This window comes from Coptis chinensis, chromosome 2 (assembly GCF_015680905.1).
Source record: "Coptis chinensis isolate HL-2020 chromosome 2, ASM1568090v1, whole genome shotgun sequence".
NCBI classification, from domain to species: domain Eukaryota; kingdom Viridiplantae; phylum Streptophyta; class Magnoliopsida; order Ranunculales; family Ranunculaceae; genus Coptis; species Coptis chinensis.
Window position 1 is genome coordinate 67,875,101 of NC_141457.1, and position 72,089 is coordinate 67,947,189.

General features: G+C 37.3%; 4 protein-coding genes and 1 non-coding gene across 5 annotated transcripts; 2 read left to right on the forward strand and 3 right to left on the reverse strand.

Annotated features, from left to right (window-relative positions):
- Window positions 1–17,841: 17,841 nt before the first annotated feature.
- Window positions 17,842–19,392, reverse strand: LOC147517339 (uncharacterized). Its single transcript, XM_086593567.1, has one exon. The coding sequence runs from the start codon at window positions 19,390–19,392 to the stop codon at window positions 17,842–17,844; it is 1,551 nt and encodes a 516-aa protein (XP_086449693.1).
- A 4,753-nt stretch (window positions 19,393–24,145) lies between these two features.
- LOC147517340 (small nucleolar RNA snoR130) lies at window positions 24,146–24,274 on the forward strand. Its single transcript, XR_015214669.1, has one exon. It is a non-coding gene; the product is annotated as a small nucleolar RNA snoR130 (small nucleolar RNA).
- Window positions 24,275–44,859: 20,585 nt separating this feature from the next.
- Window positions 44,860–46,832, reverse strand: LOC147517341 (uncharacterized). Its single transcript, XM_086593568.1, has 3 exons — window positions 46,239–46,832; window positions 46,113–46,151; window positions 44,860–45,495 (listed from the first exon to the last, which is right to left on the reverse strand). Exons 1-3 carry the CDS (start codon window positions 46,830–46,832, stop codon window positions 44,860–44,862), a joined length of 1,269 nt encoding a protein of 422 aa, XP_086449694.1.
- An 8,222-nt stretch (window positions 46,833–55,054) lies between these two features.
- Window positions 55,055–57,127, forward strand: LOC147517342 (protopine 6-monooxygenase-like). The gene is made up of 2 exons (XM_086589593.1): window positions 55,055–56,180; window positions 56,320–57,127. The coding sequence occupies exons 1-2, from the start codon at window positions 55,134–55,136 to the stop codon at window positions 56,944–56,946; spliced, it is 1,674 nt and encodes a 557-aa protein (XP_086445719.1). The 5' UTR covers window positions 55,055–55,133; the 3' UTR covers window positions 56,947–57,127.
- Window positions 57,128–57,797: 670 nt separating this feature from the next.
- On the reverse strand, window positions 57,798–60,171 carry LOC147517343 (uncharacterized). Its single transcript, XM_086593569.1, has 5 exons — window positions 60,100–60,171; window positions 58,765–58,911; window positions 58,575–58,695; window positions 58,218–58,404; window positions 57,798–58,035 (listed from the first exon to the last, which is right to left on the reverse strand). Exons 1-5 carry the CDS (start codon window positions 60,169–60,171, stop codon window positions 57,798–57,800), a joined length of 765 nt encoding a protein of 254 aa, XP_086449695.1.
- Window positions 60,172–72,089: the final 11,918 nt, after the last annotated feature.

Below are 72,089 nucleotides of genomic sequence, written 5' to 3' on the forward strand. Positions count from 1 at the left end.
TTTTTTTAATATCCGTCGGATTCAGATTCGGATATTGGTATAAATTTTCAGATTTGGATTCGGATACAGGCATATCCGAATCCTAACCTATCCGTTTGCACCCCTACATGTGCCACAGTTCGGAGGAAGCTTCTTTTTCTACCGCATTCACTTCTGCTTTACACAAACTAGCCTGTGTTTTGTAAAGAGAGCAAGTTTTCTTCCCTCTGGATGCTACAATGGAACCTTTGCTCAGTTTCCATACCCCGTTACCAAACAAGTTTACAAAGCCATCGTCATCTAACTTCCCAACCGTAATTAGGCTTAGCTGAATGTCAGGGACATGTCTTACATTATTGAGTGTCAAGATGTAGTTGACATTGGTTTCTACATGAACATCACCAATGCTTATAAGTTTCGAGACTCCACTGTTACCCATCTTCACTTCACCATATTCACCACAGCTGTAGGTAATGAAGAATCCCCTGTGCGGTATGACGTGATAAGATGCTCTTGTATCTATCACCCACTCTGTATCCTGGCCTGAGGTACTAAGACAACACACACCACAATCTGACTTAATTCCCACTAGATCATCGACTAGTGCGGTAGTATCTATGCCTGTGTTTTCGTTCCTTTGTACCATGTCTTCATGTACACAGTTATTCTTCTCATCCCTCTTCAGTGTTCTACACTCATACTTGAAGTGACCCTTGGTGACACAATAGTAACATTGCCTCTCTGCCTTAGGAGTTCTAGCTTCACCCCTAGATTCACTTCTGTCGTCACCTCTAGAACGAGATGGATTTCTGTTTCTACCTCTCCCCCGTTTCTTTGTGACAAGGATCTCTGAGTGATAGGAGCTGCTTTTTGAACTCCTTCTAGTCTCCTCATTTAACAAAGGCACGGTAGCCATCTCCATGGAAACGATTCCATCCTTGGTTGCTCCGTGTAGAGAGACTGCTAACGTCTCCCAACTTTTGGGTAGAGAGCCTAATAGAAACAAAGCCTCAACTTCATCTCCCAGATTAATCTTCATCAAATGCATCTGATTGATGGTATTTTGTACTTCATTAAGATGCTCAGACATTGAAGAACCTTCTTGGTACTTCGTGTTGGCAAACTTCTTAACGAGCAACACTTTGTTTCCGCCCGACTTCCTCTCATAGAGGTATTTGAGTTTCTTCCACAAGCCAAAAGCTGTAGTCTCTTGCGATACATGGTGAAAGACACTATCGTCAATCCACTGTCGAATGTACCCAATTACTTTTCTGTCAAGCTTGCTCCACTCAGCCGCAGCAACCAATTCTTGTCTTTCTCCCCCATTCTCAATGGGTTGTGCCAAGTCCTTGCAATAAAGCAAGTCTTCCATCTTGGCTTTCCAAATGGTGTAGTTCTTCCTATTTAGACTCGTCATGCGAGTGTTCACGGAATTGTTTATCTCTACAAGTTATTTAAACTCAAATCTTCTCTTAAGAGTTTTGTCAAACACCTTCTGACCAAGATTTGAATAACACCCTAGGCTAATCTAACCAAGGCTCCGACACCACTTGTTGGAGTTTATACCAATACCAATTGATTCCCCGCTACACAGATAACTTGTATTTGAACAATAACAACTCCAATCAACAATCTAAATATTCCCTACAACCAAACTAACATGCCCAACTCGCTAAACAACTATTAATAATAGATAATAATGTAAAGCAGTAAAAGCATACCATAACACAAAGATATATCGTGGTTCGGCCAATGGTGCCTACCTCCACAAGAGCTAATCCTTTTATAAAGTGGGAAGAAAGATTACAATCACTCCTTTCAGTCTCTCATCTTACTAGATCACTCCTCTCTCTTTACAAGGTTGTTTCTCTGTAAAGGTTCTCTCTCAATCTTGATTACTTTCAAGATTGGGTTTCCTCTCTGTGTGTTGTGTATTTTTGTGTCCCAGCATGTGTTAGGTTTTGCCAAAAACCCAAACCTTATATTGCAAACTTGAGGTTTCGCAAAAATAGAAATCTTGATGAAAATAGGCATAGGCGAGGGCACGTCTTGGGCAAGGCCAAAGTCGAGCGCGCGCGCCCTAAAAACACTGGAGGTCGTCCAAGGCATAGGCGCGGGGTGCACCTTGAGCAAGACTAATAGGAGCGCGTGCGCGCTTAGGCTTCTCCAAGCAAGCTGAACTTCTTTTCTCCTCATGTGAGGGATAACTCCAACACACATAACTATTAGTGGATGACGGATGAGTACTACCCAATTATTACCTAAGTTCACCCATCTACTTTAGCTTTCAATTTTCATAACTCAAATTCAATTAATATGCTCCACATATTACTGACTATTGTAGTCATACAACAATTTCAATACCAAATACGTTGCAGGTCCGTTTATGATCAGACACAAAAGTATGCAAGAGCTAGTGCTTATTGTGTGACAGATCTCTTACACTTCGAACAAGCCGAGGCTAGATCTTCGAACTGGGGCTAGCTACTGCCCTTTAAGCATGTTCAATTCAGTTTTCATAACTAAATTTAGTTGCTACCATTAGTTTGTACTTACTCATTTGTGTTAGTTCACATTTTTGCAGGTCAATTAAACTCCAAAAACTGGGGCTTAATATCAGCCAACCAATTTGGTATATATAAATTAAATACAAACATAATAATGTGCGCTCCCAAAAGGCTCTGATACCACTTGTTAGGGTTTATACCAATACCAATCGATTCCCCACTACACATATAACTTGTATTTGAACAATAACAACTCCAATCAACAATCTAAATATTTCCTACAACCAAACTAACATGCCCAACTCGCTAAACAACTATTAATAATAGATAATAATGTAAAGCAGTAAAAGAATACCACAACACAAAGATATACCGTGGTTCGGCCAATGGTGCCTACTTCCACAAGAGCTAATCCTTTTTTAAAGTGAGAAGGAAGATTACAATCACTCCTTTCAGTCTCTTGCCTTACTAGATCACTCCTCTCTCTTTACAGGGTTGTTTCTCTGTAAAGGTTCTCTCTCAATCTTGATTGCTTTCAAGATTGGGTTTCCTATCTATGTGCTGCGTATTTTCGTGTCTCAGCATGTGTTAGATTTTACCAAAAACCCAAACCTTATGTTGAAAACTTGCGGTTTCGCAAAAATAGAAACCTGGCAAAAATAGGCATGGGCGTGTGCACGCCTTGGGCAAGGCCAAAGTCGAGCGCGTGTGCCCTAAAAACACTAGAGGTCGTCCAAGGCATGGGCACGGGGGGCGCCTTGACCAAGACTAATAGGAGCGCGTGCGTGCTCAGGCTTCTCCAAGCAAGCTGAACTGCTTTTCTCCTCATGTGAGGGATAACTCCAACACACATAACTATTAGTGGATGACGGATGAGTACTACCCAATTCTTACCTAAGTTCACCCATCTACTTTAGCTTTCAATTTTCATAACTCAAATTTAATTAATATGCTCCACATATTACTGACTCTTGTAGTCATACAACAGTTTCAATACCAAATACGTTGTAGGTCTGTTTATGATAAGATAAAAAAGTGTGTAAGAGCTGGCGCTTACTGTGTGACAGATCTCTTACACTTCGAACAGGCCGAGGCTAGATCTTCGAACTGGGGCTAGCTACTGCCCTATAAGCATGTTCAATTCAGTTTTCATAACTAAATTTAGTTGCTACCATTAGTTTGTACTTACTCCTTTGTGCTAGTTCACATTTTTACAGGTCAATTAAACTCCAAAAATTGGGGCTTAATATCAGCCAACCAATTTGGTATATATAAATTAAATACAAACATAATAACGTGCGCTCCCAAAATGCTAACTATCAACCATAGTCAGGGTCGGCCCTGCGTTTGAATGGGCCCAATACAAGGTCTACAGAATGAGGCCTTTACTTATTTTCGTTTTTTTTCCAAAAAATGGGTTTTTTATATGGGGTTTTAATACTATAGTGTGGTTTTTTAAGATTAATGATGCTGCTTGTTTTGGGTTTATCTTTGGGCCCTATGCAAGGCCTTAGACGACATTGACCCAGGGCCGGCCTTGACCATAGTAACGCCTCCAAAAGCAGGTATCAATCAATCAACTTAATGCCCTGCTAAGGATCAAGTTCGATTCAACTATAGTCACGCCAATTCAAGGCTAACTATCAACTACGATTTCTAAAATTACGATCTCCAAATTGCAATCTCCAAATTGTGATCTTCAAGTGACAACAAATAAACACCACTTAGATCAATTCAATTCAATTCAATATCTTGCCAGGTCGAGGACTTTATCCAAGGATCAACCTGCCAAGACTTCAATTCAATTCAAGTCAATAAAACTCCAAACTAGAGCTACAGCGGAGTGTCCAAATTCAATTCAGACTACTGAGACATAGTAGTTTACCATTATTCAATTTAATTTAATATCTTGCCAGGTCAAGGACCCTATTCAAGGATCGACCTGCCAATTCAAAGACTTCAATTCAATTCAATTTCTTGCTAGATCGATACCTTGAAGTTAATCAAACAAAAACTACAATTCAATTCAATATTACGGCATGACAATACATTCTCCAAAGGTCAATTAAATGAGACCAATCAAACTACTCAATACAAATTCTGTCCAATTCCTTCTTCAAGGATTAGTCGGACAAGAGCTACAATACTAACCAATTAATAAATTTGGTATCATTTCTAATATCGGTCCATATTAAAGGACCAACCTTCAATACACATACATGTCAAATTATTTCTCTCGTTAGGTTGTTCTTGAGAAAACATGACCTAACGAGAGGGGGCTATGTGAGGGACATATATTGTGTACCAATATATTGTGACATGTGTCATTATATTGTCATCGATCAATTAACTTATGACTGAACTATTGGATCATAACAAAGGTGCAACCCAAGGGTCATCAGCAGTTACACATACACATGAAGCACCAAAGGTCACCTCATCAATAGAGCACTTAGTGTCATCTTATTCAATAGTTATAAAGTACAAGGTGGTTACCAAGTAGAGGGGGGAGATGCTAGGCATCTAAACATCTCCATTTTCTCCATTCTCCAACACCAAGGCATCTTCTCCATTTTCTATCTCCATCTCCTATTCAATCTACCAATCAAAAGCATATATGAACAACGCCTGACTTGATTCGAGTTTGCTAGAGAACTCGATACGTAACTAGCTCGGCCTAACTGAGTTCAATCAAATCCACAATCTAATTCCATTTCCTTGATTCTAAAGCAAAATAAGAGCAAATGAATTCTTGTAGCCAATCTCTGACATTTCAATCGCTATGAAGATTAACGTGTATCATGGATTTATAGACATACCATACTTGTTTAGTCCACTCACATCTGAAAAATAAGTGCTCAATTATTTCGATAGCCTTGTTACAGAGTATACATGAAACATCTCCCTTGAATTTGTGTTTATCTAGAATGTCCCCATGGAATGTGCGCAGTGCACAGAGTCAACAACCAATTGTTAACTTGTTTCTTCAATGCGCAATTGCTAAGCATGTATGAAGTGAGCTTCTCTTTGGCATCTTCACCAATCTGGTTACTGCGACAGTCATCAGTCATGTCACACCCCTAATTTCCAAACAATTAAAATAGGTAATTATTCAAGATATAAATATCTCAATCGCCACCCTATTCAATCATCTGAAAACCCAGGGGTGAAACGAAAAACTAATAACCTATTACCAAACATGATATTAAAAATCTGAGATCAAATTAAAACCAAAAGAACAACTCTTCATTCACAAAGTCAAGAATAACTAACAAATTCTATTACATCTGTTTCAAATCAAAACTTTACACTTTAGAAAACTTAAACCAGTAAGGCTCCAAGAGTGAATCCAAATCAAGCGTCTCCATCCATTGCATTCTACCATCTATGTTTCCAAAAACACACCCACGTTGCAAAAGAAAGCAAACATGGGTCAACAAATTGAATTTGCTGGTATGAGTAATACTAAAATAAAATATATAGTACTACATTCAATCTTTCAAATAAATAAATATAATGTCACCAACCATTTTAACTTGGAAGACAAGATAGTTTCATTTTTCCAAAATGGCGTGTAGTTTCTTTCAAGCAAGCTTACTATACATAATTTCAAACTAGTAAACAAACAAATTATACATTATCTTTAATCTATCACGTCGTGTCAGGGTAGGACAACGTCTTTGCATAAAAAGTTAATAAGTCCTACCCACTTGCAAAACAAATAGTTAGATTTCCCAAACGCAATCCTTTAAAGTATACATCTATTTCACTCTCACTGCAACCACTATGGGTAAATATAATCAGACTGAAGATATCACAAATATCAATATTCATATCAGACCACCACATCCATCATATCACGCTAACCACATTCACATTCTTTCATAGAAGAAATCATATGCATCATATCATAGTACACAACCAATCATATCCAACAACTCGCTTATACATAAACCCAATATTTTACTTAAAAATCACTCGTCTACTTATGAGAACGAAGAAAATCACAATCAGAGAGTACATTCATCCCTCATGAGTATCAACTCACACAAACCACATAAACATTCCTTTATAATAAATAATATACATCAGAATACATAATATTCATATACAATAACTCACTCATACGTAAAATCAATATTTTACTTTGGTTATTAATTATCTCATTGGCTCATTTATTAATAGACACTGCCCAACCTTTAATATCTACTCCACAATTTGCACTTCACATATTTGCCAAATGACACATACTCGTGTGCCTCTCTCACACGGAGTACCACTATAAGACATATGTCCCAAGCGGGGATATCGCCTCCAGGAAACATATTTCCATTTTGTAAACTCGTAACTTGTGAGTCACAGCCATCTCTGGGCTTTCTATATGCATAAACAAAACCTCTTTTGAGCATAAAAAAATAACAGGTCATTCCCATACATTTAAGGAATCTAGACCTACATTCTCGTACACTTAAGGAATACAGTCAGACTGCAAGGCGAATACCTTAGTTCCTCTTTAGGGCGGGTTTTCACATGACATCATTAGTCATAAATATTTATTTTCTTTTTCTTTTCAACAAAGAGGCGTGGAGAGATCTAAAGATGTGGGTGACACATTAAATTTTCACAAGACTTTATGCAACACGTTTTAACACACCCCAAGAGTTCTCATTAATGTAATTCTTTCATCATGAAATCATCTTATCAAGTAATATAATAATTATGAAACATACCTAACACAATAGCCATTCAACTCACCTCAACATCAACTATATAAATAATATATATAAATATTTTCAATCATGAACAACGCATTAATTAATGCCTCATCAATATAATTAAAATACACTCCCAACCGGGAACAACACTCTGAAAGAGTACAATCAAGTTTCATATACTATTTATCACAAATACTTTAAATTTCTAAGATACACTAACAAAATTCAATAGCTAGTCATAACCAATTCTCCATATATTTTAATATTTATGATAAAATAAAACCTATATCTTTTCATTCCACACCAATCTTTCCATAATAGTAAGAATATATATTAAAAAAAAAGTATAATCATTGACCATATAGTGCCATCATGCCAACACCTAAATTAAACACCTAACCATATCCATTTTAGATTTTTGCTAATACTAACAGCCTTGTTAAATTGTGTCTCGACTAACAACCCACCATTGGATTTCTCTGAAACTCTAACATGTCAGACTTCCTAGTACAATGTAATAAAGTTACATATGCAATTTGAGATCAATCCAATAATGGGTCGACCTCCATCTAATCAGAAGCAAAAGATTGCACACTGCAGTTTTCTGGCGGCGTAGTTTCTACTACGACCAATCCCATTAATGGAAGCCTTGACAAAAACTTAATCGTTGGATAAATCTAAAAATCTAATATGTCAGACTACAATGTGTCAGGAAACTATGTATTAAACTTTATACAAATCCGAGTACTAGAAGGTTTCCATATAGGCATAAACAAAAGACAATGCAAAAATAGTTTTATGAGTATTATTTTCTATCCAATATTTGTCTTCTTCACATACAACCCTACAGTTCATTAATGTCTTCCTATATCCAATCTACATTTAAGATTCTACTATCATCATCAATTTATCATTTCAACAATATACTTCAATGGTAATTTGTACCAAGATAAACTATACATAAATCCATATTATATATCCAATTCATTATGACAATAGAACTTTCACAAGGATATTAATTTAGTATTATATCATGCATATTCCAAAACAGTAAAATCATTGCCAAGAGGTGTATAACACCATAAACATTCAATTCATCCCAAAACCAACTATAGAGCTCATATAATAAATTCTCATAATCAATACCAGACACTGTTATGCAAAAATTAATATAATTTTCTCCCCATACATCCAAGCAGAGCAAGCTATATACCAAAACGATCATATTGAAAATACCTATGTTTCATCATAAGGAAATTTTTTGATGTTTCTGTCAGGTTTTGTACAAAACCTTAATTACTGACGCTGCACTAATTAATTACAATATTGGTCGATAAATCTTATAAGCACACAAGTTAACAACCTTATGAAACGGATCCAAAAATTATGAAATTAATACTGAAGTCAGTAGAGACTTCCAGGAACCTACTCACAAAAATCTAGAATTTTCTGACGTCATGAATAATTCCTAACAATCGTACAAAGCAGATATTTACCAAAATCATAGAAAAATCATTTATCATCCCAAAACAGTGAATCATATGCCTAAACACATATACTCAAAAAGTTCTATCTATAGAAATTGGAATCAATTGATTCTAAATTGTAATACAACGAGAAAATGTGTTTTAAGAAAACAATTTATATAATTACGGGAATTTAACTAGACTTGTCAAAATGTGAAATTTAATAACCAATCAACAATTTATAGAGCACAACCATTCAAATATGAAAATTACTGCATAGAGAACTTTTAACGACAATGTATAATTCTTTATAACTCTACAAAAGTAAATTTTTTTATTCAAGCTATGCAATAACTCAATATTCCTAGTATTTCTTTAATTAAATTAATAATGTTTGATCACAAAATACCAATAAATAAATCAATACTCAACTGATATAAATCATATGATAATCAACCCATTAAAATTTTAAAATAAATAAAGTTTAGCCTACTCACTTTGAATTGAATGTTAGTAAAAGAATACCAGAGCCTCCTTTTCTCCAATATTTTTTCTTCTTCTTCCCTTTATTTCTTTCAATAAAAAATATTCATATTTTTAATGGAGGCTAAGGTTTTGTTTTTGAATACAAAAATTTTAACAGAGGAAATTCGCAGGTTTTCTTTATTCAATGTTTTAAGCCTGTTTAATTTAATTTTTAAGGCTAATATGGGTCTAAAAACAGCCAAAGTACATACCTATATACGAATGGGTACATTTACTACTACGCAAAAGGCCATTGGTAGCACTTGTTTGATTGCTTTTGTAAAAAATACAATCAAAATTGTGAGCATAGCGTTTGAACCCCACCTGCAATTGTTTGCAAAAACTTTAATTGTGCTTATGGCTGAGTGGTTAGGGCATCTCCAATGGGGGGGTGTAAACCGTATAGAGTGGAAATTTTACACCCCAAATGTCAAAAAACTCTTTCCAATGGGGGTGTTATACCGTAGGTAATAAAGTATTAGTTGATAGAGAGGGTGAGGAATTCCCCCTCTCGATATCAGCTAATAAAAAGCCCGGGCGGCATTAGAACAGACGTCTGAGTAAAAATAAATTCGGACGTCACTTGGAGTGTCGTCCCTATCTATTTATAAAGTCACAATTTGAAAATTTTAAACTCGGACGTCACTTCAAGTGACGTCCGAGTTTAAAATTGATTTTTTTTACACTTTTCCATTGGGAACAATAGAGAGTGTATATTTATGAACTCTACAATAATTTACAATTAGAGTAGTAAAATCCTAATGACACCTAGGTGGTGCCTATGTGGAGGTGTAATTTTACACCCCCATTGGAGATGCCCTTAACAACGCAATAACGGTGCACTAAGTGGTTAACACGTGTGATAGTCGGTGTTAACACGTGACCCAAAACAAAATAAATAAAAGAAAAAAAGGCTCAAACTCTTCTAACATTCTAATTGACTCTTTCTTTTCCCATTTCAGTCGACCTGTTCAGGTTTCGTTAGGGGTTAATTTTTTATGTTTCTCCAATTGATTGGATTTTCAGTCTTTCATTTCTACTTATTAATTTTTTTTTTTCAGTTTTGTTTCTTTTATTTAGGTTGTGAATGGAATCTTGGATATTTATTTCGTGAGTCCTAAAATGGGAATAGGAATCTGGAATTTGGATCTACAATGTTGGATTGATCGACTTAAACCTTGAAGGCTTTTAAAGTAGCAGAAAGAACTATTAATCAACGGATTTGTATTTATAGTTTGATGTAGGTTATGTAAATTCTTGCAGTCGATAAGGTTAGTAAATTTCCGTCTTTTGAAATATATACTGAGTTTTCTTTTACAGTTTGAGAATTTCTTATTCCTTTTTTTCTTTCTACTTAAATTTGGTTCTCCATTTGTGTATCTGAGTACATGTGGGTTTGTTTTGTTGTTAGTAATTTATTTTGATGTAGGCAAAATGAGACACCTACTGCGTTGTTTTGAGCAAAAACAAATTGGGATATTATTAGTATATCACTGGGTATTCATTTTCACTCTGTAAATTCAACATGAGTGTATTTGGTAAGGTGCGATGAAGTAAAATGTACTACACAAGTTGGTAATAGCTTTCTTCATTGATTGGCCAGTGGTAATGCGTATCTCTTTCCCTAATTTTTAATATTCAAAGTAAGCAAAATGATTTGCTTGCATTCTAGGACTTGAACTCAGTAGAACTTGGTTGTATTATATTATTGGTTGTTATACCCATAACACTATTATTACAACCACTATTCACTATTTCTCAAGCACTATTACAACTCACAGCCCTATTTACTCCCTTTCCTCTCTTTTGGTCGCTCTCTCTTTTTCTTAGGTCTTCTCCCCTTAGAAGAATGAATCCGCCCCCCTCTCCTCTCTCTTTCTTTTCCTTTATATCATTCCCTCTCTCCATCCTAGCCTTCCATCCGTCCCTTCATCTCGCGGCCTTCTTCTTTCCACGTGTAGGGTTTCCGTACTGCGACCTCGTGTCTTTATCCTGATCCTATGCACAGTGGCGCGGTACCTTACGTTTCCGCGGGCACATCCGACCATTGAACTCATATGTCCCAGATCCTACCACCACAGATGCCCCCTCTCGAGTCCACGATCCACATGTGATCGAGGGGTCGAGAGCCCGGCTCACGCTACTTGCTCAGCCGCGGCCTACCATTTTCCTTGCCCCGCTGGACTCACGCGTTCCCTACAAGCCTACTGCCTACGCCTTTTCATGTTCTGCACCTCCATGTGTCATCCTTTGAGTGGTCTTTTTTGGTGTCCCCGAATTACAGTTTTACCCTTTCCCCTTATAAAAGCTCACTCGATTTTTCCTTCTTTCTCATTTAGTCTCTTATTCTTCTCTGGTTTTATTTCTTCTATCCTTCGCTCATCTTCTTCTCTTGGTCGCTTTGGTCAAACGTGCGGTTGTCCCATGTGTTTCTCCTCTTGCTCAAGATTTAGTGCCAGACACTCTCTTCCTTCCCCAGGTTGGTCTTCTTCTCTCTTTATTTCCTTTGTTTTTCTTCTTGTACTGTGCATTCCCCTTTTACACTGTGCTCCTCTCTATCTCTTTTGAATTTACCCCTTATGTCAGATTCCGGATCCGGCGCCTCCTCCTCCCATTCCCGCAGTGTGGCCTCTCCCCCACCCCTGGACCCAACTGAAGCTCCATCCACTTCCGGGCAACATTTTGCCCTTCCGCCGCCACCCCCTTGTAGCTATAGACCTAATCTAGAGGCGGTCAAGGCCGCTTACGGCATCCCTGCTGACATCACTTTGGAGCACGTGCTCAACCTAACCTATTTTCCCCATTTAGTCCCCTACAAACCGGGGTGTCTCGTAGCCACGGTCGGCCAAATCATCGCAGGACTCCGCTTCCCACTCACACGCCTTGACGCCGAGGTATGCAACCATTTTAACATCCCTCTTTGCCAAGGTATCAGCAACTTTTGGCGGGTGATGTACGCCATGAAACACTATAATGAGTCCGGGGTCCCTAAGATAACCGTCTGCGATATGATCGCCCATTATTACATAAAAAAGAGCACCAAGGATGTCAGTGTCGGCTATCATTCTTTCTACGTCTGCCCTAGGAAACAATCCTTTGTTCTTCGTGTCACCTTTTCAGACAAGGTATGGCACCACTATCTATTGTACGTCTCAAGAAACTTCCTATCCACAGATGTTCCTCTTGAACTGACCCTTAATCATTTGGTTTTTTTGCCCAGTGGTGAGTTTCCCTTTTATTTTCCATTCGACATGCATGTGCTGCGATATGCCCTCTGATTTTGCAATTTTTCCTACAGGTTGGAGGCCCGACTCGAAGTCGTGAACTTACGCTAATATCACGTCCACCATATTTCAGAAGATCCGTGATTTAGGATCCTCCCAGTCCGCAGTTCTTAGCATTGACCTCACCACCGCCACTATGCTACTATCAGATCCCCAGCTAAAGACCATCGGTGGATATAGTGCCCCCTTTTTCCGTCCCCCTCCACCCAAGGAACGAAGGCCATAGAATTTTCCCCATTCCCCCGAAAAGACGCCGAATGAAGAAACCTACCCACTCCACAGCAATTACCCACAAACCCTCACCTCATTCCTCTAACTCCCCTTCACATTCCGCAGCTCATCCCTCTTACCAGTCCTTTGCCACTTGGGAAGATCAATATATACCCACTCATTCCCCATCTATAGACTCTGACATGGGTGCTAACAAGAGGAAGTTGTTCGATAGTGACTTGGACGAGGACGCCGTGACCGAGGTTGTTCCCTCCACTGTCATCCGTTCTTCTCCTGGATCGGCTTCCAAGCGTCCGTGGAGCTCCACCTCTGATGAACTCCCCACCACTCACAACACTACATTGCCCGCTGCCCCGGCTTCGTCCAGCTCCGGTCGGGTCGGAGCCAAAGATCTAGATCCGGCAAGGAGTCCGACCGACCCTCGCCTCGCCTAACCTTCAAGGTTCGCAGCCGCATTGTTAACACCAATGACTCAGCCTTGGAGAACCCGACTGTGGCCTCTTCTCCGTTCTATGGGTCTCACCTTCCTAAGGACCTTGCGTATGCGGAAGGGGGCTCATTTCATCATCACAGAACTTCGTTCTACACAGGCTGGGAGAAGGTACCCTTTTTTTTTAAAAACTTATTAGCTTATTACCTCCCCTCTAGATATCCTGATCCCTCCTTTCTCTTAGATGAGCTTAGATATCTCCTACATGATTTGCGGTCTGTTTGGTGCGAAGTCCAAGGTGGAATTGCTGGAGAAAGAAGTCGCCCACCTCGAACAACTGAATGAGGCCGCGGAACTTGCTAAACTCAAAGCCCAAGATGAGCTCAAGTCTTCTAAGGACTCCCGCCAAGCTTATATTGATAAGGTCAATGACCGCTTAAGTCACTAGCGCGAAACCTTACTCTGTCAGCACAATGCAGTTACCGTGGCTCTCTCCCAGAAGCACCAGGATCGGAAGACGCAGCGGCACTCCTCAAGCAGCATGAACTAGACATGGATGAACTCCAGGAGCATTTCAGGGCCCTAGCCGACAAACGGGTGGCAAAGAAGATCAAGGAGGAGTATAACCGTCTCATCAAGGAAGGCCGACTCCTGCCAGAAGCGTCTGTGCAGGCCCCCGAATTCGAGGTCGCTGTGGTACCCACGGATCCTGTCTCCTCCACGGTGGTCTCAGCTCCTACCGAGGTAGCGGATCTGGTGTCTGGGGCCATTGATGCGGCTGCGGATGCAGTGATCCGTGAAGATGCTTAGATGTTGTTGTACTTTGTCCCTGTGCTCTTTATCTATTTTGTATTATCTCAATGTGTTTTTCTACTGTATGTTTTTGGTGTTCTGATACACTCGGCACTCTACTCTTTTATTCTCTTTTAATCTCCCTATAAATCTTTGATGTGCCAGGACTCTATTTGATTTTGATCGTTACGTCATTTCTTTTGCAAAATCTGTATTTGTCCATGCCTTATCCCTTTGTGGGCCAAATAAAGGTAACTGTATCTTGAGGTAATGAATCTCATGTTTTCACACCAACTCTCTCTTACTGAAGGCAACTCAATTTGCCTTTACTCATCTGATTCGGACCCCTTGTCCGTGAAAAGGGGTAACTCACCTTGCACACAATTCAGGTCAGACCTCACGTCAGCGGACTGGGACAACTCCCTTGCCCTCCGCTTGCCTTGGATCTCATGTCCACGAACCGGGGTAACTCACCTTGCCCCAAGTTTGGTTCGGACCTCGTATCCGTGATGGGGCAGCTCATTTTTGCCCCGGTTTGATTTGGACTTCTTGTCCACGAAGGGCTCATCCCTTTTACTCTTTTCGGCTGTTAGGCCACTCACTATTAGTACAAGTGCTCTCTCAAAAGTGTCATTGTATTATATATTTACAAATAGCTCAAGTCTCTTAGGACAGATTTTCATTACATTCATGTATGGAATTTCTTCAACATCCTTACATTCCACAGCCTCTCTATCACCTTTCCTCCATTGTCTGCAGCTTGTAGGTGCCCGCTCCTCTAGTATCCATCACCAGATAAGGTCCCTCCCAATTTTGGCCTAGCTTTCCCTCGCTCATCTTCTTGGTACTGGGAGTTACCCGGCGAAGCACCAAATCCTCCACCTGGAACCGCGCGGTCTCACTCTCTTGCTGTACTGTCTCTGCAAGCGTCGATGATATTCTTCTAACCTGTTGTGCGCGGAGTCCCTTCTCTCCTCTGCCAGATTTAAATCCCTAGATAGTATGCCCCAATTCATACCTTCCTCTACAGCCCTAGTCCATGTTGTGGATGCCACCATTTCCGAAGGAATTACTGCCTCTATGTCGTAGGCTAAGGAGAATGGAGTTTCCCTAGTGGTAGCCCGCGACGTAGTCTGATACGCCCACAACACATGATTTAACTCATCATCCCAAGCCCCCTTCTTATCCTTCAGTTTCTTCTTGAGATTGTTCATTATAGTCTTGTTGGATGACTCAGCTTGCCTGTTTCCCTCTGGATTGTAAGGGGATGAAAAACCTTGTTTCACATGGTATGCTTGCAGAAAATTCTTCACCTTTGACCCAGTGAACTGAGTTCCGTTGTCCGCAATGATAGCGTATGGTAACCTAAATCGGCAAATGATGTTCTCCCATAGAAACTTGATCACTTGTTCCTCTTTTATCTGCTGCAGCGGCACTGCCTCTATCCACTTAGTGAAGTAGTCCGTGGCCACGAGCATGTATCTCCTCTTGCCGCTGGCCATGGGTAGTGGTCCTACTATATCCATGGCCCACATGGCGAATGGCCAAGGACTGGACACGTTATGCAACGATTCTGCTGGTGTGAATATTAGCTGAGCGAACTTCTGCCATTTCTCGCATTTCTTAGTGAACGCCACGACATCCCTTTTCATGTGAGGCCAAAAATACCCCTGAGTTATCAACCGGTGTGCCGTGGTTCTCCCCGCTGAGTGACTGCCACAGTCTCCCTTATGAAGCTCTGCCAATACTTCCTGTTCCAATCGCAGATCCAGACACTTCAGCAATGACCCATCAAAGTTCTTTCGATACTTCATCCGCATGCCTATTCTCTCCGCGGCCCAAATGCACGAATTTGATCTTTGTGAACTTCGCTGCTTTACGTTTCAACACCTCTAAGTATCTCACCATTCGAGGACATCGCGCAGCAAAACCTCCGTTTGCTTGGCACACCACCAAGTTCGAATCCGAATACACTGTCAACTCCTTCACCCATAGATCCTCTGCCATTTTCAGTCCTACTATCACAGCATCATATTCCTTTTCATTGTTGGACACTGCGAACCCCAACTTCATAGTATGTTCTATTCTGTTATTGTCTGGCGTAACCAATACAATACCTATTCCGCTGCACGCATCTGTGGCCGACCCGTCCGCGAACACCCTCCATCCATTCCGCTCGTCCCATGGGTCCAAAGGGTCCCACTCCACTCCCTCTCGTTCGGGCACCATGAGCATTTCTTCCCCCCAAGTGGGGTCCTCTGCTGTAAATTTTGCTAAAAACTCTATCACTGCTTGCGCCTTTTCTGCGGTTCTGGTCTGATACTGGATTTCATAAGAACTTAACATTACAACCCACTTAAGCATTCTTCCAGATTTTTCTGCCTTTAGCGCCTGTTTGAGTGGCAGGTTAGCCACCACAACTACGGAATGTGCCTCGAAGTAAGGTTTCAATTTCAGGGTCGAGAATATCAGTGCTAAGGCATACTTTTCCACTTTACTGTATCGGGTCTCGACATCCAACAAAGTCTTGCTTTGAAAATATACCGGCTTTTCCACCTTGTCCACTACTCTGACGAGGACTGAGCTGATCGCATACTCAATAACCCCCAAATAAAGATATAGTTTCTCGCCCTGTTCTGGTCGAGACAACAACGAGGCCTTTTCTAAATAACTCTTCAATTCCTGAAAGGCCTTTTCACATTCCGGCGTCCACACAAAATCCGGGGTGCTTCTCAATAATTGATACAACGGCCTGCATTTATCGGACGACTTCAAAATGAATTTGTTTAGTGCCGTGACCCTACCTGCTAACCGCTGCACCTCCTTAACGTTCTGAGGAGAAGGCATTTCCACAAGAGACATTATTTGTTCGGGGTTCGCCTCTATGCCCCGGTGGGTAACAATGTACCCCAAGAATTTCCCGGTAGTCACTCCAAATGTACACTTCTCTGGATTGAGCTTTAGATTATGTCTTCGCAGTATGCTGAATGTTTCCCTCAGTCCCTCTAAGTGTTCTTCCTTCGACATACTCTTTTCTACCATATCGTCTATGTATATTTCAATTCCCTTTCGTATCTTATTCTCGAACATCTTTTCTCCCACCCGCTGGAAGGTGGCCCCATCATTCTTCAATCCAAATGGCATCCTCGTATAACAATAGGTGCCACCTTCTACCACAAAGGATGTCTTTTCTTGATTTGGTCTGTGCATCACGACCTAATTATACCCTATAGATGCATCCATGAATGAGAATACCTTGAACCCCGCCGTTCTGTCCACTAATTCGTCAATGCGTGGCATAGGATAACTGTCTTTAGGGCATTCCGCATTGACGTCTGTAAAATCCACACACATCCGTACCTTGCCGTTCTTTTTGGGTACTGCGACTACATTAGACAGCCAGTCCGTGAACTCCAGCTCTCTGATTATTCTTGCCCCTTTCATCTTTCCCACCTCCTCCCTAATTCCTTCGGCGAACCTCACTCTCACGCTCCTCATTTTCTGTCTCACTGGCTTCGCGTCCTCCTTCATATGCAGCTGATGGCATGCGAAGTTTGGATCCAAACCCGTGATATCCTCAATTGCCTAGGCGAACACATTTTTATTCTCTGTTAGACACTGTATTAACTTTCCCTTCCACGCATCCAACAAGGTAGACCCCACTGATGTGAATTTCTCTTCCTCCCCTACCCCCAGGTTTACTACCTCGATCTCATTCAGAGTATTCGGCCCCATAGCGAGCTCCACTTCCTCGTCCATGGCCGCGATCTGTAATTGCTATGTTTACCTCTTCCTTGGGTTTGAGGACTCTCCTTCAGATCCATGCACCATTCGTTTCACCATCCCCTGGTGGCTATTCTTGGTTGCCACCTGGTCGCCGCGGACCTCGTACATCCCCGTTGGGGTGGGGAATCATATTACTTGGTAGTAGGTGGATGATACTGCCTTCATCTCGTGGATCCATCGCTTCCCCAGAATTGCATTGTATTGGGAACTGGCATCCACCACCATAAACCGAGTAAACACTGTCACCGGCCCCGTAATTACCGGCAGTAAAAGTTCTCCCATCGGCTCCGTCACACTTCCATTAAACCCATATAAATTGGTCTGCGGTGCTTTGAGCTGTCTGGGATCAATTCTCATCTCCTCCAAGGCTCCACTGAATAATAAATCCACTGCATTTCCGCAATCAATTAACACCCTTTTGACCATGTAATTTCCCATCGCCACTGTGATTACCAGCACATCCTCATGGGGTGAATAAATAACTTTCAGGTCCATGCTAGTGAACACGATCTGATCAACTCCTTCCGCTGACCATGACTTCGGCCGTGGAACCCCAGTAGCTTCATTGATCTGTTGAATACTCGCAGTTCTTCTTATCCTTTCCCAGTGAGCGTTATGACTCAGAGCCTCCCCGCTGTAAATAACATTGATGGTCCCCAATATTCTTCCCTGCACCGGCGTTTGCTCCTCATTCGGGGCGCCCGCTACAAATTCTCTCATCATTCCCCTTTCAACTAACCTCTGAACCAACCATTTTAATGCATAGCAATCATCAGTCTCGTGGTTTCGTACCTGATGGTACGCACAATATGGTTTGTTTGGCATCTCGATCGGTATACTCCGCGGTCCCTCATACCCTGGCCTACCTTTTATCAACGATAGAATTTCACTCAATGGCTTATTCAACGGCGTATACCCAGGTTCGCAGTAAGGCTTCCTTTCTCTGTTCTCCTTTCTCACCCCTTCCCTACTCCTCTCCGGACGCGAAGAGTATCCGCAGTACCTTCCCCCTCCTTTGTCTGATGACTCTACCTTTCTATGGTCTCCATTCTTTTCTAATGACAATACTGCCTTTCCTGACTTTCTGGACTCCTTCTGCATCGTATCCTCATATCTGATGTACTTTTTCACTTGCGGATATAATTCGTGTAAAGTCACGATTTCATTCTTAGCCACTGACTGATGTACTCCCGTACCTGGCCGCAGTCCCCTTTCAAATGCTATCACCGCTCTCATTTCATCCAAATTCTCTACCTTTAAGGTCTCGGCCTTGAATCTACACATGTAATCCCTCACTGACTCAGATGACCGCTGCCTAACATTAAATAGTGTCGTGATATCCACCACCCTCCTCTTCTGGTGTATAAAATGGTCTATAAACGCCTGCTCTAACTCCTGAAAGTTATTTATACTCCATGAAGGTTGTCGATAGTACCAGTCTGAAGCTCCTCCTTTCAAACTTGCCGGGAACATCATGCACCGTAGTCCATCATACCGCGCCTCTTGCCAGAGCGACATCTGTTGCCTAAAGTGATGAATGTGATCTGTTGGATCCCCCTTGCCGTCGTACCTTTCGAACCTAGGTTGGTTGAATCGTTTTGGCACCTCTAACGTCCATATAGCGTCCGCCAACGGATTACGATTCAAACCAACCACCACCTGACTAGCCGCTCCCATGTGAGTCTTCGCCTATTGAAGGTTCGCCTCCCGATCCTAATTTATTATTTCTTGGACTTGCTCCATTGTAATTCTAGCCACCGGGTTGTCCACAAGGTCTGGCTCCTCTCCTCTGTTCTTCGACTCCTCACTCTCTTCCGCTCTCCCTCCCTCCTCAGAAATTTCTCTCTCTTTCCTTAGCTCTTCATTCTCCTCTCTCAATCTCCTGATCTTTTCCTGCATACGTCTCATCTCCTCCGAATCTGACTCAGCGGCAGCTTCTTCCTTTCTTTGTTCTTCCCATTCACTGCTTACTATTTCCGCTTCCATTTCCTGTACAACTACCTTCCTCGGTCGTCCTACTCCTCTCTTTCCACCTGTTGCCATTTCTACGTCGCTTTGCTCTCTCTTCCCCACAGACGGCGCCAAATGTTATACCCCTAACACTATTACAACCACTGTTCACTATTTCTCAGGCACTATTACAACTCACAGCCCTATTCACTCTTTTTCCTCTCTTTTGGTCGCTCTCTCTTTTTCTTAGGTCTTCTCCCCTTAGAAGAATGAATCCGCCCCCCCTCTCCTCTCTCTCTCTTTTTTCCTTTATATCATTCCCTCTCTCCATCCTAGCCTTCCATCTGTCCGTTCATCTGGCGGCCTTCTTCTTTCCACGTGTAGAGTTTCCGTACCGTGACCTCGTGTCTTTATCCTGATCCTGTGCACAGCGGCGCGATACCTTATGTTGCCGCGGGCGCATCCGACTGTTGATCTCATATGTCCCAGATCCTACCACCACATTGGCTATATACAATTCATAGAGAAACAAAGTTAACTTTATGGGATAAATTAGTTGTTTTGATCATAGTAGATTTGGATATGTTTTTTATTGCGTAATGCATATATCTTTTGAGTTGAGTGTATTGGTTTTTACGAAATTGCCTTCTGTCCGTTCTTTGTTTGGTAACTAATATAATGGTAGGGGATTTCATCAAGAGGCTAATGACCAGATGATGTTGTATCAGTGTTTAGTGTGGGAATGTAGGTATCTATCTGTTTGCATGAGTTTGGATTTTTTTAGAGCTGTTCTTTAAGGACTAGATATTGCTCAATGAAGTGTGAAAGAAAACAGTTTGATCTGGACACATGCGAGTGCTTTAAAAATAAGTGAGTACTTTGCACTCTATACTGGTTTGGAGGCATCTTAGTGCAAACATGGTTAATACTAGTCAAAACTCTGGCACTATGTTTGGTGTATCTTTGATGCTGAATACCTATCCATGGTTCCTCAATTTTAGCTTGGTTAGAGGTACTAATGTAAGCAAGGTGAGCAACTGAATCGGAATGGTGCGTGGGTTTCTCTTGGTCTTTGTTTTAGTGTTTAGACATACTTGATCTTTGTTTTAGTGTTAGGCATACTTATTCGATTCTTCCTCACCCCATGCATTATGCACATATCTTAACAGGTAGATTACACTGGATCATACTATTAACGTTAACCATGCTTGCTTAACATATTCTTGCCCGGAAGTGCCTTTATATGGCACTCTTGGTATGTCTTTTCTTTGTTTCATATCTTGTTACAGATGCTTAGTATGCATATTGTTTGTGGATGTCTCTCTTACATGAATTTGAAGTTCTTATTTGAGGCTACTTTGGACCAAATATTCAAGGTTTGTTTTGCTCATCTTGATTTTTGTATTTTCCAATTTTTTATTATACTTGTGATATTGTATTATAGTACTGAATGTTGGTCTGCAAGCTTTCTATCTACATTATTCTTGTTGTTTTGTACTAATAGGCGATTTTCACATAACTTGGGTCTTGTGTAGGAGGCTAGATGGAAGCTATTCATTGTGGTCGTTCACTTCACCATTCTTAGGTTAGATAGTTGTCGGGAACAAAGTAGTTTTTATAGGAGAGAGTTACTTATGATGGTTTTACTCATGACATGCTGTAAATTAGTGAATACTTAGAAAGATTTTTTCTATTAATGATGAGGGTGTAGTTTAAATGTGTATGTTGCTTGAGGCCAATTTGTTTGCATGTTACCTAATTTATAGCTTAAATAATTTGTTTAGTCATATACAAACGTTTTCTATTCTCATGAATTTGTTTAATGATAAAAATCATAGTTGTCAATACGTGTTCTCTAATGGATTCATAAGCTCTAAATGGTAAGAGCGTTCTAAATTGAGAGGTTGGTGGTTCGAATCCATCTAAATCTGATTTTAAGCTTTAAAAAAAAAAAAAAAAAACAAAAAAAAAAAAAAAAAAAACAAACAAACAAACAAACAAACAAACAAACAAAACAAAACAAAATGCTATAAATATTTAATAGCGTTGAAAAACTGCTATCAGGCTCCATAGCGATTTCATAGCATCTATCTAAAAACACTATCATTTTTATAGCATTTTATTCACAAATACTATCTTAAAAAGGATAGCATGTTGATTGATAGTGTTGCTGAAATGCAATCGACTTGATTTCATAGTGTTTTTTGAGTATATATATTGACTTTTTTCTAATCGTGTTTTGACAGTGTTTCCAAGCCCAATATAATTCTTAAAGAGGGCAGATCTTCTCCGCCCGGATGGAAAAGATAACATTTTACACCTTACAAAGAATTATTGACACCTGTCTACTTTTAACCCCAAAAGTTTACGCAACTAACAGTGTTAAGTGTTAGAAAAAATCCAAAAACAGGAAAAAAAAAATCGGCTACAAATTAGGAAGATTTCGTGCGTGGTTTATCTCCACACACACTCTCTCTCTCCTTGGAAGGAAAGTGATCTTGAAGTAAGAAAATGATCTCGAACAGAGAACAATATTCTTTCCGTTCTTCACTTTTTTCTCCGAAAAAACAAAGAATAATTTGTACTGGTATGTTATTCTCACTTTTTTTTTAACAGATTAAGGAAAATTTAATTGTTCAAAGAAAATTTTCTCGACTTAGATTTATTGTATACAGAGATAGTGCGTGATTACAATCACTTTCTCGAATTTCATTGTTCATTTGTCTTATTTGGTTTGAGGGAGTATGTGTTGTTTGTAATTTTTTAGAGGATATTTTTCTGGAGGTTGAGCCGATTATTAGATCTGCACTAGACGAGAATAATGTATGTATCTTAGCATATGGTCAAACTGGAACTGGGAAGACATTTACTATGGTTAGTAACTGAAATGCAAAATGTGTTTCTTCATTTCTTGATTGGTGAGTTTCTCCTCTGAACTGTGGTTAATTGTTTTTCTGGTTAAATTCTTGAGGGAACCAATAAACAACTAGGGATTGTTCCTCAAGCTCTTGAAAAACTCTTCAGTTTAGCTGCTCGTGATAATTCAATTTTATATTCTTTCTCAATGAGTATGCTTGAAGTTTACATGGGTAGTCTCAGGGATTTGCTGGCCCCAAAACTGCCTGCAAGAACACACGAGACCTCCTTTAAATGGTTAGTAGAAAAGTCTCTGTGACTTTGCCCTAAGAACAACTTACAAGAATACAAGGAAGCTTGTGATGTATGGTCGTCCTTTAGGAATTAGGTTTAGCTTGATTACATAAAGTTCTTACTGCTTCTGTAGCAATCTCAACATACAAAGTGATCCAAATGGATTCATCAAAGTTGAGGGACTCATTGATGTGAGTGTATCTGATTTGACACAAGCAAGTCAGTGGTACACGAAGGGGAGAAGGGCCCGATCTACATCATGGACAAATGTCAATGATGCATCTAGTAGATCTCATTGGTGGGTTATTAGGCTCCTTCTTATTTTTATTTGTTTCATTGGATTAATTTGAATTGGTAATTGTATTTCTGTTTAGTGCAATTATGTACTTAACAATTGGTAAGTTGAATTTGAATATAGTAAATGCCGCAGTAGCGTTTCACTTATGTACTTAACAACTATGTGTAATGGATCTTTAGCTTAAATGGAAAAAGCGCTTGAGAATTGGACATGTCTCCAATGTATCTCAAGAGATGGTGGTTCAAATCCACCAAGATTGTTCAATGTTTTGTAGAAAGATTGTCTAACTAGCCAAGGCGTGGAGCTAGGGACAGTTATTTCTCTACTTATTCTTCTTTCTTGTTTCAGTACTGGTAACATTCTTCTTCTACTTTCTGTTTACTTTTCAACTCCAATTTATGGTTTTTGAAGTAAACTTTCTTTCTTGTGTTAACATTTTGTTTGGGGTGTTCAAGTTTGCATTTTGAAGTGTGCCCATGACAGTTTACACACTTTAGTGACTATTAAGGTTCTATTTAACTATGCTATGTTGAGATTTTTTTAAGGGTTCTAAAACAATGCTAATAACTTACCAATTAAGCAGACTTAGTGTCTCATGGACTGTGATCACAAATATGAACTTTCTAAGTAGCTAGTCTTTTTTAGTGATTATATGAGGGGTTTAGGAATTAGGAGCCATTTCCTGAAATGTTAAGCAATGTTACAATGTGATGTACATATTATTGATCGTACATGTGAACTTTGATAGAAACACTTCTCCTTCCAAATTTCAGTTTTATCAGTATTATGAAAATCATGGTGTGTATGTATATATTGAATGAGCACCAAAAAAAGAATGAGAACCAAGGTATGTATATATCAGTTGCTCTGAGCCTCTGGGAGTTCATTTAATTAGATGTAGTTGTACGTGAAGCGATGAAACTAGAAAGTACTTGTTAACTATTACAAAAGACATCTCGTTTGTGTTCTTTATAATCAAAGGCATTTTGTTTATTTTAAACTCATTTTGATGAATTTCTTTATTTCCACATATCCCAATGATGAAGTATTTAGTAATCTGAACTTGCCATTATAGAAAAATGGTGCTCCTTCTGCAATCTGATTGTGGAGGTTGAGGTACCATGGTTTCATGCGAGGTCGATATCAGGCGTTCTGAGGGACGCTAAGCCACACATACATAACCAACACTGTGTTTCATTTTTCTATTTCATTCCTCCCAGACAATGTTGTGTAACAGCTTAAGTGGTAAAAAACACTAATTGGCTAGTAGTATCCCAAGGCAGTATAATAACGTCATCGGCAAGTCATATTTGTCCAAAATACCATCGTTATAATTCAAGAACACAAAAGTTAGAGTGAAAACACTTAGTTTACAAGTTCACTGAATTTTAAACAAACATCAAATAAAAACAAAATGTAAGTACGTAAGTTTTCTCATTTAACTACAAATCAAGACTTCCTACATAAATGAAATATAAAGCAAGCACTATTTTTTTTATTTTTCTTTCCAACAACTAAAACTAATCTAGATAAACATATTGTAGCTTCTGCATATTGGTTGGAACTGATCCAGTCCACTTGTCCAACTTTCCTTTTAGAACAATTTCCTACATTGTTGCTTCTGGCCATCTAACAGACTGCCAACCTGGGCAAACCGGAGGTAGAGGAGCATTATCCTTTAGCACAATTGGCACAAAATGTGTTCCTTCATTTATGTGGCAAACAACGATTATCCGGAACATTTCTTCTGGACTTGTCCTTAACGGGAAGTACGTAACACATAATTTTGGTGGCGTTATAGTGACAAAAACAATATTAAAAGCACTTGCAACTAAGGAACCCATGTCCGGGAGATCAAGCCATTCTTTCTCATTCATTGTAGAAGACTTGGTACACTCTAAGTTTCTTTTGTGGTTTTCAAACTCGTCATTACCATACAACTCTGTATAGTAATCTGCATACTGTATCAACTCTTCCAGCATAAGACCCCTTACTGTCCGCCATGCTAAATCATCTGTATATCCTAGCAGTGTAGCTATGGATCTATAACCACAATGCCCATCCGAGGTTACCTCAGCCAAATCTTTAATCATATCGTAGATCAAAGGATTAAAGTCGCGCAAAATATTTTCCCATTTATGCTTGAGGTCTTCATTTTTTAGAATTATCTCCGACCCAATATATTTTTTTTTTTTTGGTTTCTCTTCAATTTTCTTTTGGTCTCTTCTCTTTTCTTGTCGTCATTATTGCTGACAATATGAGAGTCTTCCAAATCAAATTTTCCTTCAAGGAGTTCTTGAAAGCTAAATGAGTCAAGGTCATCAGGCGATCCACTCAACCCCAGTAATACAAATTCATTATTGCTGAAGTCCAACCTTCTACGTGGAGGTAATTGATATTCCTCAAATTTGAAAGCCTATATTAATAAAGAGATTGATATAAGCTACATTGCTACAAAATGAAAATCTAAATATTGACACGTAATAGAGGTTTCCCAACAACAAATAAAATGATATCGTGATAAACATACCTGACTGAATTGAGTTCCAATAGTATTATCTTTAGGATGAACACATTCATTTAAATCAGGTAGTCCCCACATATTGGTTGATTGTGATTGCCCTCCAATTTGGTATAAACTACATTGCTACAAAACCAAAATATAAGTATTGACACGTAAAACATTTCAGCAACAATAAATAAAATGATATAAAGATAAACATACTTGACTGTATTGAGTTCCAATAGTATTCTCTTCAGGATGAACACTTTCATTTAAATCAGGTAGTCCTTGAGCAATATTTATATCACCTTGTTCTTAAAAAAAAAAAAGATGAGACAAGTTAAAATGTTAGGCAAATGTTAGATGAGAAATAAATGAGACAATATATGCGATCACATGGGCAAAATAAAAATGTACGTGAATTATAACAAACCTTTCTTGTTTATCTTTATCTTTTTTGAAGACACTTGTGTTGTGCTCGTTTGCTTCTTTTTCTTTTTAAGTTCCAGTACGCCTTTCGGTCAAGTCCCGTTCGTTGGTCTCCCTTTTTCAGATCCGGATGCAACAACCAATACTTCGTCATCATTTTCTTCAACATTTGTGGCAACACCAGATCTTTTGGACTTCAACATTGTCTTGATATATTTCTTTTCGTTGGTACAACCTGCTCAACTTCTTCCAACCCCTTTTGGAGTGCATCTTTAGCTTTTAGATATCCATTTTCATTGACTGCGCCCTTTGTCACAAGCTTCATTGCCAAATGACATAGCTCATTGTACCGCAAAGATTGAACTGCATTGTAATTTAACAAATTTGGTTTGCTACCATTGTCTCTTACAACTCTAACTTTCACTGCTTTAGTCCACCTCTGTAGTATATATTGATTAGGAATCGTATGTATATTATTATGATAAAATACCTTCAATATGTGACGACAAATAAGGCCAAGGGACTCAAACTTTTTGTAGCTACACTCAGTCTGAAAGTTAGACATGTCAATTGCGACCTTTCTTACAGACCCTTCTCTAGTAACTTCATATGTGTATGTTGTACCATCAACACTGCATTCCTTGATGTTATATATAATATGTTCCTTATACTCAACTTCAAATATTTCAAAAACAGCATGTGTGTACATATCAAACGCTTGCTTTAGCATGGGTGTAGAGACAAATAACCTTTGGGACATCTGAGATGAATTGAAATTAGCTTCAATTTCTGCCTGTCGTTGAGACTGAAGTAGACACTCAAAACGATGAACAAACTTAGTCAAACTGTACTTTCTCTTCACATAATTTTTCAAGAGACTATTCGTACTTTCCCCACGTTGAGTAGTGGTCATGTCTGCACAAAAAATATCTCGCCCATACACTAATGCCCATTTCTTCTTTATTTTGATCAATTCAACCAACCACTTATTTTCCAAAAGATCATAATCACACAACATCTTGTCCCATCTTGATAAAATAATATCCTCTGTCTCACAATTGTATACACACTTATTGAAGTCGTTTAGAAACCCAGGAACTCTGTATACATGGTGGAGGTGCTTTTCGGCATTTAGATGTATATGCCACAAACAAAGACGATGCTGTGTTTCGGGAAAAACAATTGGGGATAGCCTTCGCCATTGCTGGACATTGGTCGGTAAGAATAGTCTTTGGTGGTTTTCCTGACATTGCTTTTAAAAATGTTTCAAACAACCATTTAAAAGACTCAACACTTTCATCTATCAAAAACGCACCCCCAAATATAATAGACTGCATATGATGATTGACACCAACAAATGGCGCAAACGGTTGTCCATACTTGTTTGTTCTGTAAGTCGTATAAAAAACAACATCTCCAAAGTAATTATAATCCATCACTGATGTTGCATCTACCCAGAACATATTTGATAGTTGATTTTCATCGTCACGCAACTCATTGTAAAAGAAAGATGGATTCTCAACTTTCTTCCTTTTAAAATATTCTATAATTGCATTCCATCTCCGTGCTTGCCTGCAAGTTCTTGCTCACGCTTCTTACGAAGATAATTTTTATAATCGATGTATGTAAAACCAACATTTTCTAGTCCTCCAGCTTGATGCGTCATATATTTATAACCATCAATAGGCGCAATTCCTGTAGCATCTAAGCTACTAATTTCCGCTCCTTGTGGCTCTTTAACACGCCTTTGAGACCTCAACAGGTACGTCTTGGATGGGGTTGCCAACTCATGGTTATGTTCATGTACCACCTCAGTAACAACCTATTCGTTTTTCACATTCAAAACAGCCATGCGAGCTTTGCAACCAATTCTTGCTTCGTTACGATTATTTTTCACATTTCCATTCTGCTTATCCTTTTTATGTACGCCTTCCTTGAAACATACAAAGAACCGCCTCCTCACAGTTCTATCTACTCTATAATATATTTTGTCCTTCCTAATACTAGAGCCCATTTTTCGAGCGTAGGAATTATAACTTGCATATTCCTCTTCCTCAGATTGAAAAACCAATCCCTCATATAACAAATTTTTCATTGTTAGTTAAAGAGATTTTCTTTTTTTTAGAGTATGAATAAAACCACTTCTTTTTTTTTTTTTTTTTTTTTTTTTTCGGATAGAGAGTTGAAGAAGAGGGTGAGACTGTGGAGATTTTCCTCCCCATTTTCCACGCACCCAATCTTTTCTCACACACGGAATCTTTCCTTCTAAGGAGAGAGAGAGAATGTGGAGATAAACCACGCACGGAATCTTCCTAATTTGTAGCCGATTTTTTTTTTTTTTGAATTTTATCTAACACTGTTAGTTGCATAAACGTTTAGGGTTAAATGAGTGGACAGGTGTCAATATAATTTTGTAAGGTGTAAAAGGCTACTTTTTACACCCGGGCGGAGAAGATCCGGCCTCATTCTTAAATACCTACAAAAGTTCTATAACAAATTCAAATTATATATTTCATAAAATCAACAACAACAAGAATATCAGTGTTTCACTATAGAAAAATAAAATTTGTAACAGACTTTAAAATAATTAGTTTCAATTTGAATAATATTATTTACGTTGCTTAAAAATTAGGGTTGGTATAAGTCATTAGACACTTATTTCAATTGGATAGCTAGAGCTCGTTGTGATAGTCTTAGTAGAAAGCTCTCGGAACAACAATAGTAACTGTTGAACGACATATTGATTGGCGAGTAGGTTTGGGCTCCTGTGCAGCAGCAGGTGAGATATAAAGTACGTACAACCTATCTCTCCATCTGGTACGAGGTCAACTGTTCAGAAAGAAGTTTCTCGGCTGGAACCACGCTCATGTTTGGCTTGGCATCACATACAGATTGAATATGGTTATGAACCCAGTTAGTCTTAAAAAAATAATAATAAAATAAATAAACCGACCCATGCACATAAGAAAAATTGGAAAACGTGATACACGTACATTGTCAAGTTATTACACATAGACAAAAATACTACAAAGGGCAATGTATTATGCGATGTTTACCAATTGGAACAATATACTATTTTTTAGACCAATTTAGGCAATGCACTATCTCAATTGGGTCAATTGACATAACGTTTCTAATTCCAGCCAATTTAGACTCCCGGAGTGATGATGTGTCAGGTGAAGTTTGACATGGATCACACGTGGAGCGACAAAAATACTACAAAGGGCAATGTACTATGCACTGTTTACCAATTGGAACAATATACTATTTTTTGGACCAATTTAGGCAATGCACTATCTCAATTGGGTCAATTGACACAACATCTCTAATTCCAGCCAATTTAGAAGACTTTATCATTTACTAGTGGAAAATTTGAACATTATAAGTTTGTGAATAACAAGTAATGATATTTAATTGTGAAAAGTGGTTTGATGCAAGTGACAAAGTTTACATTGTTTAAGAGTTGTGTTACTTCTGATTTGGTGGTGTTCCACAATGTCTCTAGTTATATGCTTACGAGGTAAACACAAACAATACTAACTTAGAGAACAACATAATACTGAAAAAAAGCTAAGTGAGCTAAACTTAAGATGCAAATAATGGTGTCAAGAGTCCTTTTGTAGTTTTTTGTGAAAGAATATTTTGAATGTTTTCATAGTATTTGCTAGTGTGTAGGTTCTCAACTCCCATATATAATAAGTTCATCTATTTATCATCTTTTTTAAGATATATATTTTTTCTTCTAATGAACATATAGAAATTAAATATGTATATATATACTTCCTGCATGTGTTTTTCCACTATATTTTTACAGTGTATTTTAAGAAGTTATAATTACAATGGATTTAGAAAAAAAGAAGTAATTTTTTATGTGTTAGTAGTGAGTCTAAATTGGTCGGAATTAGAGATATTGTGTCAATTGACCCAATTGCGATAGTGCATTGCCTAAATTGGTTCAAAAAATAGTATATTGTTCCAATTGGTAAACAACGCATAGTTTATTGCCCTTTGTAGTATTTTTGTCGCTCCATCGTGTGATCCATGTCAAACTTCACCTGACACATCATCACTCCGGGAGTCTAAATTGGCCGGAATTAGAGACGTTGTGTCAATTAAAATAGTACATTGCCTAAATTGGTCCAAAAAATAATATATTGTTCCAATTGGTAAAGATCACATAATACATTACCATTTGTAGTATTTTTGTCTTACACATACCTACTTTTTATCAAATAATTCCTTTTGTCTCTCATTTGAACACTCTGGCCGATTTACCGTTTACGTATGTCATGCGAGGGGCTCTTTTTCCAGGTTTTGCACAGGGGCCACCCTGCTAGTTTTGACAAACGTTGCTAGTTTTTTTTTTCGTGGTTATTAAACGTTGCTAGTTTTGACAAACGTTTTTTAATAGCTTTTATCTTTTGCAGAAACCAGGTGTTCTACGGTCAATGAAATGATTCAAAACTTCAAATGACAGAGTTGTTAGCAGCAGTAGAAGATTATTGACTACACTTCAAAATATATATTATTGACTACTGAGATTAAGTCAAGAACTCAAGATAAGCCAATGACCGGTATATATATGTTAAAAAATTACATGAACTAATAAGAAAAGAGAGTAATTAAAAAACAGTAACAAATCACATGGCACATATCTCGATGCAAATAACAATGATCATTTAGTAGGTCTGTCGCTAGAATTATTGTACATAAAATCTCGCTTTAGAATTCATTTGTTCTCTCCGATTTAGCAATCTGTAAATTTTGCAAATAGAATGTTTTGCTCCTTTTGCACCAGGGACTATTTTTTCGGTTCACTAGGATTATTATTTTTGGTTGGAACATCTATCTTGGTGGGGAAGTACTACTTGGACATTTCTACCAAACTTAAATCCCCATCAGGATCCTTAAACGCAGAAATACCGACCTCTTTATGTTGATAATATACTTTTTTTTTGCTTGGTAAAATTAAATGTATTAAAGTAAAAAGAAAGTAAAGAGGGTATTTAGAGTTGCAACATGATGCACACTCTCAGGTCAAACAATTTCAAGCATCTACTACTCTAACTAGATTTGAAATAGTTTACATTTTACTGAAAATGGTAGAAAGTTTGGAATGATCGTTCCCATTTGTGTAGCCAATCAGGTTTTCCTTCCCACACTACCTGTTCATTAACAGCAAGAGATGTTCTAGTCTTATCCAATATATCGGCAGTAAAGTTGGGTTCCCTAAAAATGCAAGTAATCTTTATGTTCAGAACTGCAAGTATGCCATTTTTCCACCTTGCTTGCAATTTCCACGGCACATCTCGACTATTAAAAGCCAATGCAACAACCTCAGAGTTTGTCTCCACCCATAGGTTTAACCATCCCCTAGATATTGCAATCTCCACCCCTTCAAGAATGGTCATACACTCTGCCCAAAAGCTTGTGCCATTCCTGTCAGTACTCTCCACTCTCAAACACTCACCCAGACCACGTGTCCAGACTACAAGCAGGTCGTGCATATGACCTAAGGCCAGGTCGTCCAAACGACCTAGGAAGCGTAACCGCTACAAGCTAGTCAACAATATTATTAATGAAAGATCATTACTTCGTAACGGAAAGAGTAAAAACAATCATCAAGACAGTGCAAAAAGGGGATCTAAGCCTATAAAATGAGGCGTTTTCTCCATTCTCAAGGGAGCCCAATGCTCCAACTTCTCGATCATCTATCTCCATCTCTCATTCAATCAACCAATCAAAAGCTCGAACTACATCCGACTTGATTCGAGTTCACTAAAGAACTCGATACGTATGCAACTCGACATAACCGAATTCAGTCGAACAAATACTACCTCTACATTGGCGCTGTCTGCCGGTTCGTCTTCTTGAGAAAAAACATTCAAACCATTTTCTCAAGCCCACGGAACTTGGTAAAACCACCATGGAAGGACAGCTCAAAGCTTTAGCCGATCAAATGAAAACTCTTCAAGATTCTTTTACGGCAAGCACGTTATTAAAGTTTCCATGACGCTAGTGTGGATTATCAATGATGGCATTCAAGTTTTTTTTTTCTCTCTAATTATGTGTCACTGATTTTCCTATGTGCCTATCTAGTGGCAGTCTGACAGGTATAAAAGAACTTGACACGTATGAAAAAACTGGACGGAAGTGAAACAGAAACCAATGTTGCAAAATGTGGTACACTTCGTTATCCAAATTTACTAAAAAAAAGTTTATACACGGCCAATATCTTATTTCGTGTATAGTTCGACCATCTATGCATTTTTTTTTCTATATATTATTATCTCCATTACAAATAGTAATTCCTTGTGTACCTTGGTACGTACCGTCCACTCATTTTAATTGTGATGATATATCATATAGGTATAAGATTGGATTGATCAATTAGTGTTTTGATCTAACATAGGTTTTATTTATCTTTATGAGTGATACATATTGGTTTGTCACTGTTCCAGCATTATTCTTTTTTTCAAATAACCTTATGTAGTAAATCAATATATACCGATGATTGGGTTAGTTGTTGTCAATTATATTTCAGTAACCCATTTATTAATATGCTTTCTTTCTATGAGTTGCAATTTTGAATTTCTATAACAAAAAACTAGGTGATCTAACTTTTAGGACCAATCAAATGGTAATCTACAATTTTTGTTACCAAAAACCAGACTGACCAATGCAAAGAGCCAAGTTATATTAACGCAAATAAAGTGTTTTATTATATTTTTTTCAAATTTTAAAATAGTACATGATTCTCTCGTTTTTCTTCTATGTTTTTGCCCCATTAAGCCTCTTCATTTGAGATAAGAGGTTAGAATACCCCATTCAAAATGGTCTCATTCTCAAAAAAAAAAAAAAGTGATCTCTCTCCAACTAACTTTCCATATATTTTATGCAGTTCTTCAAATCTACACGTACCTACTAACAATGTGTCTAGTTTCTACATTCATGTAAAGGGTAAGGTTGTTAGTTGTTACCAAAATAAAATAAAAGAAAATTGAAAAAAAAAAACTTGGAGAATGATATTTATAGAAAACATAGTGAATTTAGGCCTCATCGAGATAGTCTTACTCGGCTCCCCCTTAGTCATTTAGGCCTCATCGAGATAGTCTTACTCGGCCACTACTACAGAAAGACACATATACCACGGTATGTATGAATTTATATACCACTGTTTTTGTAATAACAGTGGCTAATATTTGTATACCATGGTAGAAATTGATCCGATTTTTGGGATCTTAGTTTATACCACTAATTTACAAAAATCGTGGCATCTTGATAGTTTATACCACGGCACATTCATTTTCCACTAATCAGTTAAGGAGTATCCCACGGTTTTTTCGCTAATGGGTTTATATTTCGGCAAATTATAATTACGTGGGGATAGAAGTTATATCAAACCAAAAAAAAAAAAAAAAAGTTCCACTTGCTCTAAACCGTCGGTGCTCAAGCAGCAATTCTCTTCCTGCGATTTACTTATGTAGCTTTCGTTAACTCTAGGGCATAATTCTCAAACCCGAACTTCACAAGATCGTTTTTTTTTTTTTTTTTTTTTTTTTTTTTTTTTTTTTTTTAAATTTCTTCATTCTCATTTGGTAAGAATTTCTCGATTAGACTTCGAAATTGAAAGTGTGTTTCCTTTAATTACGTATGTAAAATCTATTAGTTAGAATTTATAATTTCCACTTTAAAATTTCCAAGATTTAAGCTCGCTTTTGTCGCCAATTTAATCAGTTTCTTCAAACTTTTCCAGTAATGGATATTTGACAATGGTGTTTTATTTGATTTTGGGAAGTTTGGTTTTCTTATTTCAGAGAAGTGTGAAATGGATATTTGACAATGCTTCATATCCACTCTACAATGAATCGGATTGCCGTATATTTTTGTTCAGTTAGCATGCTGGAAGCATGGGAGGACAGATTTAGAGTACTGGAATTGGAGATGGGACTACAATCTCAAGAGGTATTAGTTACATTTGTTTAGCGGTCTTATGCTAAATACCAGAAAATTGCTATCTCGCTTTTTGCTTGTATTCTATGGCCGCATGTAATATTGCCTACCTGGATACCTAATAGGTGTTATAAAATGAGATTGAAGTTCAGTATTTCTTGTGTCATTTAGGTGGAATGTAACTGAGATGTTAGGAGAAATTGAGAGGCAAGAGTCTGATGTTTGTGGGGGATTCACTTAACAGAGGTCAGTGGATACCAATGGTCTGTTTGTTACAGCCAGTAATTTCGACTGACTAGATATCCATGTCGCCTAATTACCCACTAACCATTTTCAAGGAAGAGGTAAGCCAAACTTTTCTTTTTAAGTTTTTGTGGTAAATTTCATGTAGATGGAGCACTATACTAACAATTAGTAGTCTTACTTGGCATTAAAAAACTTTTACGAATTAAATTCAAGAGGGGGTTTTTTTTAGAGGGTTGGATATTTGGCAATTTAGGTTCTCTCTGTGTTGTTTCTTTGTGATGATTCACTGTAGTTGGTTGGTTGTTCTCTAAATAGCCGCTTGTCTTGCTCTTAATGCTTTCGATAGAATGAATGTATGGGTTGGCTGGTGTGGTCTTGAAGCAGGAAACAATGACCAAGTAGCACCCTCTAGATTCAGGACTTGGAGGTTCTTGGATACAGACATCTCTACGTCGTTCTTGGAAGTATCAAGAAGAACTACGTCTGAAGAAGTGGTCGGTGATACTGGATCTAATCTGGTCACTGGAAGAGAACCATTCTTCTTCCCGGAAGCGACAAGAAGCTTTCTAGTCTCTCTCATTAACCATTTACCACCGGACGTGGCTTGGTTTAACTATAAGTACAACACAAATGCCTCTTACTGGAATTCTGTCGGGCTTCAAGCTCCTGTATTTGGAATATAATGGTGGCAGTGAGACAGTGTGAATTGGTTTCACTTATGCTGGAATGGATCCAGGCCCTCTGTCACTCTTGCATGGTGTCCCTCTGTCCCTCCCTTTCTGAGAGGAGTTACGCCGCCCGCCCTGAACAAATAGGGACCTGGGAGGATAACCGTCAAGCCGAACCGGAGACACGCCTCAAATGAAATGAAACAAGGGACACCGGCGGCAGGACCTTCTCCCCACAAGTATGAGTTTCCATCCTTTCTCAAATTCCACTAGCGTGATTTCAAAGTAGTCTTTCACTTTTGAGTGATAGAATGAACTCTCCTTTCAAGCATTAGCTCTCCAAAAGAAAGAAACTAAAGTCTGTCGATAATAGATATCATTGAGCTCCTTAATTGTCTCACTAAGTAAATTGAATCTTGAATAGTCAGGCCGAAGCTAATCTTGTTTCTCTGGGTCATTCCTGTCAGTGGTTTTTATTGATCTCTTGCCGTTGCTAGAACGATTGGGCTCTTCTAATGTTTTGGTTTCTTCTTAGAAAGGGTCAATTTCCGGTTAAAGTCTGACTTGGTTATAGCATTTCTTGCTCCCGTCTTTCCTGTCCATCCAAAAGTGAAAAAACCTCCTGTTCTTGACTTCGCCTCCTCCTTCGATGCCGGTAGATCAACAAATTCTTCAACCGACATCGATCAAATCTTGGATTTTGTTCATTTTTTTACCCCCATTTTAATCGGCGGTGCTACTGAAACCACCGGCCAATCATGAGCCCTTTAATATAATAAAGGGTTCTTCAACAGCAGGAAAGAATAGGCCAACTTCGTACTTATTTATAAAATGCTTACATCGATAGAGTGTTTTACAACAACTCACACTAATGTGGAACAAACTAATGGTTTTCTTATCCATTTTGTTATGTCCCCTTTGATGTAGCATTTTAAGTTGTCTTTCTTTTCTTTTTTTTTTTCGCTTTCTTTTAGTTTTCCTTTAGCTTATGGTTTGCCTTTGTAAGCATTGAAATTAGCACTTTTTCTATTTTAGGGTAATAGAACCCAGGCAAAAGGGAGTGAGCAATGCAAGCACAATTCTTGAGTAGGCTGAACACATGGAGAGAGCCTCATAAATTCTATTAGTGAGAATTTGAGAACATTGGGCTGCAGTGCCTGCCTAGGGAAGCAGCACTGGACTGCTTTCCAACTGTGTTTTGACAAGGTTAGAGTCACATTTAGCTTCAATGACCTCTACAAAATATCCAGTGCCCTGCGTCTATTTTCTAATGAATCTTGTTTTGTTGCATTTGGATATCAGAGTCACGAGTTATGCTCTACAGAAAGTGGGCTATTCAAACTGAATTTTGTACTCAATATCTTTTTACTTTAATTGATGGTGAATTATGTTGTACACGTAGATGTCACATTGATTATGCAATATATTTTCATTTTCTTTGTGTTTCCTCTCTGTTGGCATTATAACCTTTATAGGCCACATAAGGAAGAGTATTGAAATACTAAGGGTTTGATGCTTGTAAACTATTTGTGTTAAATTTGAGAGGGTCAGACACTTTGAATGACCCTCATTCTTTTCTTCCTTGTTGGTTTGGGAAAATATTTTCTAGTTGTTCTAGTCTGAAACTTGGATTGCACTCTCTATAGGTAGCGTGTCTTGTTCATGACTTCCTAATTTGCTTAACTGAATTAGTGTGTTGTTGCTGAGAATTGTTGTTGTATAGATGTCTTCATCTGATTGCATTGCATTGTTCAATAGAGATTGTAAGTGATAGAGAGATGGAACAAGAGTTTCGGTTGCTTATTAAAAAGTGCTAAAATTGAATCTATTATTTGTTGTTTCTCGTTATATTCTTTTGTTTCAGGTTAAAAGGCCAATCAAGGGATCCTCAATCAGGTTTGTTTCATTTTATATTTCTACAATCTTTTGTATACTTAGTTAATTTCTATCTGAGAACATAAATTTTCAGTAGCACTCAAATCTAAAACACCTATGACAGATGCTGAAGGTAATTGGTGAAGAGTGTTAATTGTGTTGAAGATAATTAGTAAAGAGTGTTAATTGTGAGCCACATACACGCCTTGAAAAAATGTTCATATACAATTGAATTGTGCTCTAGGATTCGAAAAAGGATTAATTTCTTGAAATTTGCATTTTGGCATCGTCTTGCCCAAGGTGATGTAAATAGCTCCAATCCATCAAAAGATTTGTTTGAGGCAGTAGAGAGGCTCTTTAATGCACTTTTATAACATACATGGCATTTTTGTGGATGGGTTGGCCTAGCTTGTTTATGCATGTACCTAAGTTCTCGGTTCTTTGTATGTCATCTAAGCACCATCCTTGGAGCATGTGACTGTTTCATGTAGGTTTGGAGTTTATCCTCGTGCCAACATTGATACCATATATGTGAATTAAATGTTTTGCATTTATCTTATTGTGAAGTGCGGTCCTCACATTGCAAAGGGTTGATGGGAAACGAAGTTCACTGAAGTGGGACAAGATCAAGGTAAACAAATCCTACACATTATTGTCTTTTTCTTTGAAAAGTATATGTTTACATATGTTGTGAGTCTATATGTTAAGGCCCATATCAACCAGGTGGCATAGAGTGTGGGTATTATACAATGAAGTTTATGAGGGAAATAATAGAAGCTTGTTCAACTGGATCATTTGAAAATAAGGTATTCGAAAGTTTTGACAAACACTTTATTTGGCTCAACGACTGACTTCACTTATTCTTATATAGTAACTCCACATGTTGTGCTTTGACTCATCCAGATAACAAATTTAGAATTGAAGGAGACATACACGCAAGATGAACTTGACGGTGTTCGACTCGATATTATTCAGTTCATCCAGGAAAATGGGGTGTTTTAGTCGGAAGCGAATGAGGATGAGTTTTAGCTATGTTCGGACTCCTCCAGTTTAATTTATGAGTCTTACCTTTTTAATTTATGAAAAGGAATTTGAAGTTTGTTTTCTTAGTGCACTCAAAAAATTAATGGAAGTTTTTTTTTTTTTTTTATTATCTTTTTTTGCAATGTTTGATAGTTTATTGTACATTTTGGAATTTGTTGGGAAGATGAAAATGTTGTATGTAGGCAGGCTGTGTAAATTTTGTTATGCAGGTTCAGTTTTTAAGTGGAAGACTGTTACTAGCATTATTATTAAAATATATATATATATATATATATATATATATATATATATATATATACCACGGTTTGGCATAAACCGTAGTGTTTAGTATAACTATATACCACGGTATTATAACACATACACTAATATAAACCACGGTTTCAATAGCTTATATGCCATGGTTCTGTTGACAACCGTGGTATATAATGGGCATACAAACCACGGTTCTTTGAAAAACCGTGGTATCCGTTAAACATATATACCACAGTTTTGCTATTATTATATACCACACTACCTATTGTCACGGTTGTATAACAGTGGTAAATATATTTATACCACACTTAAAAACAGTGGTATAAGTGTCATTCTGTAGTAGTGGGCTCCCCCTTAGTCACTCTGTTTTCGATAACAAAAATTATAGATTACCATTTAACTGGTTTTAAAAGTTAGACCACTTGGTTTTTTATCATAGAAATTTGAAAGTCCCACCTGTGATTAGGGCTGGCAATGGGTCGGGTAAGAACCGATACCCGATCCGGTCCGAACCAATAAAAGCGGGTCTGGGATAGGTAGTTAGCATATTGGACCGGTTCTGGGTCTTGAAAATCAGAACTGGACTCTTATTGGATTGGTTCTGGATTAAGTATGTACCGAACCGTTATGGGCCTAATCCAATTAAAATTTTTAGTCTTATTCTTTCTAATTTTCCTCCACCATATATTTTTATTACCTTATACAACATTGCAATATTTAAAGTTCCAAAATAAGATATGCAAAATACATATGTAATATTACGATATTTTTTTACATAATAAAAAGATGGTTTCTATTACAAATTTGGATTTCAAATCATTCATTATGCCTTTTTTATTTGTATATCTTGTTTTTGTGTTTAGCAAAAAAAAATTATTTAATATTTATATAACGAAAATTAGGATCCAATTATTAAAAACTCGGATCACCGGGTTGAAATTGAGCTTATTGGTTTAGAACGGATCGGATCCGGAATCAAAAAAAAGTTTTCGGTTTGGTTCTGGTTCTCTAACTCAAATATCCGTTCGGGTCGGGTCCGGTTCTGGGTCTGTATTGTTGAAAAGCGGATCGGTTTTGGATTTGCCTATATCCGGACCGATCCAACCCATTGCCAGCCCTACCTGTGATTGCCCAGAACACCTTTCTTTGAATGCTCTTGGATCACACACTGTTGATAGATGAATGATAGATTGAATGGAATTGAATTAAAGATTTTTATTGATTTAGGGAAAAAAAAGTTTACAATCGCTCTGGTTCACTCTTTCTCTCTCCTATTTTTCTAGTTTTTTTCCACAATGAATCGAATGAATTTATTTCTTCTTCATCTGGTCTTTTTATAGTCATCCCTGATTAGCCTTGGCCCAATCCGCTTTTGACACCAGTCCTTTGTCTTCTTTCCTCCTTTCCTGCTTTTTTCCTGTAAACATTTTAAACACCACCCCGAAATACATCGAGATATTGACTTTTATGTCGATATCTCAAGTTTCAAAATATCAGATAACATATTTGAGGGCGCAATATTTTCCCACTATATCGCCCCCTCTCGAAAACTTGAAATCTCGCTCCGAATTTCAATTTTTCGAGAAGCGGTTTTATTTGGGCCCATATAACCACCTGATCCATTTCTTTGAATATAAACACTAAAAAAAAATCGTTTCGTTTCCCTAGCTTCTTAGAGACGCTTCTTCACAACTCCAAATCTTTTTGCCTTTCACTCTCCCCACATTCCAACTTGTTCTCCAAAGAAGAAACTCTTTCTTGCACTCATCCAGGTACGCTTATTTTTCCCTGCACTTGGTTAACTTATCTAGAAACAACATTGATATATACTTATTTTGCAAGAAAACAAAACGACAATTGGTTTTTGGAATTTAAATTTTCCAAATATGTCTATGTTTTTATGTCCGTGCTTATATGATGGTATACCACACTATCTTAAACTCTTAACTATGTAAAAGTTTGCACCTTCCTTTATATCAGATGCTTTAATCATGTTTTAATTACTGTTATGACTATCGGATATATCAACATGGGAATTGTTATTTCAATATTTCTGATATGCCAACCATATATCTCGCATTTTCCGGTAATCTAATACTATATTAATGCTGTGCTATATATATTAAATTTCGATACTAAAAAAAAAATACCTTTGTCATCCTCTCTTTGCTTATAGCCCCTTCAATGTCAAGTGAGGACACCATTTTTGATGCTAGTGTTGATAGTGGCGATACCCTTTCTGGAGATAGACTCAATAGCCATGCTTTTGCCTCCACTTCTGCTAACACCGAACGACCTCACATTTCTTGGGAGTTATCTTATGTCATAAAAGGAGTCCCTTGTCATCCTTTTGCCGCTACTGATTCTGAATCTGAGCTTGATACTATTGAAGATAGGAGTCAATGGAGACATGGACTTAGCGTTTTTTTCATCAAAAGACCCAACTTAGCTTTATTTCAGGCTGCTTATCAAATTCCCCCCACCTTTTACCTCCAACATTATGCTGGTATCCGAACCTTCACCCAATGTCAAAGTGGTACCAAGCAAGGGATTATTATTACTATCGACCAAATTATCGCTACTTTGAGACTTCCTCTGACGAACCTCAATCGTGAAGTGTTAAACTATCTGAACATTTCCCCTGGTCAGGGTATGGGTAACTTTTGGAGATTAATGTTTGTCTGTAATTATTACAATAGCTATCTCTCCCCCGAAAACTATGAAGCTGATAGAATTAGATTGCCCGATATCCTTATGCACTATAGATTTTGTGAAAAGCATATCGGATATTTTTATCCCAAAAAACATACCTGGAAAAACATTAGGGGTATCCTTCATCAGAATTGTAAAAGCGACAAAGAATGGACACAGTATCTTATCGTTGTTCTGGGTCCATGGGAAAGTGCCGACACTCTAGTGAATCCTCCCTTAAAATTTCAAGTCTTCAATACTTTAGGTATACCCTTCTTTTGATTTATTTTCGATATTTATATATCAGAATTCCCCTCTGACTCCAACCTCTCTACCTCTTTTCAGTTTTCCTTCCTCATTTTGACAAAGCGCGTGAGAAATCAGATATAGTACTCAAACTTTTGTAAGGGACCGAAAAAGAAATCAATGCGCGTACTGGAGCTGATGCAGAAAGGAACCCCAAAGTCATGGCTTCCCTTCCTGATATAAAAAACTATCGCAAGCCGCTTTTTGTTCTTAAGAGTCGGGCTCTTCAGAAAATGGGTCAGTCTCCAACTTCAACTCAATCCCCCTCAAAAAATCCCATAGATGACCCTTCTTTCCTTATGTCTTCCTTTGCTTTCCATGAACTGCCTCCTCATCTTCCCCCATTCTTCTGGACTTATTTAGATAACAATCTTGCCATGACTACAACTCTTTTTCCCCAAATTAAAAAGGAAGTTCCTGACTTTTATGAATATCCCATTGTACAAAATATATTTGATCAGCATCTTTTGTTGTATACAGATATGGCTCGAAAGTCCGTGAATCCCAATGTTGGTCGCCTTTTACCTGATAAGAACAAATAGAAAGCTTCTGAACCTGTATTGGCTCCAGCTCCTAAAGATAAGCAATTTGTCCCTCCCTCTGAGATTCTGACTGCTCCTGTTAAGGTCAACCCACCTGCTGTTCCCCAAGATAAATCTGCCGCTTCCTCCCAAAACAATCCTAGTTCCAAGAGACTAATTGGGGAGAGAGTGGTCTTGCTCCTGACCAAAATCTTGACTCTGTTCCTTTTGCTGATCCTAGTACCATCTTTAGTCTTGTCTTTTGTTTAATTAATGGACATGACGTCCCTTTAACTGCATCACTACTTGGTGAAAATCTTCCTGAGGATTTGGGTGTTACACTCTGTACTAACTGAATTCTTCCTATGGATAAACTCGTGGTGCACAAAGTGTCTTCTGTTGATCGCTTGACAAATTTCTGCGACTTCATTGAAAAGGTACTTATACTTAGTTTTCCTTATATTGCTTAACCAAACTTTTCCTGTCTGCTTATATGTTCCCATGTTTTTCGTAGGCTAAGGTAAATGCCCTGGCTCAATTTGATCTCCACTATTCACAAGATTTGGATATCGGTCGTTTCCAAAAAACCATTGATGCTCAGAAAAAAGAACTTGATAAGCTAACTTGGGAAGTAACTAGCTTGAGAAGAGAAAATACTCAGTTAAAAATTGAGAATAATCAACTGAAGACCGATCTGAAAGTTAATGTTGAAACTGCCGAGAAGGTTTTATAGTAAAAAATTGCTGAACATGCAGAAACTCTTAAGCAGGTTACTGACAACTTCGCTATAGAAGAGGCGAAGTACAAGGACGCTTCTGATGCTGAATTTAATGAAGTCATTGATACTTAGAATATTCTAGGTGAACAATTGACAACCTTCAGGCCCTATATCCCTCATGATGTTCTTCTAGCCCATGGAGTCACTCCCTTTGATGTTGTTGCCTAGGACTCCGAATTTGTGCCTCCTATTAATCCTGATGTACCAACCATTGCTGCTTCTCGTGTTTGTGCCGATATAACTCAAAATGATGAATTTGCTGAGATAGATGGTCTCCTTAGTACCCCTCCCTCTTAACTGCACCAATTTTGCTACAATCTTTTTCGGGTTTTGTAATATTGCTACAATCTTTTTCTTTCTTTATTAGTAAGTTTTGTCCCTTTTGTTTCTGATTGTTTCTAAATGCTTCAATTATGCTTATTTCCATTTCTCAATCCCAAAGAATATATCAACGACCACACTTGCATGAACTTCTGGATGTCCTCCACCTAACTTACATATCACTAATACTTATACTTATATGAAATGACGAATGAAATTTTTGATACCCTCAACCAAAAAGAGAGTAGCGGCGATACTTAGATTTATATCAATAGAAAATAAAAAATAAACTTTTCGATACCCTCAACCAAAAAGAAAGTATCGGGAGCAGGACTTCTTACGCCTGATATCAACATTTCTGTCAATACCAGGACTTTTTATGCCTGATATCTGCCTCAGTTTCTGATATCAGGACTTTTGACGATATGCCCGATATCAACATTTCTGTCGATAGCAGGACTTCTTACGCCTGATATCAACATTTCTGTCAACACTAGGACTTTTTATGCTTGATATCTGCCTCGGTTTATGATATTAGGACTTTTGACGATATGCCCGATATCAACATTTATGTCAATAGCAGGACTTTTTATGCCTGATATCAATATTTTTGTTAAGACCAGGACTTTTTATGCCTAATATCTACCTCGTTTTATGATATCAGAACTTTTGATGATATGCCCGATATCAACATTTCTGTCAATAGAAGGACTTCTTATGCCTGATATCAACATTTCTGTCAACACCAGGACTTTTGACAATATGCCCGATATCAATATTTCTGTCGATAGTAGGACTTCTTATGCCTGATATCAACATTTATGTCAATCACCAGGACTTTTTATCATAAGATAACAACATTCATAAGATAACCACATTTATTTTGAATTTGAACTTTTTTATTGAATTGAACCATCTTTGTACATACCTTACTTACTTGTAAACCTTGCAAAAATACATTATTGATAGAATACCTTCAGATTATTGATATTCTGAGGCTTTGCTATTAATTCACCATCAGCTTTCTTCAGATAATATGCTCCATTTATTCCCACCTTATAGACGATGTAAGGACCTTCCCAATTCGCTGACAGCTTTCCAGCTCCCTTTTCTTTTGTTACTTGCGTGACTTCTTTCAATACCAAATCACCTTCTTGGAATTTCTTTCTTTAACTCTCTTGTTGAATGCTTTCCTGAGCTGTCTATGATAAGAATCAAGCCTCATTCTTGCTTGTTCTCTTTTTTCTTCCAAGTTTAAGACTTCTGCATGCATTCCTTGGTTATTCAAACCCTTTTCTACCATAATTGCCCTTGATGTCGATACTACCATCTCCACTGGAGTAACCGCTTCCATACCATAAGCTAGAGTAAATGGCGATTCCCCTGTGGCTACTCTCGGAGTTATCCTGTATGCCCATAACACACTATTTAGCTCATCTACCCACAAACTCTTCTTGTCCTCCAGTTTCTTTTTAATATTATCAATGATGGTCTTATTTGTCGCTTCATCAGCTTGCCCATTGCCTCAGGTGCAATAAGGTGCCGATGTAAAATGCCTGATCCTATATGACTCTAAGAACTCTTTTACTTTTCCTCCGATAAATTGAGGGCCATTATCCGATATAATAGCATATGGTAATCCATATCTACAAACCACCCATTCAAACAGGAAACCGATGATATCTTGTTCTTTGACATGTTGCAAGACTATAGCTTCTACCCATTTAGTGAAGTAGTCTGTTACCGCTAACATGAACCTTTTCTTTCCCTTTCCAGGTATTAGTGGACTCACAATGTCCATTCCCCATAAAGCAAACGGCCATGGGTTCGATACACAATGTAACTCTTATGCTGGAACATGAATGGCATGTCCATGCTTCTGACACTAGATACATTTTTTCGCATAACGAAGGCAGTCTCTTCATATTTGTGGCCAGAAATATACCTGTCTCACTATCTTATTTGCTAACGATCTTCCTGCTGAGTGATTCCCACATTCCCCTTCATGCATTTATGCTATAATTTGTATAGCCTCGGCTGGAGATATACATTTTAAATGTGGACCTCCTGGATTTTTCCGATACAACTGATCGTCAATTAGTAGATATCTTTCTGCTCCTGCTTTTACCCTTCTAGCCTCATTTTTATCTTCTAGCAATTTACCCTTCTATTTCCATCACCTCCGACTGCTTTATATCAATACTTGGGGTTTGCTGAACACCTATATGCAATAGACACCCTTCCTCATTCTCAAGCATAGCCGCTACGTATGCCAAAGCATCAGCATGTCGGTTTTCACCCCTATCAAGGTGTTGAAACTTAATCTTCCTGAAATCCTTGAGTTTCAATCTAACAAAGTTCAAATAATCGATCATGTTATCGCATTTTGTTGCATAACCTCCATTGATCTGACTTATCACTAACTGAGAATCACTGAAAACCGATAAGTCTTTGATATTTAGCGATTTAGTCATCTCTAAACCTGTTATTAGAGCCTCATATTCGGCTTCATTGTTGGAAGCGTGAAAACCCAAAGTAACCGCTGACTCTAATCTTTGGTTTTTTGGGGTTATCAACACAATGTCGATACCACACCCTTTTTGCCCTGATGATCCATCTACAAACAGCCTCCATCCATTTGAACCCATCCATGGATTATCCTCATCCATCGGATTATCAGGCTCCTGTAAGAATGTAATACTATCTTCTTCAGCCTTCCAATCTTCATCTTCAGCACGAAAATCTACTAAAAAGTCCGCCAAAACTTGGCTTTTTTTTTTTCTGATACTCTGTTTCTATATTCAATTCCATACTCATCAATAAGAACTGACCATTTCGCCATTCTGCCTGATTTAGCTATCTTAGCTAAAGTCTGCTTCAGAGGAAGATTTGTCATCACTACTACTGAGTGTGATTGGAAATAAGGCTTCAATCTTTGAGTAGAATAAAGAAGAGCTAATGCATATTTTTCCAACATTGAATATCGAGTTTTAGCCTCGAGCATTGTTTTAGACTGAAAATAAACTGGTCGCTCAGCTCCTTCTTCTATATTGATGAGCACTGAACTAATGGCAAAATCCGATACAGCAAGATATAAGAATAAAGTGTCTCCTTCTTATGGCTTAATTAAAGTCTATACTTCTTGAATATACTTTTTTAATTCGGAGAAAGCCATTTCACACTCTTCATCCCATATGAACTTTGTATTCTTCTTCAACAATTTGAACAAAGGTTTACATCTATGGGAAGTCTGAGATATAAACCTATTCAAGGCTGCAATTCTACCTGTAAGCTTTTGGATTTGCTTCCTAGTACTTGGCGAAGGCATCTGCTGTATCGCCCGAATCTGGTCTGGATTAACATCGATACCTCGCTTTGTGACGATATATCCGAAGAATTTCCCTAAACTTACCCTAAAAGTACATTTTTCGGGATTAAGCTTCATGTTGAACTGTCAAAATATTCGAAACACCGTATCTAAGTCTTTAACATGATCACTCGCCTTTTTTTACTTGATAACCATATCATCAATATATACTTCAACAATATGCTTAATCAAATGTTTGAACATTTTCTCCACCAATCGCTGATACATTGCTCCTGTATTTTTTAAACCGAATGGCATTCTGATGAAACAATTAAGACCTCCTTTAACAACAAAAGCTGTCTTTAGTTGATATAATACTGACATAATAACCTGAAAATACCCTGAATGACCATCACAGAAACTCAACAATTCAAAACCATATGTTCTATCTACCAACTCATCAATTCTTGGCATCGAATAGTAATCCTTCGGACACTCTTTATTAACATCTGTGAAATCCACACAAATTCTTACTTTGCCATTTTTCTTTGGGACCACAACAACATTTGTGACCCATTCTAAATTATCAATCTCTTTGATGATTCCACATTCCAGCATCTTCTGTATCTCATTTTGTACCGCATTTGCATATATCAGCCTGACTATCCTATGCCTTTGATGCACTAGAACTGCTCCTTCTCGCATATTCAATTTATGAGAACATATAATAGGATCAATACCTGGCAGATCGGCCAACGACCAAGTGAATACATCTTTATTCCTTCGCAAGAAATCCACCAAATCTTTTCGGACAGATGCACTCATTTATGTACTGATAAAAGTGAAACAACCTTCACTATTCTGGCCGATATCAACCCTCTACACTTCCTCCATTGTTTTTCTTGGAACTATCTCCATCTCTATTTTCATTTCTGATGTAAATCTGAAATCTAGCTGATGTTCTTTAGTATCGGATTTCAGAGATATATCTTCTATTAATTGCTATTTGGGGTCTTCCCAGACGCCCCAAGTATCTACTTTCTTCTCCTTCATCATACCTTTCACAGTAACAAAGTTACACTTCCCAGATTCTGACTGATCACCTCTTATCTCATGTGGACCATAAGCTGCTGGAAATCTGATAACTTGATAAAAAGTACTTGGAAGTGCGCTCATAGCATGTATCCATTTCCTTCCCAAAATAGCATTATGATCTGAGTGATGCTTTATGACTATAAATTTAGTCATAATTGTCTGTGGACCTGCCCTTACTGGTAACTTTATTTCCCCCGCGGGTCTTGTCGAGGTTCCATTGAACCTAAACAAATTAAACTACGGTTCTTTCAAATGAGATTCATCAAATCCGATACCCGTAAATGCCTTCCAAAACAAAATATTGACAGAGCTTCCACAATCCACCAATATCTTTTGCACATCATACCCCGATATCCTTAAAGTAATCAACAAGGCATTATCATGAGGTAACATTACCTTTGATAGATCGTCAGGTACAAACATAATAGCTCCGGGTATGCTTGCCGATACAAGAGCAGGATCTACTGGTATCGGCTCTACATTCACTTCAAGCACCTCCTTGACGGTCGATATCTTTCATATTTTATCCTTCATAATCTTCTTCTGCGGAATCACTCCTTTATATATCATGTTAATTACTCCTAAAGGCTTATCATTTATCACTGCCGCTACTTCTGGTCTAGCGTCAGCCTTGAATTCCTTGAGCTTTCCATCTCGCATTAATTAATCAACCTCTCTGAGCAACTGCAGACACTTATTTGTTTCGTAATTTTTTATCTTGTGTAAATTACAGAAAGGCTTATCGGATATTTCCTGAAGCTTGTGAGTCGGATGTTGGAAAAAGGCTTTTTTCCAACTCTCCTCAAGATATCTTCCAAGGTGGTATTAATATCAATGTAATTAGATGGGTCTAACTCCTCTCTTAATGACCTCTCGAATTTCTTCTTTTGTGAAGGTTGGTTTTCTGACTTCGGATAAGAATCATTAGCTTTTCTCTTATCAGATTTATGATGATTCTCCTCCTTAGCTGAGTTACTCGCCTCTGATACTTATAACACAATTTAAACCAAAGCTGATAGAACTCCTTCTTCCACTTGCACATCTTTCTCGGCTTTATCATACAATTCCCTCAAAGTTTTGATATCCTTTCGAAGCAGATACTTATGCATATCGGACGCAGGAATAAGTCCAGTTTGAAAAGCCATTACCTCTGTCATTTCTGACTAGTCTAAATGTTCCACTAGCTAAGCTTCTGCCTTGAATCGCGACAAGAAACCTTTAAGAGATTCTTTCTTTTCTTGCTTGAGTTGGAACAAAGCTGACACTTGCTTTGGTTTCACTCGCTGATGCCCATAATTGGTTAAAAACTTCTCTTCAATCTCCCTATAACATGATATTGACCCTCTTGTAAAGAACAGAACCACTTCAATGCTTTCTCTTTCAGACTTGAAGAGAAAGACTTACATAATAATGAATCCAAATACGTTGTTCCTTTGTATATCGAAAACTGATGCCTGTATGCAAAGAGATGGTCCATCGGATCTGATGTTCCATCATATTGAGTGTATTTCAGAAGTTTAAACTTTGGTGGAATAGGCATCATCTCGACACTCTGATGTATCGGATTTCTGCTGACATCATCTGCTAGTTTCCTTACCGAAGCTGAGGTTTTTTCCAGACTCTGATTTCCCAACTGCTTCTGGAGCATCTCTTGTATCATCTCTTTGGTGATAGGTTGTGGTATCAGAATTTCTAAAACTGGCGATACTTCTGCAACTTTCTCATTTCTTACTGATGCCTTTCCAGTATAATGACTACCTGATTTTGAACTACACTCCTCCCCCTCTTCTTCATTAAGATCTTTCATCACATTAATTGGACCTCCTTTCTTCATCTCTTGATTTTCCTTTCGTAAAATGGCATTTTGCCTTTCTACTTCTTCCAATTTCTTCACTACTTCCTGAAGTGACATCTCAACATCGGTATTTGTTTCCTGATGCCTCCTACTTCCTGAAGCTCTTGTGTTCCTTGTGTACGATTGATTGCCATTATCCATTCTTTTGCTATTTGCTCTCTTCTTGGGAGCCATTATAACCCAATTCTCACTTCTCTATCACCCTTCTTTCACTCAAACTTGTCGAAAAACTCTGGACTCTGGATCGTAGAAGAAGAAAACCTGAAATTCTCTTGTTCTCGATACACAGACGGCGCCAATGTGATTGCCCAGAACACCTTTCTTTGAATGCTCTTGGATCACACACTGTTGATAGATGAATGATAGATTGAATGGAATTGAATTAAAGATTTTTATTGATTTAGGGAAAGAAAGTTTACAATCGCTTTGGTTCACTCTTTCTCTCTCCCGTTTTTCTAGCTTTTTCCACAATGAATTGAATGAATCTATTTCTTCTTCATCTGGTCTTTTTATAGTCATCCCCGATTAATTAGCCTTGGCCCAATCCACTTTTGGCACCTGTCCTTTGTCTTCTTTCCTCCTTTCCCGCTTTTTTCCTGTAAACATTTTAAACACCACCCCGAAATACATCGAGATATTGACTTTTATGTCGATATCTCAAGTATCGAAATATCAGATAACATATTTGAGGGAGCGGTATTTGCCTACTACACCACCCATACGCAATTTTATGTTCTTTCTTCTAAAGTCTAATTAGATGTTGGTCAACATATAATCCTACCTACATTAATATCGGTTCTTCCAAGATGCTCACAGTGAGCCACGTCAGCAAAGTTTTTAAAATAGTCCCTACTTGAAAAGTAATTACTTGTCTTCTTACCAAAATAACCCTTAATTTGGTGTCCTCTCTAATTTAATATAAGTCAAAATTATCTTTTCATGTGTGTTCGAAAAAAAATAAAATAAAACTACGTCCGTTATTTCAATTCTACGCCCGTTATTTGAATTTTACGCGTGAGCTATTTTAGTAATTATCAAATAAAAAAAGAACCCAACCCTTCGTTAAGCGTAACCTAACCGCAATCTTCTATCTTCTTCTTGACCCAGAAACAAAACCCCACTCTTCGTGAAACACCCCACTTCAATAGAAAAAAAAAAGGTCTCTCCCTCCAAAGATGGGTTGATTATCGACGGCAAGACCGCTCCCTTAGAAACAGATATAGTGATCTTCGCCATTGGGTACAAGGGAGACCAGAAGCTACGAAACATTTTTGCATCATCCACATTTTAGAAATACATAATAGGATCATCAAGGACAAGAATCCCACTCTACAGGTATTATGTCTCTAAGTTGAAGTCATCAAAATGTGGCATTTAGCCCTATGTAACATAGATTAGTGCAAAATAATTACTAACTATACATCTTAATTAATGCAGAGAATGCATACATCCTCGAATTCCACAATTAGCGATTATTGGCTACTCGGAGAGTATAGTAAATCTATTTACATCTGAGATGAGGTGTAGATGGATGGCATATCTTCTCAAGGGGACTTTTAAATTGCCTAGAATAACAGAAATGGAAAGGATGTGCTGAGGTGGGAAAAATTCATGAAGCAGTCCAGGGCGAGTACTATAATCTGACTATAGGTTTGTATTCATTTAAAGCTATTTTTCTCATTAATTTTGGAGTAAATAAGAAATCAAGTGATGGTGCTAGGCTTGCACTCACAACTATTATTGGAGTTGTCTTTGGATTTATTGTTGGTATTTCATTCCCATCTCTTTTAGTTATACCAAGGTAATCTAATGTGAATTTCTTTATATCCTTACTCTTTTTTCTCAAGGATATATGGAAGGTGATGTTATATTAGTTTGCCTGAAGGGGATTTGTATGCGCTGAAAGTGCCGGATATGGTGAGGTAAGGGGCATATTGCATTTTCTGCTGACCAAAAGGAAGATTCAAGCAAAGTTGTACCAGGTATGTCAGTGGTTAACATAATAATTTTAATTTGAAGAATGTAGGTAGACTTCTACATTGCTCTAATCGTTGTACATTACTATCAACATTATTCAGAAGAAGAAAGATGAAGAAATGGAACCAGAAAATCAACAACAATTGAAGAAGACGATTCTGACAATTTCGATAACAAGATTCCAGAAACTTCTACAATTCTAATAATTGAAGAAGACGATTCAATATTGATAGAAGAAGAAAGGGTTTTATCACCAAGCCCATTACCCTAAATTCCAATATCATCACCCCCATTACAACCACAGACTACATTGGAAGTCCAGAGGTCAAAGAAGAGATCTTTAGCTATTGTTGATTATGGGCATGATGAAACTGCAATGTCCCCTGAACCTGAACCTGAGGTATGCACTCATAACTTAATAATTTATTTGTATATGTTGTTATGGCATGTTTACGGAGTGTTGTTTATTGTTAAATTTTATTCCAGGAATGTGAGATTATGAGTAGTGGGCAATGGGCATGTGATGGTTGGGGAGGATATTAAAACTGTAAATGGTATGTCAGTTTGTGTACACTTTTGTTATTTTGATATACAAATGGTACACATTCAAGTTTATTAACAATTGAAGAAGACGATTCTGACAATTTCGATAACAAAATTCCATAAGAAACTTATACAATTCTAATAATTGAAGAAAACGATTCAATATTGATAGAAGAAGAAAGGGTTTTATCACCAAGCCCATTACCCCAAATTCCAATATCCTCACCCCCATTACAACCACAGACTACATTGGAAGTCCAGAGGTCAAAGAAGAGATCTTTAGCTATTGTTGATTATGGGCATGATGAAATTGCAATGTCCCCTGAACTTGAAGCTGAGGTATGCACTCATAACTTAATAATTTATTTGTATATGTTGTTGTGGTAAGTTTACGGAGTGTTGTTTATTGTTAAATTTTATTCTAGGAAAGTGAGATTATGAGTAGTGGGCAATGGGCATGTGATGGTTGGGGAGGATATTGAAGCTGTAAATGGTATGTCAATTTGTGTACACTTTTGCTATTTTGATATGCAAATGGTACACATTCAAGTTTATTATCTAGCATAGGTAAAGTGTAAACAATCGGTTTATATGACATTGAGCTACCAGGGTTAGAAATTCCTATCAAAGAAATTGTTTCTTTTTAATTGTTTCATTTTTTGAGCTTCACGTATAACTATTCTTTTAAGTGGCGTGAGACTTCAAGTTAACTGTGGTTGTTTAAGTGGCTTAAAAAATGATTTAACAAAATGGCTCTACAGTTATATCTCTCACTAGGTATATCTATATCTATTTTAGTACTGAAACATCAAGTCAAAAACACTTGAGTCACTTTTTTCTATTAGTGTTATTTGTTGAAGTTGCACACTCTTTTCTTTCAATTTGTTTTTCTTTATGTGTACTCACATGTTCCCAAGTTTCTCATTGTTTATGTGTCGCAATTGTCTTCCCAAATCAATTATCTTACCTTTGATAATGATATTGCTAAATGGTAGTCTAAAGTTATCTTGAGATACAAACAAAAGCAAAGTATTTAAACTTTGTAGTGGGCAATATATTGAGAATAATGAGCTTGCCTTACTTCCTATATATATATATATCAGCCCGGCTCCTAAAAGGACCCTAAATAAGTATCAAATCTAAAACACCCACAACTTCACCTACAAAATGATTTAAAACCTAATATTTTGTGCATATGATCTACTAACCGTAAAAAACATTTCTACAAAAATTCAACTCGTTTGATATCCTCTAACTTAGAAAAAAAATTGTTGTCCACTTTTGAAAAAATATATAGTAGTCCAAAAATGTCTAGTTTTTGCAATTATTTTTTGTCAATGTTAAAAATTGTCAAACAAGTTGAATTTTTGTAGAGATGTTATTTATGGATAGTAGATCATAAACACAAAAGATTAGGTTTTAAATTATTTGTTAGGTGAAGTTGTAGGTGTTTTAGATTTGGTACTTATTTAAGGTCCTTTTAGGAGCCGGACTGATATATATATATAAGATCTTGCTCTTAAAGGGTTTAAATTTTACTAATGATACTAAAATGTTAGTTTCTTTCCAGTTAGACTATTGTTATAGTTAGTGCCAACGGCATGTAAAATAGTGGGTTAAGGGCACTAGAATGAAGTCCACCGTCGTTGGATGGAAGGGTTATTGAGTGCATAAGCGGCATTGTCAACACGTGGAAAAGTTATATATATATATATATATATATATATATATATATAATATATATATATATAGGAAGTGTCGTTGCACCCAATGATAAAGGTAATTTTCGTTAATTAGTATATGATAGTTAGAAAATATTTTGGTTAGATAGAATATGTTGTGCTTGTAGTTATATATATATATATATATATATATATATATATATATATATATATATATATATATAGTATTGCTAAATGGTACTCTAAAGTTCTCTCGAGATATAAACAAAAGCAAAGTATTTGAACTTTGTAGTGGGCAATATTGAGAATATTAAGCTTGCCTTACTCCCCTTTGTGAGGGTCTTTCATGTTTATATATCTATTTCTAAGATTTTGCTCTCAAAGGATTTAAATTTTACTTAAGATACTAAAATGTTGGTTTCTTTCCAGTTAGACTATTGTTGCAGTTGCATTAGTGCCAAAGGCATGTTGAATAGTGGGTTAAGGGCATTGGAATGAAGGCCCCCGTCGTTGGATGGAAGGGTTATTGAGCGCATAAACGGCATTGTCAACATGTGGAATTTTTTTTTATCCATATATGAAATTGACAGGAAGCGTCGATGTATCCAATGATAAAGGTAATTTTTGTTAATTAGTGTATGATAGTTAGAAAATGTTTTTGTTAGATATAAGATGTTGTGCTTACAGTCTTAAGACGAATTCCAATAGTTTTATTGTATCTGTTAGTTGTACGTATATATATTCATCTCGATATAATCTCAATTATAATCATTTTAAGAGCCTACTTCCTTCAAGCAAATTACAACCAATGCTTTGGTTAATCCACATACATATTAGATGTAAATTTTTGACTTTAGTTTTTAATCGCCACCATAATAACTCGAGTGGCGTAGCCACGGGTTAAATTATATCTCAAGCGGTCCAGAAGAAAGCAGTTTTGGAATGATCTGATGGTAATTATAATACTTACTAATACCTAAGAAATTAGGAAAGAAGATTAAAAATCCTTTCGTAGGGCCCATCTCTCTTTTTCCTTCTGTATGGTAAAATTTTCCAAAAAAAACAAACAGAGTACTAACCACCAATCTAAAATCATTGTCTCCCTCAATTCATCAATCTTCTCAAATTATCCACCTCCATCAGATTCGAAAATGACCATTTCTGATGAGGTGTTTTTTTAGGTGAGATCTATCGCTCTTTAACAGATTTTTGCGGGTTTAATTAATGCTAAGAAAGTCATGCCCAAATAATACACTTCCATATCTTAATATTAAAGCTCCCACAAGGAGTATTTTTCGAGCTCTATTAAAATTCCACGTCATCTCCTATTAAAACGGGAATTTATCTCCTATTTGAAAAACGAGATTTTTTTTTATTTTTTTTATTTTTTTATTATTATAATTCTAACACTTCTAATTAAAGCGGAAATCATTCTCTTATTAAAATGGGAATTCCTCTCCTATTGAAAAGAGAAAATATAGCATATTTAATTAAAATAAGAATTATTCTCCTATTAAAACATGATCTCTCCCAATTGAAAAAACGGGTTTTTAAAATTTAATTAAAACTTCATTTAAAACAATTTATTAGAAAATTAAAATGGGTTAGCGACTAAAATGGTAGTCCCAATTTTCTAAAAAAAATATAAATATTTTTAAAAGAGCTGGTGCGTGTGCACGCCTACAAGCTAGTGAATAGTAAATCAACTATTATATTTGTAGTAAACCGGCCAAATGCCGGCATATTGGCTAGTTCCTATTTAAAAACAAAAAAAAGGTCAACATATAATTCTCAAACGTGACTTTATTGTTCATTATTTTAGTGTATTTCCTATCTTTGACCAATATACTAGTTAGATACTTAGACGCCTATATAATTGTCCACGTCTACTGGAATCACATTCATATTCGTTCCTGATATCTTCTTCACTTGTTTTTTCCATTCTTGATTTCCCAAACAACAAAGATCAGACTAATGGATTTTGCCGCAATGCTCCAATCAGCATTGTTTATTCTTTCTCTGATGGTGGTGTACACTAAATTCTGGCGTAAATCTGCAACTAGTAATAACACTAGTAGTGCTAGATATTTTGCCAGTACTAATAACAAAAGAAAAAGAACACCACCTGTAGCTGCTGGTTCAAAGCCCATTCTTGGTCATCTCCATATGTTAATGGGAGATGAACTGCCTCATCATGTGCTTGGGAAGTTGGCTGATAAACATGGACCAGCCTTCCTGATCCACATCGGTCCACACCCGGAACTTGTAGTCAGTAGTTGGGAGCTGGCAAAGGAGTGTTTCACTACCAACGATAAATATTTCGTGAATCGACCCAGCAACAAGGCCTTTAAGTACTTGAGTTACGACCAAGCGTCAGTTGGCTTTGCACCTTACGGACCATTATGGATCGAGATGCGTAAGGTGTCTAAATCAAATCTTCTCTCTAACCAGAGGATTCAGATGCAGAAGCAAGTCAGAGCCACAGAAGTAGATGCTTTCTTCAACGAGCTTTACCAATTATGCTCTACGCCAAATAACAACGACGCTACCAGCAGTAATAGTAGTTATGATAAGGATGGTGTTGTTGTTGGACGTGGTCCTGTCATCGTAGAGATGAACAAATGGTTTGAAGAATTGACGCTTAACGTGGTGACCAGGATGGTATCTGGTAAACAACACGTTGGGACAAATGCTAGGCATGGTGATAGTGAGGCCAAGTATTATAAAAAAGTGATTGATGATGCAGCTCGTTTTATGGGAAACCATGTAATTTCTGATATATTTCCATCTCTTGGATGGTTGGATTACTTGCTTGGTCATGATGGTGCCATGAAGAAGACAGGCAAGGAACTCGACTCCATATTTGATTCTTGGGTGAAAGAGCATCAACAAAAGCGAAAGGTACAGGGCAGCAGCAATAAGGACCACGAAGAAGACTTCATCGATATTACACTGTCCGTGATGGAGGAGAGTCAGCTCCATGGTCTTGACATTGAGACCTTCATCAAATCCATATGCGTGGTATGTACTATTAGATGCATGCTACAAACTTTTACTTCTTTTCCAAAAATATAATGGTCCATATAACATATAAGTGGTTATATGTTTGTGATATTTATAGTGTACTAACTAATTGTTGGAAATAATTTGTGTTTTCAAGGGAATGATCTTTGGTGGGAGCGACACCACATCGGTGGCATTAACATGGGTCCTTTCTCTACTACTAAACAATCGCGATATTCTTGAAAAGGCCCAAGATGAATTGGACCAACATGTTGGAAAGGAGAGGAAAGTGGATGATTCTGATATCAACAATTTGGTTTACCTCGGAGCCATAGTGAAAGAATCGATGCGGCTATACCAAGCTGGGCCTGTTTTTGAACGTGAGGCGACAGAGGATTGCAATATAGGAGGATTCCATGTTAAAGCGGGCACACGACTAATGGTGAACGTATGGAAGGTGCAACAAGATCCTACCGTGTGGTCTGATCCTTCAGAATTTCGGCCAGAGAGGTTCCTTAGTGGAAACTCTGCCGGCATGGATGTCAAGGGTCAGCATTTTGAACTCATTCCATTCGGTTCTGGTAGGAGGATGTGTCCAGGGCTAGGTTTCGCCCTCAATGTGATCCACTTGGTGCTTGCTCGTCTCCTTCATAGTTTCGATCTGGCAACACCATTGAATGCTAAGGTCGACATGACTGAAACTTCAAGTATTACCAATTACAAAGGGACCCCGCTCGAAGTGCTACTCACTCCTCGGCTCAACTCTAGGCTCTATGATAATTAACTTAGCCACATGGAAATTAGAATAAGCAGTGCCATAAAAAAAAATAGCACTTATTTGTACTGTTTGCACGTGTAGCTGAGAGCCTGAGACGCTCTTTATTAAAGCAGTGGTGTTGATTGATTCGTTGTTGATCGAGACTGTGATGGAGAATGGATAATTAGTAAATACTGAGAATTCTAGATATATCAGCATAGGATGGAGCATCTCTTCTCTACAGCCGACTTACCCGCAACCCACCCCCAATATCGAATAGGCAATTTTAAATATTTCTATTTGTACAATTTAGATGCATCTCCCTCAATGAAATTAGAACACACTCCTTTATTAATAACTAGTTTTGAGCACACCGTGTTCATACTTGACTTTAACAAAAAAATATATATTTTTGTCGTTTTGTGTGAATCGTATTTTCCACGGTGCATTCGGCTCACTCGCGTACGCCTCATTACAATGTAGAATAAATTTAAAAGAGTCTCCCTAAGTCACCAAACTACTATTTAAACTAGCCAATTAGTCCGCCTGCGGCCGGACCTGCTACATTGATAGTTCACGATTAACTATTTTTACTTTTATCAAACTATTAACAACTACAATACAACATTACCTACCGTTATCTATCTGCCATTAGTTGCATTACCTACCATTGGCAGAGTATTGACTGACCTTCCTCCTCGTAAGCCAATATAAATGAATCTTTAGCTTTTCAATAGATTAGCTGATAAATTGAATATCGGAGAGTGAGAGCGGTTAAGGTTTTAATGGAGACAACAAAGGGTTTACAAATACTATTGTTGGAGACGTAATCATACTCAACCCCAAAGCCAAGTGAGCTACCTAAATGATCATCTGTCTCATCTATATTCCGAATCGCCATTGCCGTGGGGAGGATGCAACGGAGGTGCCGTTTCAAGGGTATGAAATGTTCGTGAAAGTGGATTGTATGCACTTGCTGTTATGTCACTCCCCACTGTTGTTCCATTTGGAGAAGGCTTGGAAGAAGCCTTGGGCTCGTTCCTTTTTGTCTTTGCAGCGACTTTGTCCTTGGCCTTAGATTTGGATGCTGGAGACATTGTCTTGACCTCAATAACACTGCATAATTTATAAGTATTAAATGACTAAAGTGTTGAACAGTACTGGGAAACATTTGAAGGAAGTGACTTCCTCATGATCCAATTAAGAGCGATCAAAATTAAAACAATGGAATTTGAGGGAATAAGAAAGGTAAATTCAGTGAATTTTTCCTGACAGGTTATTTCGTGAAAGATCGATACCTTTCAAACCTTTCAAACCGCCAAAAGAACAGGAATAAGTATGTGCTCCCAAACTGCAAGGTAGTCTGCATCACCAACCCTCCCATGTTCCCAAGGAACATTAATATTGTACCCTGCACCCAAGCCTTCTCCAACCATGGTATGCGAACCATCATCTCCACTTGGATAAAAAGTTCCAAAATCGAACCTACATGAGCAGGCATATACCCATAAGCAAATAGTCAGCTCCCTTAAACAACACATGAAAGTACAGAACCACCTTATATATGAAATGAAGAAACACTTTACGAATCCCCAAAACCACATTATATATGAAATGAAGGATAGCATTTGCAAAAGAGTTTTACCGAGTCATACTTATATACCTATGAACTGAGAAGTACAACACCCGAGGATCCTTCCAAAACATCTTTTGGGTCCCATTCCCGTGATGTACATCCCAATCGACAATCAATATCTTTTTAACACCTAACTCTGGCTGAAAAAAATAGATACATAACATTACAAAACTATATAGTATACTTAAAACGAATAAAATATGGCATACCCTTTGGTTTAAAAGATAACTGGCAAAGAATAACAACATTGTTAGATAAACAAAACCCCATTGCTTCATCCGCTCTGCATGGTGTCCAGGAGGTCTAACAATAGCAACCGCAGAACTCAATTCTCCTGTGGCAACTTTCTCGGAAGCCTGTCAAAATATACATTCAATCTTATTCTAAACGTGGCAAAATTATAGTACATTATTATTATAAAACATATAATAATAGAAACCTACCTCTTTCAACTTCCCCGATCTTCCGGCCGCCTCTGCACGTGTCTTAGACTTCCAATCTAAACTCAAGTCTCTGTCTCTTCCTCCTCCCGATATTGCCTCCATCGTGTTTTCGCAGCCCCGAAAGCCTTCATTGTGTCCACATATTTGTGCCGGTATTGAGACTAAGCGAGATTGGATTGACAGTTTGGGACCAACCACGCAGATCGATCAAATGCGGTCAAGTGACCTCTCGATTCCCGATCCTATGATGCTTGTGTCAAAAAGCCGGCTTTAAGGTTCAGGGCTAGATTGACTTCTATTGATGGCAATCGTCTCATTCTACTGAATGCTTTTATTTCACAATTCTATATCTTTGGTGGTGTGGTAAATGAATATGGAGCCGAGAGCCAGTGCATCACTGGTTGTATATTTGGTCCGCCACTTTCCTCTATATCAAATTCAAAAGGTAAAGCACACGAGATCTTATCTTCACTCTAATGTTTGTTGTTGGCCCGAAAAGGAAATAAGTAGCTAGCTCTTTGGGTGAAACCCCAAAAGCAAGTTTTTCGATGGTCCCACGTAAGGTGCCGACAAACAAAATTGATAAAAGTGCTCAAGACTGTTAGTCTCGTTAACAATTTCTGCATTATTAGGAATGCCATTTTTATCATATTAACGTGGTTACTTGAAAAACCAAAATATAAGCCAAATCTTTTATACTCCTATAAAAGTCGATCGTAACTAATACCAACAAAACACAAAATCCTACAAAAGCACCTTCAACATACTTAAATATCTTATCTCGTTTCATTATAAATATGCCTCGAAAAGAAGCCCGCCTAACCACCAGGTTGCTAGAACAAAAATACTTTACATTCACCTATCGGTTTGGCCAATTATATATCAACCTACTCGCATTCTTGTGGCGTACAAATAACATTTGGTGAGGAAGTACGGACATCAAGTCCATATAATACAATTATGCATATCATCAATAGAGATGACTACTAAAGACAGCCATGACTACTGATGTTTATGGGAAAGTGAAGCATAGTCGTTATCCCATTTATATAGACAAGATGTAGGAAGTATCGGTTGTCATAGAAGAGTGAGAAGACATACCTGATGAACATCCTCCTTAACTTGGATGATCTTAAATGGATGCCAATCTGGTCCTTTAAGTACTCCTCCCATTGTGAACACAAAGACTAAAGCCTTCTCATCGGCTTCATCATCTGCGAGAATACTTACGCTTGCAAGACTCCCGAATGGCTTTGAGTCGAAGTTCTCCCATTCTTTTCACTCCAATCAAAGGCTGACCGAGTTATCTTTCAAGCCCTATGAATCGAAAGACACTGTGCATCAAGAATCTCCACGACAAGATCATGAATTGAAGACTTTGCCAAAAACATGAAGTTTCCACTACAAAGAATAGCCTTTTTACACCCGTGTTGTAAGATCTTGAGTCCAAAGTACAAACGCACAATTTACATCACATTCGCGATATTCTCGGTGCTAGAGAAGTTGCATTGTTGTGTCTAATAATTAAAAAGACCTGATTATCAATTCTAATGACTCTAAAATTAAAATGCACTTACTGCAATTAACTCTTTCCTTCCCGCGCTTCCTCATTCATCATTGCTCTTTTCGTTCCTTCACTATAAGAGCTTGGTTCAGAGCTTCCAAGTCTTCCAGTTCTCCTTCCTTCTCTTCCAAGCTCTGGATCATTTCTTTCACTTTTTCCTTGACTTCCACGTCCTCATCACCACCCATGTGCTCCATGACCTTCAGATTCCCTTTCACCTCCATTAAGTCAAGAGAGAAAGGCGTCATCTTGAGAGAGTTTGAATTAATGTTTCTAGTGTTTCTGGACTTGAAGATGAAGGTGGTGGAGATATCTCTTCCCTGTTCAACTACGTTGTGTGGTTATCTTCAAATGCAGAAATCTTTTCATCTTCTTCTTCTTCTTCTCTAATGGTTCTTCTTCTTCGTCGAAATTTATAGACTTTATATTGATGAAGATCTTTGTATTTGTGGTAGCTTCTCAGAAGAAATTATTGTCTGTTCTTGAGAGTTCAATTATTTTGGAAGAAGAATAAGAGAGAGAGTTTGAAAGTATAGAGATAGGTTTTAACTATTTTCGCTTCTGAACAATTGAAATAGTAGTAGAATTCATTTTTTTAGATAAAATCTGATGTGTCACTGTGAGAGAAAAAAGGGGGGCTGACGTGGGTCACTGGGAGCATTCTCAACTACTGAGTATTAATGGTCTTTGATATCCTCCTATTTCATAAAATTTGAAAAAACCTCCCTAAAATTATATAATTAGCTCCTAATGTTTTTGTAAAACTTTTTAAATTACAATTAAAATCCAAATAAACAAACTATCTATCGATCTCGAACGAAACCAAACTACTTATCGATTTCAAAGGACGAGTTTGAAGATTTAAAAAAACTGATGCTTAGCACGGTTTGCATACTTATTATAAGGTAGCAGAGTTTGTTGGAATAGTATCCTCACCATCGAATAGGCAAATCTACTATCTATATACTAAAGTAGAGACCTATAATAGAGGATTTTCTCTCTCCTATGTGGCACTCTAATATGAGAGTTAGTTTTTTTTTTTCTCTTATGTGAAACTCTAATATGAAAGATAATCTTTTCTGATAACCTACAATCCCACGTACATAGAATCTCTTTGAAGAGTTTGAGTGTATTTCTAATTCTTATATTTGGAGAGTTGGAGTGTATTACAACTTCTTACATATTTGATCAGATAAACAAAATTGCTAAAAAATAGGTGATTTATAAAAAGTAATTTCCTATTACTTAATCAAATATTTTAGTGTTCCAATTCTTATATATTTGATCAAATAAAAAAAATTGCTAAAAATATGTGATTTGTAGAAACTAATTCCCTATTATAAATCATACAATTTTAATAAGCACCGACTTATTTCGAATATATCCTTAATACTGCCACATAGTTAAAAACAATTATACAAAAAATAACATCACAAAATATATAATGGAAAATTTAAAAAAAAAAAAAAAAAAAAAAAAAATAACGGCAAAACAATAATGACAAATATTTTAAAAAATATATAATACTGAATGAAACTAACGTAAAAAAACAATTAATGGGGAACCGAAAGCTGGATGCAAATGCATCAAACTATAACCTCAAATAATATTTAACAGAAAATCGAAACCTGGATGCAAATGCAAGTATTAAATTAATCTTAAAAAGTAATTAATAGAAAATTGGAATATGAATACAACTGCATTAAACTAACCTTAAAGAATAATTAACAGAAAATCAAAACTTTGATACAAATACATCAAACTAACATAAAAAAATAATTGTCGGAAAATCGAAACTGGATGCAAATGCATTGAGCTAACCCTCAAAGATTAAATTAATGGGAAATCGAAACCGGATGCAACCGCATTGAACTAACCTCAAGAAAAAATTAATTATAAATTAGAAACATGATGCAAATGCGGGAACTAATCTTAAAAAATTAATTAACGGAAAATCGAAAATCGGAAACTAGATGCAAATTCAATCTTATCAAATAATAAACGAAATCGAAACTAGATGAAAATGCATTAAACTAATCTCACAAAATAATTAATGAGAAATTAGAAACTGGATGTAAATGCATTGAACTGACCTCAAAGAACAATTAACAGGAAATTGAAAATTAGATGCAAATGTATTGAACTAATCGAAAAGAATAATTAACGAGAAATCAGAAACTGGATGCAACTACGTTGAACTGATCTCAAAAAATAAATAACGGAAATTGAAAATTGGATGCAACTACATTGAACTAACCTCAAAATATAAATAATGAAAAATCAGAAACTACATGCAAATACATTGAACTAACCTCAAAACATAGTTAGGTTATATTGTGGTAATATCTCGATAAGTATAGTTTTGCATTTAAAATAGTGTTTATCTTATCTATTTCCGTATGATTGGGAACTCCTTGCTATTCAAGTAGCTTCAATATATATGAACTTCACCTTATTAGGCAATCTCACAAAACTTCAATCAAACTTCTATTATTAAACAACAAAATGAAGTTGAAGGATTTTATCAAATGCGAGTTATTTTTTTTTAATGGAGAGTGAGGTTTTCATGTTATAAGAAATTTGGTTGAGTGATTAATATAATATTAATATATAATAGTTATGCATATTTACAAATATTTTTCAGAATAATTAATATAACAACACCTGTTCATAGATAATCTTTGAATATTCCACATAGTGAATCATGCATAATTTAAATAATAATTAATGGAAAATCAGGAACTGGATAATCTTCGATGATCCCACATAGTAAATCAAGCATAATTTACTTTCTATGTCATGTTTGCAAGGACACTACAGATGAATCAGTAGAAGTTGGTATTACACACCACATTGGATAATTAAAAGGAAATCAGAAACTGGATTTAAATACATAATAGAGCTCAAAGAGTAATTAACGAAAAATCGGAAATTTTATGCAAATGCAATAAACTAAACTTAAAAAGTAATTAACTAAAAATCGGAAACTGGGTGCAATTGCATTAAACTAACGTCAGATAATAACTAATGGGAAATTAGAAATTGGATGAAAATCCCTGAAAAATAATTAATGTAAAAAATCGAAACGGTATGCAAATACATAAAACAAACCTCATATAATAATTAATGGAAAATCGGAAACTGGATGCAAATGCATTGAACTAACCTCATAGAATAATTGGTGGGAAATCGGAAACTAAATGCAAATACATTGAAATAATCTCAAAGAATAATTAACGGGAAATCAGAAACTTGATATAATTGCATCGAACTAACCTCAAAGCATAAATAATCAGAAACTAAATGCAGATGCATTGAACTAACTTTAAAGAGTTATTAACAAGAAATCGAAAACTGAATCCAAATTCAATGAACTAATATCAAAGACTAATTAATTAAACATTGAAAAATGGATAAAATTGTATTGAACTAATCTAAATGAATAATTAACGGGAAATTATAAATTTGATGTAACTGCATTGAACTAACCTTAAAAAATAATTAACGGGAAATCGGAAACTTGATGCAAATGCATTGAACTAACTTTAAAGAACAATTAACACAAAATCGAAAATTGGATGCAACTGCATTGAACTAACCTCAAAGAATAATTAACGGAAAACTAAAAACTGGATGCAACTGCATTAAACTAAAATCAGAGATTAATTAACGAAAAATCAGAAATTGGATGCAAATGCATTGAAATAGCCTAAAAAATAGTTAACTGGAAATCAGGAGTCGGATGTAACTGCATCACGCTGACCTCAAAGCATAAATGTCTGTTTTTTTAGCCTTCTCACATGAGTAATTAGGAACCAAAAACGAAAGTGAGTTTATAAAAACAGACTCTTATATGTATGCAAACTGTATAGAAATTGTAAACTATCGAACTAACCTAGAAAAACAATTAATGGGAAATCGAAACCGGATGCAAATGTATTGAACTAATCTCAAAAGAGTAATTAATGGGAGATTGGAACCTGGATGCAAATGCAATGAACTAATCTCAAATACTAATTAACGAAACATCAAAAATTGGATGCAACTTTATGAATTAACCTTAATGAATAACTAACGGGAAATCATAAAGTGGATGCAATTGCACTGAACTAACCTCAAATAATAATTAACGAGAAATCGAAAATTGATGCAACTGCATTGAACTAACCTCAAAGAATAATTAATGAGAATTTGGAAACTTGATGCAACGTTACTACATTAAACTAACCTCAAAGAATAATTAATGGAAAATCGAAAACTTGATGCAAATGTATTGAACTAATAACCCTAAAACATATTTGTATTATATGTAGGGGGACTAAATGTCTCGACAAATATAGTTTTACATTTTAAGTAGTGTTTATCATAATTCTTTTATTGTGATTGGGAATGTTTTGCTATTCAAGTAGCTTCAATATTATCTTCGCCACATTGGGCATTCTCACAAAACTTCAATCAAACTTCTATTGTTAAACCTAACAATAAAAAGAAGTCGGTAAGTTTTATCAAGGTTTGATGCTTCCTTTTTATAGAGCTATGCATAGTGGTGCAAGAAATTTAAATGAGTAATTAATATAATTTTTATATCTCATAGCTATGCATAGTTGCTAATATTTTTTAGAATAATTTAATATAACGGCACCCGTTCGTAAAACACGTTCATATGACAAATCTGTTCAAGTGGGAGTAGTGTATTATTTGAGGATATGGAAACAATCAATCTGTTTTAGTGATTTGTACACATTAGTACGTAAGCTGAGCGGTGATGATTTCTTCGCTAAATCACAATAAATATAATAAAACTATTATACAAGCTAGATCGAGTTTTAAGATAATTCTATTTGAAAATTACGGATTAATATCCTAAACCACAAAGTGAAGAGGCTATTTCAATTTGATCCCTTAGTTTCCAAATACTTATGCACCATAATCAATTTCCCATTAACGATTTCGTTTTATTTTTAATAAAAATATATTGTGATTCGAAAATTTGCCGCTAAATCACCATAAATCTAAAAAAAACTACTATACAAGCTAGATCGAGTTTAAGATAATTCTATTTGAAAATTACTGATTAATATCCTGAACCACAAAGTGAAGAGGTTATCTCAATTTGATCTCTTAGTTTCCAAGTACTTATGCACCATTATCATTGCTCATTAATGTATTTCGGTTTATTTTCAATAAAAATATATTCTGATTCAAAAATTTGCCGCTAAATCACCATAAATCTAAAAAAACTATTATACAAGCTAGATCGAGTTTAAGATAATTATATTTGAAAATTATGGATTAATATCATAAACCACAAACTGAAGAGGCTATCTCAATTTGATCCCTTAGTTTCCAAGTATTTATGCACCATAATCGCTGTTCATTAACTTATTTTAGTTTATTTTCAATAAAAATATATTCTGATTCAAAAATTTGTGTAAAACATTTTGTGAAAACCTTTTCAGCACACAAAATATTTAATAGATTCCGGGCGTATGCCCGGGTCCAAAATCTAGTCCCTCACTGAAATTATACAATTATCCTCCAATGCTACCCCTACTCTTTCTAATTCTCCTACTCCAGTCTCCTACTTCCTCACGCCCCCACATACTCTTTCTAATTCAACCGCGCTTCAAACATCTTAGTATATGAAACAGATAGACTTGCCTTCAAATCCAAATAATCCAGAATCTTAAGTTCATGCATTCATGGAATGATTCTCTCCAGTGTTTTTGAGTGGGAAGGAATAAGCCACAAGCAAAAGTGCCTTTGGTGAGAGCCAATAACTATTTTCAGTGGATGAAGTTGAAAGAGATGAACCTATGGTGATGTTTGCAATAACTGGAGATAGTAAACCAAGGAAACACAGAAGAAGAGAGAGAAAAGTAGTAGAATAGTTATTCATTATCGGAAGCACAACTATATATAGCGATGATCTATGTGGAGATCGGAGATCAAAGGGAAGCTAGAACAGGCCAAATTCGTATGGAAATGCAATCCTTCGTTATCACAAGTTCACAACGTAGTCGGATTTAAGATATGGTGTTTGAGTTGAAGAATGAATCCAAATCTTAGTACTATTGACTGTCACTTTTTGCATGGAGTTATTTCTGTTCGAATTATAGATAGCCTTCGCATCCTTTATACATCAGAACTACAATGATTATGATCCACAAAACTATTCATTGAACCAGTGAATTGAGATGTATCTCTGTTAGGACTGGACAAATACAGCATAATAAGCATATTAACTCTGTTCACTGTAAGTCGTAACCCGGCCCTGCAGCTGCACGTACTCATCGAAGATTTGTTTATTCTCATTTAATTGATGTAGATAAATGTGTAGTTGAAACTTGAAACTCATTGCTGATTAAAATGGAAGTGTATTTCTGAGCTAGCATGGCGAAAAAGACGGAAATCGTATATGAGTACTCTTAGCTCTGCTTACTTCGATCGCAACACCAACAGTGAAAATGAAACTAAGATGATTGACACTTGACACCAGCTGAAAGATAAAGTAGCTGCAACATCTTAATATGCTTGCTGCAACATCTTAATATTTTCAGCATAAATTGGAGAAGATATCGTACAATATGTCATAGATGATAGATAGAGAAAAAATTCAGACATATGCCAGAACTGGAGAAAATATCTGATAGCGAACCAGTTTTTTTTTCTCTTCACAAAAGGGGACTCATTTGATTGATTTGATTGAATATATAGTACTACTTTTGTAATGCTAGCTATTGTCATGCTTGATGGTGGTTATCGAAAAAAAAAAAAAAAGCTATTGTCATGCTTGATTGATTGTAATAATGGTACTGCAACTTATTAGCGAAAAAAAAATGGTACTGCAATATGACTATTACATACAGAGGTGGAGATAGGGATTTATTCTAGGGTGAGCCGATTAATTAATAATGTAGAGAAAATGATTTTTTTTTCTATCTGGTGTGAAGAGCGCGACCTGCGCTCAGTTTTCTACTTGGGCAAGGCCCGACCCGCGCTCATGAGGTTTTGACCTCCAGTGATTTAAGCGCAACCCGCGCTCCACTTTGCCTAGTCGAGGGTGCGACCCGCGCTCATGAGTTATTTCAGCACGAATTTGCCCTTTTTCGAAAGTTTTCAGAAATAGTATAAATATAGGTTTTTCCGTAGAAACCTAACTTTTTCCAAAACCAAGAAAGAGAGTGATTATAAGAGAGCAATTCTTTGTGAGTTGAGTGTTCATTCTTTGTGAGTGGATTGAGAGACTTGTAATCTGTTACTCCGGACATCTAGTAAAGCTTGGAACTCGCAGTGTGGAAGTAGGCAAATTGCCGAACCACGATATATCTCGTCTTGTGGTTTGTTCTTTTACATTAATTGTTTTACTTTATATGTTTGTTATTTGATATTGAGAAGTGTTGGGATATTGCTTGGAGGGTGTTGAAGTCTTGTCTAGTAAGAAGGATTGATCCTTGTGTAGGATTGATCTATTATAGTGGGTAACGTTATTTTCGCAGTGTTATATTCACAACAATTGGTATCAGAGCGTATGTTTACGACCTAGGATTTTGAGTTTAGTGCTCGAAATTTGTGTAGACAAGGTGTTCGATTAAATTCCGAAGTGAAATTATTTTTTAGTTATTGTGTGTAACTTGAAAGATGGGTCCCAAGATATCAAATGCAAGGTTTGAAGTAGAGAAGTTTAATTGGAAGAATAACTTTGGGATTTGGCAAGTCCAAGTAAAGGACATCCTCATCCAACAAGGTTTGCACAAGGCTTTAAAGGAGATTAAATCTAAGGCGGCGAATATGAGTAATGATGATTGAGAAGAGTTTGATCTTCAGACTTGTTCATCAATCCGGTTATGTCTTGCTAATGAGGTCATGTATAGTATGATGGGAGAAAATACCGCTGCCGGTATTTGGCTCAAACTAGAGTCTATGTATATGACCAAGAGCATGACGAACAAGATGTACTTTAAGAAGCGTCTTTATCGGTACATGATGGTCGATGGTTCAACGATGCAAGAGCACGTTAGTGAGTTCCGTCGACATCTAGCAGATTATTTGAATGTTGGTATAAAGATGGATGATGATGATCAAGTAGCATGTTTGATATTCTCCTTGCCAGAAAGCTATGAGCATCTAATGACTACTTTTATGAACAGAGAAGTCGTCGATCTTTAGGAAGTTCAGAGTGCACTTCTTTCTTATGAGTTGATGAAGAAGACACATGTAGAGAATAGCATTGATGCAGGTCAAGGGCTAGTGGCAAGAGGAAATTCGTATGAACAGAATTCTACAAGTAATGAGAATTCTAGGTCCAAGTCAAAGAAGCCTTTAAAACATGTACAGTGCTACAATTGCAATGAAAATGGACATTACGCAAGTAATTGTCCTCACCCAAAGAAAGAGAACAAGAGAGATGGTCAGAAGAAAGGTAAGGCAAAAATTGAGGCAAGTTATGCTTCAGGCTCTGAAGAGGATGAGTTCAGTCTCTATGTGTCCACACAAGACTATATGACCGAAAGGTGGATTCTTGATTCCAGATGTTCCTATCATATATGCCCGAATAGAAAGTGGTTTACTTCTTATGAGAGCATTGATGGTGGTTCCGTTTTGATGGGTAATGATGTTGCTTGTAAGACGGTAGGAATTGGAACTATACGGGTCAAGATGTATGATGGTGTAGTGAGGACTTTAACCGATGTGAGACATGTTCCTGAGCTAAAGAACAGTCTCATTTCTCTTGGTACCTTGGATTCCAAAGGCCACAAGTTTGTGGGAGAAGGTGGAGTCCTAAATATTGTTAATGGCTCTTTAGTTGTTATGAAGGGTCAAAAACATGGAACCTTGTATACTCTGATAGGTAGTACGGTGTTAGGCGATGTAGCAGTGGGTGCATGTAGTAATGATTCTGAATGCACTAAGATATGGCATATGCATTTAGGGCATATGAGTGAAAAGGGTTTGTTTGAGTTGTGCAAGCGAGGGTTCTTGAAGAATTTGAAGAAGCCAAGTATGGGGTTCGCGAGCATTGCATCTATGGGAAGCAAAGCAGAGTCAAGTTCAAGTCAAGCAAGCACATCGACAACAGCATCCTTGACTATGTGCATACTGGATGTTTGGGGTGGCTTCAAAGGGAGGTAATCGCTATTATGTCTCATTCATTGATGATCATACTACTATGTGTGGGTGTATATGATGAAATCGAAAAGATGAAGTGTTTGAGACATTTAAAAAGTGGAAGGCAAGGGGTTGAGAATCGCACGATAGGAAGGTAAAGACATTACGGTCCGACAATGGTAATCGAGTATACCTATGGACCTTTCAAAGAGTTTTGTTGCAAGAGGAATTGCGTTTCTAATTGGACCGGAGGGGCGGCACGCCAGAATGGAATGGCGAGAGGATGAATATAGAACCTTTCTTGAAAGAGCGAGATGTTTGTTGTCTAATGCCACCTAGGCAAAGAGTATTAGGCGATGTAGTGTCCATGGCGTGTTACCCGTCTGATAGGTCACCAAGATTACCGACTATAGATTGCGGGACACCTTATGAGGTGTGGTCGCAACCCAAATTGATTATAGTATTTTGCGATTGTTTGGATCGACAGCTTACTACCATGTGAGAGAAAGCAAGTTAGATCCTAGAGCTAAGAAGGCCATATTCTTAGGCTTCGCAAATGGGGTAAAGGGATAGAGATTGTGGTGTCTAGAATACCACAAGTTCTTAGTCAGCAGAGATGTTACCTTTGATGAGACTTTTGTGTTATCGTTCAGTAAGCCGGAAGTAGCTGGGCAGAATGGTGAGTCTATAGAAGTTCAAGCTACTGAGATTGAGTTGTCTGGTGCAGCAGATGACTGGTTAGATCATGATGAGGTACCAAATCATGCAACCACACAACAACAGGAAGAAGAGCAAGAGCATCCGCAACTTGTAGTAGCTGACCCTAGGCCAAAGAGACAAGTTAAAGAAGTGCACAAGTATGGGCACGAGAAGCAAGTGAAACACTATGGTCAGGTAGATTTAGTGGCATATGCACTGAATATCAAAGATGATGAGCCAGATAGCTTCAAGGAAGCTGTCAGGGATGCTCATTACAGAGATTGGTTCATAGCTATGCAAGCAGAGATAGAATCTCTTGATAAAAATCACACATGGGCCCTATTTTTATTGTCAAAGGGCAAAAGGACTATCGGCAGTAAATGGGTGTTCAGAAAGAAAGAGGTCCTTCCTAAGTCCGACAATACTGGGTACAAGGCAAGAGTTGTAGCAAAGGGTTTTTCACAGAAGGAAGGAGTCGACTACAATGAGGTATTTTCCCCGGTGGTCAAACATACGTCCATTCGTGTGTTATTAAGTTTAGTTGCTCACTTCGACTTGGAGTTAGAGCAACTTGATGTGAAAATTGCTTTCTTGCATGGGGACTTGGAGGAAGAGATCTATATGAGACAACCATTGCTGAGAAAGAAGATCATGTATGCAAATTGAATCGGTCATTGTACGGGTTAAAGCAATCGCCCAGGCAATGGTTCAAGCGCTTTGACACGTTTATGATGCAACATGAGTACACCCAAAGTAAGTATGATTGTTATGTTTACTTTCGTAGGCTTCGTGGTAATTACTTCATCTATCTCCTGCTTTATGTGGATGACATGCTTATTGCTTCCAAAAGCATGGTGGAGATAGACAAGTTGAAATCTCAACTTAGTTTTGAGTTTGAGATGAAAGACTTAGGTGGAGCCAAGAAGATACTGGGCATGGAGATTGACAGAGACAGGCAGAATCGACGGATAGTTATATCTCAGAAGAAATACCTTCAGAAAGTCCTTTCGCGTTTTGGTATGGAGAATGCAAAGTTGGTTTCTACGCCTTTGGCTGGGCATTTTAGGCTTTTAGCTAAGTTCTCTCCTAGTTCGGTGGAGGAACAAAAGCATATGGCACATGTTCCTTATGCTAATCTGCATTAAAATGGTTTGATGTATGCTATGGTGTGCACTGCGCCGGACATTTCCACAGCCGTTAGTGTTGTAAGCGGTATATAGCTAATCCCGGGAAGCAAAGATTGGGAGGCGATGAAATGGGTATTAAGGTACTTTGACGAAACCTTGGATGTGGGATTAGTTTATGGTGAAGGCACTTGTTATGTCAGTGTATATGTGTACTCAGATTATGCAGGTGATCTAGATAGACGGTGATCGACTACTGGTTATGTATTTATGATGCATGGCGACCGTTAGTTGGAGGTCTATGCTACAAAGCTCTGATTGCTCTATCTACTACCGGTGCGAGTATATGGCGATGGCGAGAGGCGATGAAAAGAGGCATTATGGCTTTGAGGTCTTCTGGATGATATGGGTATTGAGCAGAACATTATTGCTTTGTATTGTAATAGTCATAGTGCTATTCATTTGGCGAAAAACTAGGTTCATCATGCTCGGACTAAGCATATTGATGTCCGTTATCACTTTATATGGGATGTCGTTGAGGATGATGATGTTGCACTTGAGAAAGTGGGCACCTATGACAATCCTGCTGATATGCT

Excerpts from the sequence above, each read along its gene's own strand:
- LOC147517341 (XM_086593568.1), bottom strand. The coding sequence starts at position 46,832 with ATGAGTGCATCTGTCCGAAAAGATTTGGTGGATTTCTTGCGAAGGAAT. Across the intron at positions 46,152-46,238 it reads TGATTAAGCATATTGTTGAA|TTCAACATGAAGCTTAATCC; the intron begins GTATATATTGAT and ends ATATTTTGACAG. Across the intron at positions 45,496-46,112 it reads CCGAAAAATGTACTTTTAGG|AAACAGAGTATCAGAAAAAA; the intron begins GTAAGTTTAGGG and ends AATTGAATATAG.
- LOC147517343 (XM_086593569.1), bottom strand. The coding sequence starts at position 60,171 with ATGGGAGGAGTACTTAAAGGACCAGATTGGCATCCATTTAAGATCATC. Across the intron at positions 58,696-58,764 it reads GTTATCTTTTAAACCAAAGG|CCAGAGTTAGGTGTTAAAAA; the intron begins GTATGCCATATT and ends TATTTTTTTCAG. Across the intron at positions 58,036-58,217 it reads CGGTTTGAAAGGTTTGAAAG|TGTTATTGAGGTCAAGACAA; the intron begins GTATCGATCTTT and ends TAAATTATGCAG.
- LOC147517342 (XM_086589593.1), top strand. The coding sequence starts at position 55,134 with ATGGATTTTGCCGCAATGCTCCAATCAGCATTGTTTATTCTTTCTCTG. Across the intron at positions 56,181-56,319 it reads TCATCAAATCCATATGCGTG|GGAATGATCTTTGGTGGGAG; the intron begins GTATGTACTATT and ends TGTGTTTTCAAG.
- LOC147517339 (XM_086593567.1), bottom strand. The coding sequence starts at position 19,392 with ATGGGAGCGGCTAGTCAGGTGGTGGTTGGTTTGAATCGTAATCCGTTG.